Here is a 72089-nt window from a genome sequence, read left to right on the forward strand (position 1 = left end):
TACTTTGTACTTTTGGAAGGGAGATGTTTTGGCTCATGCTTCAACTTCTTTAAGTAGCGGATTTATTGAGATTTTTAAGCTAATTCAGCCCCTTATCTTTCACACTGACAGGTATATCATGTGCTCCCTGCCATATGACTGGAGATTTCTCATACCACTGTGCATTTCCCATCCATGCATTTCTCACCTCTGTGGTGATGGAGCTACTCTCCATTTTGTGATACCATTTATTCTCTAGCAAAGCAAAGTGTTGCTTTTGAACCTTGTAGCTATTCATTACTTATTGTAATTTCTTTCAAGAATTGTTCTATATTGTTTAGACAGTTGTCAAGTTCTGATGTTAGATATTGCTGTCTGAGTGACATTTTCTAATTATGATGTCTCAACAAGAGAAATACAGTGGCAGAAACGTGAGTGAATGAAACCCAAGATAAGACCAAATCTGAGTTTACAGGAATTAAGTAGCCTGATGATGGCTATTTAGGTATGTTCACAGTGCATCTGTAAAATGTTATCTACAAAGAAACTTGCCACCACAGAGATCTGTAAATTACTATTTGCCCTCACACCTTTCCTTTCTCTTCTCCTTAGAACTTCAGAGGAGATAGGGGAGAGAAAGAGTCATGTAACATGAAATGGAAGTATGTATTATGTGTGTGAGATCAAAATAATGGCATATTCTAGAATGTGTTTCAGAATTCTTAACAGCCACTGAAGTAAAAATACTTCCCTCTCCGTCCTCTCCACCAAAAAAGACACCTGTAAGAGCTGTGACAGATATTAGAATTGCTACCTCTGTGTATTGAATTGGTGCTAAACAGTTTAGTTTCCCCATCTGTTTCTCTGTACTTTTTTCCATTTCAACATAACTATCTCAGTCAGTGACAGCTGTGATATATTCTTTTTATTCATTTACTGTTCTACTTTTACATTGTGATGGCAGCCTATTGTGCATATAAACATGCATCTCACAGAAAGCGGAGGGTATAAAGAATTGTATAGGAATCATAAAATATATTGCACTTTCCTTGGAAAAAAAATCTAACTTTCTATGGGAATCAAAAGGGAACTATAATTATTCGTTAAACTTTTAAGACCTACTTTTCCTGCCTGTTTCACGAGAAACTACTGAGGAACTGTAAAATATTCAGCCTTCAGAGATTCTTCTCTTGTGTTTTAATTAATAGTTCAGTCGTCTGCTCCCATAGGTGTAGTAGAAAGGAAGGCAGTTTTGAGCCTTTAAAAAGAGATACTTCCTTTACAGATCTGATCCAACATCTCCCTGATTGCTTCCCTCATCCAGTATTCTCCCTGCCCTCTTTGGGGCTGGCCAAGGGATACTTCACCCCTTGTTTGAGCTTGCCACATGCAAGGGTTTTCTGGGGGGAAAAACGTCAAGTAGAACGACATTGCAGTTTTGGACGGGGTGGAACAGTGAATTCTCCCCTGCCTTCTCTTCCGCTCTCTCGCAGATGAGTTTATTGCTCGCCTTGGAACACTTGGCTACCTATCACTCCTTACTGTGCGGCTGATCCAGCACTGAGTGGATTTATGAAATGAAGCGTAGGACATAGTGTTATTCAAGGTAGAATCAGTGCAGTACCTATCAAGGTTACATGGCAGAGACTATCTGGAAATATGTCTCCCACAAAACTGCATGAAAGGTGATTGTAACAGTTTGAAGGACATTCTGGTTCATCTCTTCTTCTTCTTCTTGAGGACTCTTTCTATACTGTAATTTGGTGATTAGATTAGCTTCTGTGATTTACAGGATGATGCAGCAGCCTATTTAACAGTCAATTTAGTCACATCTGATTGTGGGAAGAATTAAAATGACAGAGAACTTGAGTAACCTTCTGTTATGTTTGAATGAGATGCCGATATATCAGAAAGATTTAGGTCCTGATGGGCTACCTCTTAAAGTCATTTGAGGGTTGTTTTTCAAATTGTCTTCTCTGGGCCTAGGAATCTATGAATTTGTGTTCCACATAACCGTAAGTAAGTGAAAACACCACCATTCAAACATCTAACAGAAAAAAAGAATCTGACTTTTCTTTTGAAGATGGGAAAGTTATTTCAGTGTTGGAATCTGAAGCCATTTTAGTTCATTTAAACTAACTATTGTTAAAACTATTTTGTTATTTAATCTTTGGCTTGACCTTTCGATATTTGCTTTTACCTATTACCATTTTGGCCAGACCCTTTCATGTAGCAAACTATAAAATAGCACCGTTGTACTATAAAACAGAGATTTTTACATACTGTTTGATATATGTGTATTATTGATATGCTAAATTTTACATACTGCATTATATGGAGGAAGAAAGAAGTTACCTATACTGTTGCAAAATAATTACCTGGAAGGATCATTAAAGGTTTGAGAGCCTATGTATGCTTTAACTGCTTTTAAAAATCTTTTGTCTCACAAATTGCAATAAATTGCATCTTTGCAAGAGAAGGAAAAATAAAACTGTCTTAAAACAAATGTATCTATAACCCATATTCTGTCAAAATGCCACAGATGGAATTAATTAATGGATGTTTAAAACTGTATATGTTACCTTACTGCTGCTGTTACTGGGAATGTCAAACTGTGCAAATATGAAGGGGTAGACAAACAATGTTATCAGACACTGTAAAACAAACAGCCTGTTGCTTGTATAGAAGTGCAAATAAAAAAAACACCACTTAGACAAGGCTGATGAATGACTTCAGCAGCCTGTGTTCATAGGTTAATTTAGTGCAATTGGATCCATCAAAGGCCCATAAATTTGTAGGCTTTTGAGGGGCACAGGACTTTAAGAGATTTTGTGCAGGACATTTAAAACAGATTAACAAACAGTAATATATCAACCACAGAATTTTTTAGCTCTGGGCTGGTTAAAATGTTCTGTTCTCTAAAGACTTAGTATTGGAATGTTTAGTTGCATTGTTCACTGGGAGAATGCCCATTGGTTGAGATTGCATCAAGCTTATTAAACCATAGGTTTTTTTAAGTCTTCCAATGTTTAACAAATAATTTATTTACAACAAAGTATCCTGCAGATGGCACATTCATTCTTCGTTCTTGTGGATGGCATGTTCTTACATTCTGTAGTTTCTGTTTCCTGTGTTCCCTCTACTTGTATTCTTCAAATGCACTTCCTGAAGGTTTAGAGGAAAAAAAGTTATTCCAGATAGGTTTTAATACACGCTATGAAACTTTTATTAGTGGGAAAAATAGTAACAATGAACTAAGAAAACTGGAATTCTTTGACTCATCTGCCCTGTTTTTTCCTCATGGCAACAACAGTTATTCTGAATGCTGGAATTGTTACAGTCTTTTTGCCACTTCACAGAGAATGTAACTATACAAAACTTCTGTACACTAAATTCCTTGTTCTCCTAGACATAAACATTTTGATTGCTGTCATTGTTGATCTTGGCAGAAGAAACATCTACATACTGGAACGTGGATGGGCTTAAGCACACAGTGGGTACCAAAGATTTTCTTTCGTTCAGAACAAGGACATTTGCAAGCAGGATGTATAGAGGCCAGGGAACTTCAGAGTTGTAATTGCAGGATTTATGGAGCCTCCTGGGCTTTGGTACCCCGTGGTCAGGGGCTTGCAAAATTGCTGAGTAGGACTCTGTTACCTGCATTTTGCGTAAATCACATGTTAGATGTGTCAGGTTTTTGTTGGCTAAGGCCTTTAGGAGCATAAAAGGTGTGGGTTCACTGCAGGAATTGCAGCCAAATAATTTGTATTTTCAAAAAGAAACAGGGTGATGTGCCAGGCAAATCAAAAGGGCTTTGAAATGAATAATGCACTGTTCACTGTTGTTCCATGCACAGGCAAGTTTCCAGCAACAGTTCTGGGTGTGGCATATATTTTTCAGTTTGATTCCATATTTGCCATGCTGGTAAATATTACCTGTTCCCAAATCTTTGCACATTATGTACCAGACTAGAGGCAGAATTGCTAAGTGACAATCTTCATCAGAAGTTAAATTCTTAATTAACTGAAATAATTTCTGTTGTCCTCAGAAAAGCCAGAAATAAAAACATGACCCTGAGAAAGAGGAGATGTGTATACAGCTTTACCACTGCATTATCTGCTACTTAAGCCCAAGAAAAAAGAAAAGGAAATATAATCTCTAAAATTTATAAACTAATGAAATTTTTGCCTGATTTCTAATGGACCGAAAGAAAGTAGAAGCTGATTTGGTACATTACAGTAGTTTTATGGGGTTTTTTTAAATGATTATAAAATACTGTTATGTATCTAACTTTTCAATTTTCCTCCAGTATCTATCAAACACAAATCAGAAACTGGCAAAGGATCACAAAACTTGAACTCACATGGTGCTCATTAATTTTCACTGGTTTGGATTGGGTTCTGATGGATATGGGTTGAATTATTAGTTTCAGAAAATAAAAAAACTCAACAAGAAGTACTAGTAATTGTTAATTATACCACCAACAAGTAGGAACATTGAGCCAAACTAAGATTTATCATCATTGACAAGCCAAATTTGTTAATAGCAAAGTATTCATAATGAAAAAATGTCTTTGTTAGGAACCCGCCATTCTAGATGTTCTTAGTCTGAAATGCAATACTAAATGAAGAAGAGATTAGCCATCTAGTCACTACGTCTGTGATTAGTTCAGTAAGATACTGGCTTGTCTTCATCAAATTTTGCTAATACTGCTATAGAATAGCTTCTTCAGCATGGATTCAATACAGAAATAAAAATGTCAACAGAATTCTGCTTATCCATACATTGAAATAGTTTTTGCTGTTTCATTGCCTGTTTCTCTTCCAATTTTTTGAAAACTACCTTTTCTGTCTTTAGTTTTACATAAGTTGTACAGTAAGTTTTCACCCTGAATTACTTATTCTGGATGAACCCTCCAGTTTTCACTGATTTTCGCTATAATCATCATTGCTGCACTTCACAGGAGTCTACCACTGTTAAGGATCCTGCCTTGAGCTGCAAATGCTTATATTAGTAACAATGAACTAAAAAACCAGGAATTCCTTGGCTCATCTGCCCTGCTTTTTCCTCATGGCAAGAAAACAAAATATCCTCCTCAATGCTGTCTCTAGGTTCTCCTCTTTGACAAGAGTTTACCAGCATATAGGAAAAGTGATATGTAATATTTTATTTGCAAAAAGTCATGCATATTTAAAGGCTGCACACTCATGATCTATAAAATGGACAGTGAGAGCCTTTTTATGAAACAACAGCCATTTTGCATTACAGTCGCTTAAATCGAAAATTAGTTACATGTTTCCCAAATGAAAATATAAATTCTCGCCACTACTGTTGTGGTCTGACTTTAAAATAGATTTATTATCCAAACAAAGCAAATAGTAAGATGTAGCAGTGTTTCAGTTATAGCTTTTAATACTGACATGTAGCTTTGAAATTGAGGGAGGATGGAAGGTTATTTTCAAACACTTCCTTCTCTGGAATCAGTATTTTGATGAATAACTACAGAGAAGTGGCACTGGTGGTGACAGTAGTAACATGCACACCAGAAAATGCTTTGACCCTCTTTGACACATTTTTTCAAGTATGCAGTGTTGAGACCATTGGAAAAAAAACAAGAAATGTGAATGCCTGAATCAGGTTCTCAGACCTGCATTTGCAGTGGTCTAGAAAAGCTTGCCTCGTTTCTCAAGTCTTTGAAAACATGGTAATAAGAAATAAAATTGTTATCTGTGATGCTCATTTTATTATCGGATCCTCTGAGCTGATACTCAGACCCATACAAAGACATAATCATTGTAAGATGACATGCAAAATGTCAATTTTGCATTTGTCAGTTAATGGACAGAGAAGCAGAGACTTTAACCTATCACCCTAAGGATGGATCTATGGAGACAAGGCAGCACTAACATAAGGGTGACAACTACCTCAGGGATAGTAAAAGTCATTAATTGAGATGGAAGGGTGTTGAGAAGCATGCAGCAGTATTCTTATTCTATTAGGATGGACATTCAAACCTCATATTGGCATTAAAATATCTCTTGCTTTATTGGCAATAAGTGGAAAGTCTAATGTTTGTAGTAACAGGCATGACATCTTAGCTATGAATTCTCTGGGGTCTCTTTGAAAACTTTTTAGTTCTGCAGGCAGTGTGATCAGTAACATAATAACAAGGCTGGAAAGTAAGCAATGGGAAGAAATAATTTTCTGAAGTGAAGAGGCCAAGTTCTTCTATCTGTTACACCTTAAGGTTCCCTCATTGGCTTGGTAATATGACATGGCTGTAATAGAAATTAGGATTAGTGCCACTGTGCATATTTTGGCCTGTAATTGTATCTGTGAGTTGATACTGAGCCAATTACAAAATAACCTGGGAATCTTAGAAAGATTAATGAGAAATAATGCAATACTTCTTCTGATTTTGTAGTGGCATTTTCTTAAACTAAAAGTATTAACATGTTTTGCCTCTCTCTCTTAGTCCCAAGTAGTATTTATTTAGAGTTTGAAAAGTAGATAAAATACGAAAATGTTTTTTGAGAAAATCCTCTTAATTTACTCTGTTAATACTCTGTTGATACATATTTATGTGTATTTTCCACATATTAGGCTTAAAGAAGGATAAGGACTAAAAACTAGGGGAAGAGAAAAAAATACATCAAGATGTACACCTTTCAGATTCTTTTGCTCGGCGTGTAAGTGAATGGCATGCACTATGGGTTTTTTGCTTTCCCTCTTGTTTATTTACTGGATTTTAAAATCAGTCTTACCAGTGTTCGCATTCATGTAATAATTTTCAAGGTACCTTGTAGCCTTAAATTCATAAGAACTTTGTGCCACTGGTTCTGTGGAACTGCTTCATTCAGAAAGGTCACAGTCTTCCCTCACAAACACAATTGTTGTGGAAATAGATCAATTATTTCATTTGCTTGAACAGAAAGTAGTTGTTTTTCCAAGTTCTATTCACTAGTTTTTCAAAGTTGTAAACGCTAGTTTTCCAAATTGCTGTTAAAACTTCATTCACTTAAAGGTAAACAGACCAAACATTTATTTGCATTTCTCAGAAGAGAAAAAAGCTAATGAAAGAAAAGCAAGATGGAACTCTGTACACTGACGACAGAAGTTTAATTCCTCTTCTTTCTCCTGTTTAGCAGTTTAAAATGTTACTAACTGCTATTAAGGTAGAATTTTATAATGGATTTGTATTATGCAGTTGATTACTTTCTGTTTTTTATCAGTTCTGGCAAGATGAATACCTAAGTATCTCTCATGTTTCAGTAAGAATTTTACTGAAAGCTTTCAACAGAGTCTTCAAGTAACAAGTAAACAAAACAGGCTTTGGATAGGCATAATAGATGAATAATCAGTAAATGAGTGAACAACAGATCCTGCAGGTTGGTTGGATTTTTTTCTTGATTTCTTTTTTTTGTGAACCTGTGAATACCCCTAAGTATATAATAACAATGTGTTTATTTTTTATTTTTTAATATACTTTTATATTTATTTGTGACTACAGGTCTTAGACCAGGACAAATAATGGTCCTATAGAGAAAGAAATATTCTGGGTTTTAGCTACAAATAAAACTCTACATATACAGTCTCTGTAATTGGCCTTATAGCAGCAAATAGGCATTTTGCGGGTTCCCAGCCCACATCAATCATTCAGTGTCTGGCCCCCATCATTCAGATTTGTGCGTGTAGTGTAGCAACATTTGTTTTTAATTCAGTGATTAAAGATCAACATTAATGTAACCTATAAACAAAAGAACAGCCCTGCTCTATTGAGCTAAGGTTTTCTACCAAATAGTGCATGGAACAAATCATCTGCTCTAGGAAGTGGTAAAGTAGACCACTTACAAAAACACTTCAATCAAAACCCAAATCCTGGATTTGTTGATTAAAATGCTTATGAGGAGATGCTGAATAAAAACAACATTAGAAGTATGAAAGGTGTAAGCAACTGATTGTGTGCGAAATCTGCGAGTAACTATACATATTATATATTCCACTTAATCCTGCCTTAAATCTTTTACCTAAGTAAGAAAATATTAGAGGTCATATATATTCACTTTAGATGTATAAGATATGTATCTCATATATAAAATAGTGTTAAGAGACAATATTCTAAAGCAGAAAAAAAATTGCTCAACTGAAAAATAAATTTACTTCAGTATAATTATTTTTTAATCAAAATCAGTGACACTGTATCAACACTGAGAGTTAGCTAAATGCATTCATATTGCGGGAGCCTATCCAAAGAAAAAAGTATGAACATAGCATTGTCTGTTTTAATGGAGGCATGTACAGCTGACTGCAGAAACAAAAAAAAGGAGGAAAAAATAATTACATGAAAATATGTACCAGAGCTTTTTCAGATGGAGCCATTCTTAACGAATTCTGTTTCCCTTCTCGTCCCTCCCTGTATTTTCCTTTTGTCTATTATAAAACTAAATAATAGTTTCTCCTACCCCTTCTATATTTTTGTTTCCTCAATCTAATTCTCTCCATGCACAGACATAGATGAAAATTTCAGTTTGTTTTTCTTATCAGATTTTTGATATTTTATTGGCAAGTTCCCATCAAGAAGCATTTGTGATTTTTCTGCTTCTATTCACTTCTCTCTTCCTTTTCACATACATCTTCTTTAAAGGTGTTGGGATTTTTAAATTCTATTTTTTCTTTAATTTTATTTTTTCTCTCTTTTTCTCAAAATCCTGTCTTTTCTGTGTGATACACCGTGGTTCATTCATTTCTTCAATATTTCTTATCTCTCAGGCTCTTTCATCCAATTCTCTCCCCTTTCTTTTCCTCTGTTCTTCATTGTCCTTTTACTGCCCTTTTCACCTCTTGATTTTTTCTCCTTTTAATTTCCTGGATGATTTCTTTTGCAGCTAGATTCTCTCACTTACTACATGCTCTAAATTTTTTCTTCTTCCAGTGCTTCTGCTTGAGCATTACCTCCCCTGCTGCTGCAGAAAGATGCAAGGCCTGTCTTCTGCTCCTTCCTGTTCGTAAGAAAAGTGTTTTCTTGACTGTCTTCTGGGAAAAGGACAGCTGCCTGAAGAACAGTGACATCATTCTTTAGATCTCCAAGGAAATTGGTGCAGAGATCCATCAGAAAGCTGGCAGGTATCTTGTCTCCTTTTGTTTGAAGTTGCAGAATGTTTTACCCATCACCTTAGCAACAAGTATGAAAAGGAGTACACAGATTACTGGCCAAGCCTTTTTTTCTTTTCCCGCAAACCTCAAATGTATGTGTGCCCAGACAGAAATAAACCACAGGGTTTTCTCTTCTATAGTTGAGCTCTACCTGAAGAAGACTTCACTTGTTGTCATGTGGGCCTTTTGAGATGTTCATGGCTAAGGTGATAGTTCCAAGGAAGAATCATACAGCCACTGCTTTAAAAGGCTGAAAACTCTTGAAGAAGAGGTGAGAGGATTCCATTCTATGGATTGACTTATGGAAAAGAAATGGATGCTGGAATGATTCCAATTGTTCTTTTCAATTAGATGATAGTAAGGAAATAAATATATAGTGCCGATTCCTTGACTTTCTATGAAATCGTATAATTTCATGCAATTCTGTTTTGGATAATTTCAGGAGTGGGGCCAATGTATATGTAGGACAGACAGGGACAACAGCAACAAAATATATCACTTGAGGCTTACAGCAGATGAATGATTACATGTAAAACAGATGTTCAGAACTCAAACAGGAGAGAGAGTTGGACGTGAGCTTAATGGTAGCCTAGACTAAAAGGGTATTTCTGAGCTATAGGCTCTGATGAGGAGAGATGAGATTTAACTACGTATATGTACAGTATATCTGCTATGACAAGAACAAAAATCTGGCTAACCTGAACTCCACAACCAATGAATATTTGAAGTGCTTGGATAATATGCATATAAAACATTAAATAGTTAAAATGACGTATGTAATGATTGCAGTGACTATCCAGTTAATTTAGTTTTGATAAATAAATAAATAAATAAGTAAAGCCAAAATGACTAGGAAAGAAAAAAAATTTAGAATGTTTTCATTTACATGTAAAATTAATAGCAGAAGAGCTGTTTTTTCCCTCTTGATCACTCACACTACCTCTTCCCAGCAATGCAGATGAGTGAGGAGGTTTTGGATAGATCAGTTGTTAAACATTCAGTGTTTGGTTTCTCTTTTGAAAGAAATCTTAGGTGCTATTTATGACTGGATGATGTGAGTACTTGTCATTTACTACCCAGGATAAAGCCTTATAACTACTAGCTTAGCAGTTCCATGTTTTTTCAGTGTTCTAAGAGATGAGATGAAACACACCATTTCCTACTTATTTCCTACCACAGACACTATTTTCCAAAACTCTACTAAATCTCAGTGTCCCTAGGAGGCAGAATACATCAGATTGCAATGTTAGCAGCCTAGAGAGAATTTTACTTCCCTAAAATAGGTAGATTTGTTGTTTTGTTTGGGTTTTTTGTGGTTTTGTTGGGTTTTGGTTTGTGGGGGTTTTTTTTCCCCTTTTTTTTTCTCTTTTTTTTCCACAGCCTGGCCTACCTTTTGTGCTTTTGGCATATCAGTGTGGCGCTGAGCACGTACAGAGCGTGCAGATTTAGGTGGCTTTATTGGAGCACAATACATCTCCAGCCTCCTCAGGTCACAACTCTGGAAGCAGCATTCATCCACTATTCCCTTGTGGTGTAAGCGTCTACTGCTGGATCCATACCCTGTAGGCTTACCTATTCAAAACACAAATGGAAAATATTTATGTTAGAAAGAAAACACAAAGATCTCAGAAGCAGTTATATTAAATTGCATTATTTTAACAGAATCACCAATGACAGTTGTAGAGGCTGCCTGCATGTATCTATTCTAAGACCCCATTCTCAGATACAGCTTTGAAAGATATTCCTGGAAATGGCCACCTTTGATCTCTGTCTACGGGTGGTTACTATTTAAGCATTTGAGCAAAATTATGTCTTCTTAGAACAATATTATTAAAATATTTTCTTGAACTGTCTTGGCATTGAAAATGGAGAGGGGGGAAGTTGAAATCTGGCATTTAGAAGCCTTGAAAGGAAATTTGCCCTTTAGCTTTCAGGTGCAAACTGATTGTTGAGCTGACTGAGGTAGCTGATGTTTAAAGATCATAGATCATGCCTGTGTTGTAGGCAAGTATTTTCTAACTAAACGTCTACACTGAGCCACTCTGTGAAGTCAGGGTATTCCAAAAGGGAAATAAATACCATATACCACTGCACAGGCTGTGAGATCTGCAAGCTCAAAAGCTAGCAGGAATAGGAACTAAAGTAACAAAGTAACCAATGAAACACAGTAAAAGTAGGAAGATGCTTGATGGAAAAGGTTAAAGCAGAAGGTACTATATTCTATAGCTTTGCACAAGATAGGAAATGGGAATGACATAACACGCCCTTTCCTGCATTTTGAGTTTGCACTGGGCATCTGTAGAAACTACTCAATTGGCAGGTGTTTGGTATTTTTCACTCAGCTCCAGTAAAGGGTGACATTTTCATTCCTAGAACTTTTACACTTCTCTCTTTTCTTTCTTTTCTTTTTCTTTTTCTTTTTCTTTTTCTTTTTCTTTTTCTTTTTCTTTTTCTTTTCTTTTTTCTTTTTCTCTTTCTTTTTCTTTTTCTCTTTCTTTTTCTTTTTCTTTTTCTTTCAGTGATTTATGATTTCTTTAGTAACCATTGAATCTTCTGCTGTATTATGCAAAGATTACAGATCCATTGTTTCCTGGGCTTGTTTGTGTGCAACCCACGTGAATGTGCAGTTGCCCTGTTATGACTAACTAGAAATGAAGGAACAGTAAACTCACGAAAATAAGTAGTTGCTTACTTACTACATCTATTTTAAAATTCTGGTAGAATTTGGTTTCAGGCAGTAAAATTCTGAAAAGATTAAATGTTTTGTTTTGACATTTTCAGCATTAAGTGTTTCCATTTACAGAATGATCCGCATTGGTTAAGAACTCAAAAATATGGAAAAAAGGAAGAAAACTGCACCAAGAGCCAAAAAATGAAGTAACTCAATTCAGTAATCTCTACCATTTTCTTTTTCCTCGCTTTTTTTTTTTTCTGCTTCAGTTTTATCACTGAGACCAAAAATCTGTTATTCACAGAGTTTGGCAGGAGTTTACATTTTAAAAAATTACTCAAGCTAGATAAAAGATAAGGGTATCAAAAAAGATAAAAACTCAGTTTCTCTTTGGGAAATTATTGCCTCTAAAGCTTATACAGCAAATTCTAGGTTAATATCCATATACTTGTCCTGGACTTGTCAATTTGAAGACAACACTGTTTTTTGCAATTCTCTGTGATTAAAACATATGCCCAGTCGTGAAGAACCTTAGAGGCTTTAGTACATCCGTAAATGAAAAGACCTCTGGTGGTAAAGTATGTCTAACATTTTAGCCAGCAACAGAGTCAGCTAGGAACTAACTATCCCTATGAGCTTTGTAAACCCAGACAATAGGTTTTTAAGTAGCCCTTTTTTTCAGGGACTATAAATTAAACAAAAACAAAACCATGCTTACTTAGTATAGTGCAATCCACCAAGGGCCTCTATACTGTACATTGTCTGCTAAATTGTTTCATAAGACTAAACAGAAGAGCAAGCCAGGAGTAGATTACAGTAATATTTTGATTTGTCTGTGTGTGTTGTTTCCTGTGTTTCACTGAAAAGTGTTATAAATATTAAGAGAGAGTTTGGGGTTTTATTTCCAGACTATTTTCACTCACTGAATTATCATATAAAGTACAAGCTTTTCCCTGGAGAGTTTACTGGTCTGTTAATCAGGTTGTCTTAGCCTAATACTTTTAAAATTTTAGCAGTTATGAGAAAATGTGGAGTGTCCTTACTGTGTAGGATTTCACATTTTGTCTTACTCCTATGTAAGACATGAAAGGGCAAATTCTGTTCCTGGACATGCAGGTGTAACTCTTCTTAATAGAGCCAGCTGAATGTTGAAATCGACAAATAGTTGGTGAGTTAAGTTTACCTTTCTTTTCACAGTCTGCCAATTTTTCATAAGAAAACACACTCTAAAAGCTCCTGTTCAAGAATTTTCCTTTCAATGGTATTTCATAGCAGCCTAAAACAGGCATAGACATATGGTTTATTCCTATTTTACTATTGGCTACTGCTAACAGTAAAAATAAGGATGGACTGTTCATTGGTTAGTTTAATCTGTCTTATCACGACCTTTCTACCTAGAGAAGAAGTTACTTACTGAAAAAACAAAATATTTATCACTCCAATAGAAGATTTCAGGATTAGTAATATTTTACACTTCTAAGAATCTTAAAAATGTTAGCTTCTCACGACATTCATACTGGGTAGATAATACTACCTCTAAGTGACAAAATTTAGAATCAGCAAGATGAAATGTGTTGGCCAGGAACTTCTATGAGTTAACTACAGAACTTGATAGAAGAAATCTTCCTTCCATAAGTAGCAAGACTATAAATGGCTAATGACCGAAAGCTGCATGTTTTATAGGATCCATTGATATATGAAGACGTTATAAAGGAAATATAGTCAAATGAAGTGTAAAGTTTACAAGGTCTCAAAATTTTGTTACTTAATATGGTTAACATTTAGCTTTGTTGTGATTAAAGCCAAAGATGAACTGGTTGGTAGAGGTGATGTTTTGTTTTTTTCTTAAATCTTTAATTTCCTTTAAAAATCAATAGTTCTTTCCAATTTGTCTGTGTTGAGCCTGTAGTTATACAGCATTGTTCGTATTTTACAACTTTAAATTTAGCTCAATCATATAATCTGATGGTTTTTTATTCAAGACATAAGGTAAAAAAGTGACATGCAATGGATTATATAGCATTTACCAGATTATCACAATCATTTCTTGTATGAAATTTATGACTTTTTGGTAAATACAATAATTTCAACAGGAATATATATGATTTTTTTTACATGCATAGAGTAGAGGAACTAGAGCCATCTACTCTGACTTTTAATAACATCACTCATTTATTTGTATATGATGTCTTCCCAATAAGCCAAGCAGGAACTTATACAGTTTTTTTGTTAGTTGGAAGTTGACAATTCTGATTTTTATTCTCATCAAGCCACTATCTTGTTGTGTGATTACATGGAAGTTATTTTACCTTTGAGTGTTTAAATTTAACTGCTTATAAATTTGACAAAATACCTTGAATAACCCATGAAGCATTGCCTGCCTCAGTAGTAACATTTCTCCTGCATATACATAAATAGTTAATACAAATCCTGAATCCTGGAATCTTTCAGATGAAAATCTCAGTTTACTTCAAAATTATCTTTACAGTAGCCAGATCAAAGACGTCTAAGGAGTTGTTTTACTTTCTGACAGAATAATGACTTTATGAAGGAGGATATAATATCTCATAGCTCTTTAAAAAACCTGTATGATAAATGTAACAAGTTTGGAATGGAATCACTAACAGTTCGGTGATGTCATCAACAATGAAACTTGTCATTTATTTGCAAACTTAAATATGTACATGGCACACTAAATGCCCGTCCTTCATAAAAAGATAACATTAGTTTGGTGAAGTCAAATGTTTGCATTGTTTTGATTTGGTTTTTTTTTAAGAAAAAAAGTTTTCCCAAGGTTTTTGAAAGACCTAAGTAATCCAGTATAGTTAAAATGTGTATGAAATACAAAGTGACAATACGTAAAAGTGCTGTACAACAGATAGAGCAAATACATAGAAAAAAATAGGAAAAATTATTCTTTTTCAGTAATCATGATTCTGGACTCATTCTGAGAAGTATCTGATGTCTAAATTAATTTTAAACTAGTAGACTTTAAATTGCTGCTGTGCTCTTAAGTCCTGCAGTATACAAAGATGCTATCGCAAAGATGAGATAAACAATTACAAGGAGATACTACCACTTCTACAAATATTAACAGTATTTGGCCCATCTTCTTCTGGAAGGACTGCAGGGTCAGATGGTCCCAGTTCATCAAGTTAACAAAGTATGCACTTAGTTCTAGGCAAATGTTCAAGCTTCTACATGGTCTGTTGGAGTAAGTCACATACTCAACAGTAAGCGCATGCCTGAATGCTCTCCTGCGTAGGGACTGACGTAACTAAACACTTCAGTTAATTTCTAGACCAAAATCCAGATTAGTAAATAAATGGCTGGTTGTTCTGCACATTTGATACCAGTTTTCTGTTCCTTATTTTTTTCTTCACATATTGCCTTAAAATACTGACTGCTTCTGCTGTGTCAGTGTACTGGGCATCCATATAGATCTTTCTCATCTTTCTGACACAATTTGAGCACTGCCTTCCGGCTGTTATCAAAAAGTCCCTTGTATTTACTCAACCTTCAAAGTGCTGCCTGTGGACATATAACAGTCCTAGGCATTCCTTTTTGCTGATGTACACTGATCTCCTTGGTGGTTTCTTTCCTTTTTTGTCAGTTGCTAGCTCAAAAGAGGTTTCATATCATGTAGGTCAAAGTTTACTTAATAGAATTTTTGGCTCTCATTTAATCTACTGTACCAAACATGTGAATGTGTCTTTCCATGTGCTACAAGCAGATAGAAAGTCTAGTCACACTGTTCTGAAGTCCTCTGAAAGCAGGCCAAGGTACTGACTTCCAATAGTTAAACAGCTGGCTTCTGTACTAACAGCACTTCCCTTTAAATAATGCAAAGTCAGTAAAGTAATTCAGCAGGGCTTGTTTACGCTTGATTTCTTTGTTCCCCTTGCTTCCCTCCAAAATATCTCACTGGTGCTACCATCGGTCCTCTACTGATGGTTTCAATATGAGAAGCACTGGTGTAGGTGGATTATAGAAGTTTCAATTGTTAAACTATCTAGGCATTCTGTGGAGAAGTATCATCTACTGTTGTAGCATTAATGTTAGAAATTACATGAGAAATAGCCCAGGATAAACACAAAGGTAATCTACTATTTAGAGGACTATAGGAAGAACTCCAGTAACATGTCCTGAAGCTTTTATGTGACTATATTTATTGCAGATATTGTGTTTTTTAGCCCAGCAGTAGAACCTGAGAATGCCATTTAACTGAGAAAAACATTATAAATCTGAAAACCAGTGAACTTATCACTAACCTAGTGTTACAGTCAATCTTCATCTATAACTGCAACTTTTAAAGTTGGAAAGGCTATTGACCTTTTACTGTACTGTAATATTGTACAGAGAAACTCAAAATGTTTCCATCAAAATATCAGGGTAATATAATCTGTACAATTTTGAAGCATTGATAGCAGGTTTTGGTTACCTCTGTGAGAGATCCATCAGACAAGTGTGATGACAAACTTTTTTTCTTATTTACCACTGTGTCCAGTTCATAGCTTATAGTATTTGGATGTATGTAAGCATAGTATGAGGCAGTAGGTTGCTCAGACAGAACTTTTCTGTGGCCTGAGCAGCAAGGTTAGGAGTCTGTGGTGTTATAGTACAATGTGGTAACTGAACAAGCACATCTTGTACGCTAGATCCAGACTGGGAGCTGGTGGTTGGAGTGGTTTTGAGTTGCATGTACTATCTGCCTTATGGTGGCAAGGAAGACTAGGGATGCTGAGTTTGAGATTCGTTACTCAGCTTCACTATGTGAAAATCAAACATCTAGTTTAAGATAGTCAAGTCAACAAGCAGGGGTGTCTGGAGAGGGATTTATTCCTGTTTTGAATGCTTTACTTAAAATGAAATGAATCCTTGTCCTCTGCAGGAGCCTCTGCTCTTTCATCAACTACAGATAAAGCTATTTGATCTACTCTTAGACTATATGAACAGCTTCTAGGAAACTGAACTCAAAGAAAATGAAGTCCATTTAGTGCAATTTGTCCTAAATCACTAAATGTATCACTGATGTAGCATAATATAATTTTCTTTTATTTCCATTTTAACAATCAAATATAATGACACATATTGTTCTAAAAAGCATACCAGCCAGGCTGCTGCTTATTTATGTATGTCCATACCTCTTTGGCTATATTCTGTATATCAGGCTAGTATTCTTGTCTATTTTTGCATTTTAGATGCATGTATATGCAAAATAAGAGATTGTTGATGTCTCTTTTCATCTCCTTGTGATCTTAGACAAATGGTTTAATGTTATATTGGTAATATTTGTAGAGGGTTCTTTGGAGTTTCTAATCCATGTTTGGAAAATTATGAGTCGATATTCATTCAGCAGGAAATGCCTGTATTTTGGTACTTCTGTGAACTGTTACAACAAACAAACAAACAAACAAGCAAGCAAACAACAAATCTTGTGAACTGTTGTACAGAACTGTAACAGAACTGTAACAGAAATACCTCAAGGTTTAAACATTGAGAAGTAGGCAATCTGATTTTAATGTAAAGAAGTTGCATGCATTTTGAAGCCACAATATTTAATATTTAACTTCCATTTTCCTTCGATGTTTTGCTAGTGCCAAAAAATAATTATGCTTAGACTGATTTTTGTTTGTATTCATCAAAATGAGCATATATTAGCATTTATAAATGCTCAATGAATGGATGCTCTAGCTCTGAAGTCTAATTTAATATGCATGAGGATAAAGGATAAGCTTTATCAGTATGCACAAGTAAAATCTTTATGAAAGCATAGGCATTTGTTAATACTGAGATATTTCGCTAGAGCTACTGCTTTGTGGAATACTGAAGCGCTTTAATTACCATGTCTAAGGCAAAAGGATGTTTGCTTATTGCTCTGAAGTTCTAGGTAAGACTGGGAAAACAGGCACTCCATAGTGATCTATAAGAGAAAACTATCAAGACTTCACGGAGTGTTTTGACCGAATAATTAAGATTTATAAGCTGCACCTTGTAAAAAAATGAAAACACTGTGTTTCATATGAAGGATAAAAAAACTATTTTACTTCTTTAAAGTCAGTTAGCTGACAAATGTAGATTTATTCCAAAAGGTGTTCTAATTTTCAATTTGTATGTCTGTTTATTTAGTCTGCCACAGAGTTGTATAAGGTAATGTTTTCCTCTAGAAATATGCTTTCAGAAGCATTTTTTTTTCTTCATTGTGTATTTAATTGGGAAAAAATCTCCTCTTCCCCCAAATTTATTTCCAAAGTACAGCACTTGTAAAAATTTTCTCTCAAACATAGTTGCACTGTACTCTGTGCTTTTTATGGAATGGCTGCTTTGGAGGCCATTAAGTATACTAAACATATGATAGAACCATTATGCTTCATACACTAGTTCCTCAGCCAGTTGCAACATGTGAAGAGAAAGACCTGTAGTGTTGTGAGTGTTGCACTGGGAATGAAACAGAAATTTCAGAGTTTAGAATTCTTTTGAGGAAAAAAAAATAGCAGAAAGAGTGGGAAACAATATAATGTATTATTTTACACCAATTCAGTGCTCTAGAGGGTGAAACTCAATCCAACCTAGCACAATTTACAAGCCTACGTCAGGTTCCAGGGCTGGAAAGTGCCAGATGCTGCCAAAAAATATATATACTTTGGCAAGGTAAATGCTTTGCTGGAAAGAAACTCACTATTGCAAGAAGAGCCAGGTTTATCAGGGTTTAGGACAAAATAATTAGAAACCAGTAGAACCAGTAGATCATTGTTACATTTGAATATTGCCCCCTATAGTGCATCAAGGATGATAACAGTAATAGAGTCATCCATCCATAATGAGACTACATTCTCTCTTCTTCTTGCATATGTAGTTAGTGCTTACCATTGTGTGTGGTGGAAGGGTGATCAATCATGATAAGACCTTCCATACCCTTCTTACCTCATAGTCAGTATAAACCTGCTTTTTATTTGGATTACCAAATTAATAACAATGCAAAACCATAAGTAGGTGAAATCCTACGATCACTGACATCACCCAGAAATTTTTTAGTGCAATCAGGATTATGTCCTGATGAATCAGGTGCCAAGTTACTTCTATATAACCTGATCCAAGGTCTATTAAAATCAATGAAAAGACTTCCATTGCCCTTAGTAGGCTTCTGAGCATCAGGCTGATAAGAAACAATCACATGGTTTTAATTCCAACCTCACAGTTCAGTAAGCAAATACAATCTTAGTGGCATCTAGAGAGATTTGCAGGGAAATGGATGTGGTATGATTCCTTGAAGGAGGTGAGAACAAAAGAATACTGATGTACAATGTGAAGCAGAATGACTGCTATGTGGTTAATTCCACTGACCACATAACTATCAGTACATTGCTTTTAACTGTGTAATCAAGATTTTTATCTCTATAAGTACTCTTTCTCAGCTGTATTTTGAGAAATGAAAGCAAGTAACAAATGGCAAACATTTACAAACAGGTACTCTTGTTCCTGCATTTTGGATCATCATCTGGCTAGAAGCAGAAGGTGTGAATGGGTAAATGGCTGTTGCATGAAGTAATTCCTGTCTAATGTCTTTCATACTATCCAGGAGGGTACCTATTGACACATGTTACAATTTTTACTTCTCTTTATACAGTGGTAGCACTTACAGGAGGGTAAACAGTTGAGTGAAGGCCACTGTCATCTTCTCGACTACAGGGGTAGAGAGTTTTCGTTCCCTTATGAGAAACAAGTGTGACAATAGGAAAGAAAGCAGGAGGGAGAAATAAGATAACAGTAAGGGCCCAGCTCACTTCTCACTTAAATTAGTTTTGCAGTTTTGCACTTGTCTAATGCAGTTAACTTCAGTGGATTTACTTGAATGTGCCTAAGCTCTAGAGCTATAAGCTCCTTTTGGTAAGACCTGATATCATTGTTGAAGGCTTTGTCAGCAAGAAGCTGACCTTGTACAGTGATGCAGCAACAGAGCAAAAGGAATAAACAAAATTCAGCTCTATATCTGTGCAATTGTCTGAATCTTGTTTAGACTTTCAGTTATTGAAACTTGGTGTACAAGTCAGGATGACATTAAAGTAATTTTTGAAGTAATTAAAGTAAGCATGGTAAAATGACTTAATGCTTTTGATAGAAGTCCAACGTGTAGTTTTCTTATGGCCAACATTTTAAATGTGAATTATTTTCCAGAAAACTTGTTTTGGATTGTCTGCTACTTTTGGCATATTGGGATACTTTTGCTTGTGAAGATTGACTTAGGAGATTCCTGATTAGCAAAGACAAGTTAACCACTACATTCAGAAAGGGAATTAAGACAGAAAGATTAAGAGACAGATTCTTTTGTCTTCACTGATGTTAAACAGTGCTTTATCCTAAATTAAGAGAGCTCTTTGCAGAGAAAGATAGTTCTTAATGTGAGTAGTATTTATGGAATCTACATATCAATTATTTGCACAGGAGAAGGCTGTGACAGTGCCAGGAACTGAACCTACATCAACATAAGTACCAGGCCAATGCTTCAACTATATACCTATCTTGCTTTAAACTTATTTTTGAATCAGTAGGCATGTAAAAATTTAATCGTAAAATGAAACACTCCTTCAAGGTCATGATGCTCCTGTTAAACTTGTCTAATGAGATAAAAGAAGTGAAGCTTTCCAGTGGAGTACATGGTCATTAGGGAGTGAGGATGAAGTCACTGGGATGAGAAAGGGACAGTAAGTTGTGTCTGGAAACAAAACCAGAACTAAACCTATCTAAAATATAGGGTCGTGCTTGATTTACTTTTCACTCACACTGGTTTTCTACCAGTTGTAGCTCCAGTCTTCAGTGATTTAATACTGCAATAGAAGCTAGAGAATCAGTTCTAGTGACAGGAACGTAAAGAAAAAGAAGTCACTGCTGAATAATAAATTAAACTATTCTTGTTACCCTGGACCATCCAGCTCACCTTTTTATTACTGAAGACATGCAGAGGGACTGTAAAGGAACACTGTTACAGTGCAGGGAGAAATTGGTTCCAGCATAACATCTTAAATACCAAACCTATAGTTTCTGCAGGATCATTGAAAATGGAAGTGCTTATAGCAGTGAAGTTGGTTTATGAAGCAAATACGAAGTAATCCTTTTTTTACAGGGCTGACAATGCCCTCTCCAGTCACAGTTTTTAAAAGGGAATGTGGTTTCTGAGCAGATTTTTTTAAGTTCTCACTTGCTAAGTTTCAATGGCCTTTTCAGGGAAGTTCAAAGGTTTTTTAAAAGTTCATTTCCATTTAAAAAGAAGTTTTTCTAAGTGCACAGAATTATTCCTTTCTTTTACGATTTCCTTTCCAACTTGTTTAGCCTTGATTAATAATTGAAATCTCTACATCATTTGAAGGTGTTTTTCAATGGCTTCTATTTTTTTTGCAATCTTGCTGTCCTTTTGTTTCAATGAGTTTGTTCTGTGGATAATACAGGAATACTATAAACTGTAAAAGGGCTGTAGCAAAGTTGAAGTTGATCTGGCTTTTAAGCTCCACATGCTCACTGACTTCTTTTGAGCCACAACTTTGTACATGCACAATCATTTAAGCAAAGGAGTCCAGTTCAGAAGTAGGATGAATAAGTATACTTACAATGATGTAGACTTTTTCATTTATCTTATTGGTGTACTAATGTTAAAACTTAATGGTGACCCTGTAAGTGCTGTTAAATGTGCTTCAGTCTAGAAAATCATTCTCCCCAACACTGGTTCAGTGTTGTTGCACATCATGAGATCCACTTCATCAGGCTGAGCCTATCCCTGCTCAGGAGCTATGGTCACTATGAAAGAAAAAAAGAGTATTGTGGAAGAGTGGGAAAAATACTTGTCTTAAGCATATTTGGCCAGTGGAGGGCTTACATGGTGTCACAGAAAATGAAAAAGTAGCACCAAGTGATTCTTACAAGTGCATTTCTACAGAATCTCTTTTATTCCTATCTTGGTTATAAGAAATCAGAGACATTTTTAATTCTCTAGCCTTAACACCTATCATTCAATTTTTATTCCTTTAAATGCTAATAAATCTCAAAGCCTGGAGTACTTTGAAGGAAGGTTTTGATCATCTGAAAGAATAGATTCTGAATTGTGTCTGCAGATATTTCTTTGACACTGGCATCAGTATTAAGCCCTTCTCAAATATTTATGTTGTGAGTCTTTAGATATTTATTCTTTAGTTACAAGTTACTTAGCTGTATTAGAAATTCATAATCCATTATTCAAATCTGACATTAAAAGTCAATCTGTACAAAGGAAAACTATGTTCAGGCATATTCTGTTACTACTCAAAGTTTGACTTAATAAGACAATAAATATTTTCAAAAAACTATCCTTTACTAGTTAGTTATAACTAATCCTACAATTAAGTCTGATATTGATATAAACCAAATCGAGTAGGATAGAATACAATACTTCCACACAACCCGTTCCCAAAACCACCAAAATCCTTGTAATTTTTTGTTCTTTGTTGCTTCTATCTGATTTAATACAACTAAAGGAACAGGCAAATGTCCAGGGGAGGTTAAGTCATTTTCAGGAATTATAGATGTGCAATTAAAAAAAAAAAATATTGTTTTGGGGTTTTTTTTGCTTTTGTTTTGGTTTGCTTTGGTTTTTTAACATATTCAAATTACCTTTGTCATTAGCCATTCAAATGTTATTAAAATGTCAATAAGCTATACAATTTCCTCTGATTCCTAAAAGCGCCATTACATATTTGTGGTAGTACTGGCAACCTCCTGCAGTTTTAGTATTTATACACTTTGAGTGTGGATGTAGATGCCAGAAGTACAATATTTCTTTCTCTTAGCCCTTTTGCACCAAAACTTTTTAGAGTTCTTTCCGTTGAGAGTGATATTTGGAGAAAATATGACCATTGCTCTCACTGAACCTTTGGTCAAAATGTATACCAAATGAAAGTTTTCTGTGGTTTGGGAGAGTTGGATTAATTTTTTTCCCCTTGTTTTTCCTTTTATATTCCTCTGAACTCCTCTTTGCAAGCCAGAAAAGGAGGTGCCAAAATAACCCAAGGAGGCTGTGCAGCCTGTCCAGAAGTGAGAATTTCAGCAACTTCAGTGAGAGTTACTGTTCACAAAAGTGTAAGGACCTTAACCAGGACAACACTTTAATTTTGCTGAACTCGTTTTCCCCATTAGTGAAATTTGGAAAAGTTTCAGGTCCTAATCCAGGATAAAATCCTAAATGGAAGTGAAATGAAGTCACTTTCACAATTCTCTTTGTATAAAACGAGTCTGAATTTTCTCTTCTTTGCTTCTAAATGATTACCTAAACTGCATCTCTTGTGATTTTGCTTGATTATTTGCAACCTCACCTCACTTGTCAGTTTCTTATTCTTTTCATGCATTACTTCTTGTCATCTTCTAATATCACTTCATAACTTTTCAAATGAATTTCCTAAACTCATTTCAGCATTCTAGGTATTCTTTGTTTATCCCTCTAGCAGTTAGCAGGGTATTCAATAAGTTGTTATGAATTTAAACTTTATAATCGTTTTGACTTTCCTTCCAGCTTTATAAAACTGCTATGCAATCAACTGTGATCACTCTAAAGAATAAAAACACAAACATAAACGATTGCATATGGTTTTCGCTATACAACTTTAGAACAATATTGCTTTTAGACTGGATAAATTTAACATATATCTCATTTAGGATTAGTGACATTAAAATACAACCAATATAACCATCATCCTTGCTATTTTTTTTAATCTTAGTGATACAAAGCATAAACTAAAAGTTTTTATGCAGGAAGCAGCTGCATATTATGGACCTGGGGGGGGCTGCATCTATCTTTGACTCTTTACATGTCTGCTTCTCTCTGCTAGCATGAATATGACCTTTTGCCAACAACTACTACGCAGTGTCTTCATAGAATACTACAGATACCCTGGAGGCATATGCTGCCTCTCCAATGGCGTTTTGTGTCTTCAACTGTACGTATTATTTGAATATTACATGAATTACATGCTGTAGTGAAATACATAGATTTTTTTTCTCTGTCACATGAGACAGCTGAGGTGGAGGTGTTGTAATGAAGCCATATTACTAGCAAATAGATCTGAGCACTAGAATTTCCTGAATATTATTTCTATTATAGAGCAGACTGGTTATGCCTCTGGGAGATTTGAGTGATCAGTACATAACACATTAAATTTATCCTAGTATGTAAGGTTTACAAAAAGGCTTTCTGTCCTTTTAAGGCTTTTTATAAATTGTTCTTCATGTCGAGATCTACTGAAAAAAAATGTAAAGAAAATATTTATCTGACAGGGATTGCAGTTCATTTCTGCATAATTCTCAAGTTTTTGGATTCCTTTTTCAATTAAGACTGGTTTTATGGCTGTTCACATATTAACCCTGAAATCACATTATCTGTAACATCCATTAAGAATTGCTGTAAATATTTATACTTCTTTTCCTTCAGCGTTGAGATACAGGTTTTATAATTGTTGCATCTTCTGGCCAGTGTGTGTTGCCAGAATGCCTGAAGACTGACAGTGGCATTGTAGTCATTGTTCTGCTGCATTATTTGTGTGTAAAATGTGGGTGGTAGGTTCAGTTTCTTTTTTACACTAGAGGGCTCCTTCACACTTGGTTAGCAGTGTGGCAGCACCTACAAGTCAGAGCAGTGGAAACTTGCTGCAGTGTAAGGGTGTGCCTGCGCTACAGGAAGTAACAGGCTTGCTATGTCTTTGCTTCACAGAAATTACTTCTGCACATTGTGATACTGTCACCTCACCTTTGATAATTTTCCTTCCTTCTTACCACATAATGTGGGAAGAACAGAAATACTATGGAACTGTTTCTGAACAAAGAGAAGTTAAGATTCACTCCCCCTTCAGTTTACGGATACACATGAGAATGACAAATGCTTTAAGCCAGGTGGCAAACTGGAAACCTTACCTTGAAGGCTTCCTAAAATTGTGGTCACTAGGTAAGATTTTTAGAGGCTGTTGAAAATCACTTCAGTTTGTCTTTCTGCTGTTGGAGTGCCTAAGTTAATTTAATTTCAGTAACAGGATCAGTATTTTCACAGGTTGAAGAAAACGCTTATGCTAGCTCTTCATGTTACAGTAGTTTTTCCTGTCAGTATTTGGATCTTGGACTACAGTGGCGCAAATAACAGACAAGAACTAGAAAGTGAGAAGAAAGCTTAACTGCTGGAGATAGGCACCCTCATGTGATAATTCCTCTTGACCTTTTTTAGACCAGAATTTCAGATAATTTTGACCTGTAAATACAGTTCTGGGTTTTGAAAAATAAAAAGGTAGAGAAGATATGCAAATCAGGAAGTAAAACGTTTCTCAGATATCTGTCCTGTACTCTGTCCTTTGGCCTCTTTTCTGCATTTTTAATAGTTTTCTTAATTGTCTACACAGAAATTTCTTAGTATTAATCAGGGTAGGCTTTCTTAATTTCTAGTTTAAATAAAGTGTTATGGTAGAAAACCAGGAAATTTAGAGACAAAATAGTTGTGTGCTGTACTTTAGTACCTTTTAAATTTCTAAAATAATTGAACTGTATTCAGTGTGGTTGTGTAGTAAATAGTGTTGTCCATTCAAGCAACAATATCAGAAATTTTTCCCAAAACACTGAGTTATGCTGATATTTTAAGTATTGCTACTGACCTCCACAGCTGAAGTGCTTAAACCCTACCCTGCTCTTTGTCAGCTTCATGCTTGGGAAATGTCACTGGAGTGACAGCTGGTGGAGTGAAGGCAAAGAGGAGAGAGAAAGCAATGAAAAATGCTTGGAACATTTTGCTGTATTGTAGGGAGAAAAGATACCTGATATATAAAAACCCAATATGTGGCTTTAAAATTCCACAGCATGTTCCATCCTATGTAAAAGACTGATTAGTATTGGTTGTAATTAAACTCATATGCATAATAAGAAGTATAGTTATTAGAACTCCTTGTGATTCTTCAATAATGCAGCAACAAGGAAGATTATCCTTTCTCTTACTCAAGGATGATGTCACTGTACTGATAAGTAGGACTTAAGAAAGGTTTATGTTCTTAGCAGTAGAATTAAGCAATGTAATACTCCTTTTAATACAGTAATTTCTAGCTCTACTAATTTTCAATGTTTATCGTGCAAGATCATCAGGAAATTCAGAAGTCATTTCTCTGGTTTGTGAGCGAAAGAGTGGGGTAATCTAAGGATAAATAAGCTCCCTACTGTAATGTTCCTGTGCCACTGTATCACATCTGGCAAGTATTTACAAGGTTTTTCAAAATGATACACTGTAAAATTGCTAAGAAATGCAGTCTTCACAAATTCAAACATATTGTTTACATTTTAGTGTTGAAGCTGGTAGTAATTATTGAGTACTTTTATTTCTTTCCTAATAGAACAGGCATTCTTTATTATTTCACATTAGATTTTCACATTTTCAGAATAAAATATCAGTGATAGGACACTTATTCTTTCTTTTTATTCAGAAGAAACCACACATTATTCCATGTCCTGTATCTTGCTCAGATTCATTTTGACTCATTTCCTTACAGAAATTGCTGAAACCTCCCCTGAGTTCTTCATGGACCATTCATTCATTATTGTCTTAGTGCTCTGGTGCAATTACAGAAAGTTGTATTTACTGGATGTAGAAGAAGAAAGATTGAGAGTTAGCTCTTCTGGATGGGCTATATGGCATCCGGTATAGCTCAAGCTGGAATTTTTGAGGGGCAGTCCAATCCTTAAAGAAAAATTCATCCTGTCTTATTGCACGAATTGTTTGAAAATTAAATACTTCTGCATAAGCAAACTAAATATCCTGTAACATTATCACCAACTGAGCAGCAGAACACAATGTTTGGTAATCAAACATATAAATTACGATTGTCTGGTGCCATAATATTGCCATTGACACTAATAGTTGGAGCAAATAACAACACCTAAACTATAGTTTGCCTGACACTTTCTGATACTAATCTCTGCCTCAATGTTATAGCTTAACCAAATCTTAACTGTCTGGGTTTTAAGTTTTGCACATTGTGAGTCTTTGGTATGTTTTGGAGGTTTTTTGTTTTCTTCTTGTAAAGAAATGGGGCAGAGAAAAGTGCAGCTAAAACCACTGAGTCATTTCCAACAGTAAGATTAGAAGCCACATGGTTTGCCCCTGTTAAAACATAACCCCCTCTTCTGGGAAGCGTATGGCTGTTTTATTGAATAACCCTTGTGCTTCCATAATGTGAAGGTGGAATTTGGGGAGAAGGCAAAAAGGAAATTACTTTGGTTCAGATATATGCACTTGTGTCCTGCATATGAAAATCCACCTAAAATTGCAAATTTCCAAGGTTCTGAGGTACTTCTCAGTAAAGGTAGGTATAGCTATTAGTCCAGTATAAGTATTTGTCAGTTTGGTTCTCTGAAGAGTTGGGCTGTCACAAGTGTTTTTCTTTTTATACACCCCTCATGATAATTTCAAGGAGTTGTCATCTGGCAACTCCCCTTCTCTTTAGAATGGCTGCTATCATTTGTTACTGCTACCATAACTGAACCTGCTGTCTGATACTGACATTTCCCCATATGAACATTGAGATGAATGTCCACTTTACATTTTATCTTGGACTCTACTGAGATTGAAGGTAAATGAGACACAGATACTTTGTGGTTGGGTGATCTGGTGTGGGTATTTCTATAGAGATGCTTCACAGTTTGCTTCGGAGTCTGCACTAACCAGGACAGCAAGATCGATACTTACATAGCTATCCACTGATATGCAATTGCTAGTACATAGTGCAGTCACTGCCCAACCCAGATCTGGTAGAAAAAATTGGACAAAGTTGCATGTGCAGTGCGTTTGTGAGAGGAGAACTGTCCTTGAAACCTGGTTCAAACATGATTCACCCTCAAAGGAATCAAAGTCCTAGTTCAGGTAAGGTAGCTGCCAAATACAGAACTTTATTAGCAACTTTTAAAGGCTCCTCTGCCTTAAATCATGTTTTCTTCTGATTCATCATTTTTACCCTTTTCCAGATGAAATTTTTCTACCTTGTTCGCAACACCATTCTCTTACTGCTAATTCTCGTGTTCTTTTCTTCTGCATGTAATTCTGATGTATAATATTGTCTTTAAAAGAAATATACTAGAATATTGACTCCTTTAAATTAATTATGGTTATCTGAAAGCTCAGACTAAGGGATTTTTTATTTTTTCTATTGTTCCTGCCTTAAGAATAGTGGAAACTTTTGAACAGATTTTCTATTAAATTTGAAAGAGCAAAACTTTTCGCAGTGTTTTTTTTTCCAAATCAAAGTTACTTAGCAATTTTGAAAAATAATATGTTCACAGTTCATTAACACAGTATTGACCCAGAACTGACAGATATCCTACCTACAGGGAAGTCACTGACTTCAGGAAATTAACCTCATGGGAATATTGATAGGAACAGGGTTAGGAAAACAGCATGCAAGGCAAGTGCACTCTTCTCTGAGGTGACTCGTTTGATTTATTGCCTCATCTCTGTGTTAGCATTGGCAGAATGTTACAGAGAATGAAAAGAAATTGCTTACTAGGCGTTACCACTTTATTGAGAGGATGCAAGGAAAGTGGTGTGAAAAGTGGAATGTGTGGGGAATTAGAGTGAGAGCACAGTATTTTGTTGCTGGCAGATGTCTGCTGGGCTTCACCATTTTACTGGGATGGTACAATTCAGTTGTTATGACACATCCAGGAAGAAAAACAGAAAACACGAGCTGGAGGCTTGGAGAAAATTAAATGATGATGACTCAGAACTTACACCCCAAAGTAAGATGAAGATTGAAACACTGCAGTGTTTAGCAGAGGAATCTGAAGAAATGAGCTTCCAATTTGCTGAAGCTTTGCACCAATCTTCAAATGAAGAAGGTAATATTAGAAAGCTAGTGTCAAGGTGAAAGGCAAGGATGATTACAAATAAACTGAAAGCTGAGCTTATGTTTTTGCTGCCATTCCCTTTCAAAATATTCTTTTTGTTCAGTGTGTAGTCAGCCCCACATCTGCTTCTGCTGAAATCCAAGGAAAAGTGTTTCAGTGCCTAGAAGTGTTGTTGTTTGACTCGTTTGGCTGGGAGAATGAGTCTCAAGTAACCTATGAACTCTGTGCCATATACTTGCAGTAAGCAGAGGGCCTGCTGGGGTGATCTACTTAACTTGCCATTAAGTTTTATGTAACTGTTATAGTATTGTTTAAAAATGGTTTGAGGGATTCTCTGCAGTAATATGGCATGCATTAACTTCTAGTTTGAAAGTAGTAGCCAGTTTTTATCCCTTATATAAACAGATCTATTTTTATTGTATTTACTGAACCATCTTCCTAAGTCAGATAGACTGTTACCTATAATTTATTGTCCTTACTGTGATGTGGCATTTTCCTTAAAACTTTAACCCTTTTAGTGGTTGTTATATATGAATTAAATATGAGCTTCTGAAAAGTAATGTTTCTGTGGACCTGAAAGGTTACCTGAATCAGGGGATTTCAAAAGCATTTAAGCAGCGAATAAACATCATTGCCTCATTTTCACACATGGTGAAAGTAAGACAAATACAGATAAAATTGGTTTGTTCAAGGTTATGTAAGCTGGTTAGTCCCAAAGCTAGAAATAGTCATAGCCCTCCCAGCTGCTTCATTCTTTATCCATTGCCTATCTATAGAAGTACTTGTCTGTCCTCTAAAATAAAAAAGGTGAGAGAGAGTTTACACCAATTAGGCTTCTTGTATTAGGAAGTCTTATTTCTGGATTTGTCGATTGCATAGATAGGGAGTATGTTAGCCATAATTGTGCACTGATGGACTAATGCTTTTCACTAATACATTCACCATTTCTTTTTATGAGTGCAAAATTTATAAATATATTTTCTGCACACATGAGAAATTGTTTAGCACTGTGATCATCTTATGCAGCATATCGAGAAATCAAGTTACTGGTGGTTTGATAGTGGAAGTAATCTGTGTCTGGAATTCTTGTGCAATTTAAGTAGCAGTTACAATTGTGACGTGTTGAAAGATGGGCTGATGGTCTTGTTATTTATTACCAGAGAAATTCAGGTCCTTTTATCTTTGCCAAAGAAACTGTAATTCAGTGCATCCAGAATATGGTGTTGTATGGGATATATCACCTCTTATCTTGTGAAAGTGTAGCCTCAAACCTCATCCTATGGGTTATAGTAAGCCTTAATTTCGTATTTTTATGTGTCATTTTTATGTGTTAGTGGTCTCCTCAGTAGGTTATTGAGAGGGCAAATGCTGCATTACACCACTGCTCATGACTGTGATCACATAAAAGGAAAATCAGTCCAACATAGTGCTTCTGGTCTACAGCTCCAATATACTGATATTCTAAAAAGACAGCTAACAGATAACAACAGATACTCCCTACTGCATGTCACTTGAGGTGAAGAGTGCGTTTCATTCCCTTTAGCAGTACCTGGCAATACTGAATTTTGTTTATCACCAGACACTTAGCAACAAAAAGTGTTCCTGGTCAGTGCTTTGCTGCTGCCCTGCACAGCAGCTGCTCTGGAATTTCTGCAGCTCTCAGGAGTGAGGCAATTTCTGTCTCTCCAGTGAGAGCAGAAAGAGGCTAATGATTATTTGGAAGGGTGCTTATATTTAAAGAAAAGGAGAGCAGGATTACATTCCCAGTTTCTGTTACATGCTGTTCTCCATTGCTTATAGTTGCCAGGCCTAACGGATACTAAGTTAACTTGGGCCGATAGATAGACCATTTACTCACCAATTTGGAAGTACAATGCTTTTATTTATTGACTGCATAAGTTTAGGTGCATCATGGCCCATTTGTAATGTAGAAGCTCTAGTTTATTGTCATTGTTAAGATGATCAAGACTATCTGTCTTAACAGACTATATCACTATGAGTTACGTTGATGATGAAACTTGTTTTTATTGTGTCTCTTGTCTGAATCCAAGCTTCTAGTGTTAACACTACCTTAACAAGTTACAGATTTTCTTCTCCCCTTATATAAAAAAAAAACCCAAAACCCCACAACATAAAGGGATCATATTTCAAAATAAATGTCCTGAATTCTACCTTATTTAACATCTGACACAGTTGAGATTTTAAGCTGCTGAATGCACATATAATGCATTTTTAAAAGTGACATTGCTATGGTTATGAGTTACACAACAACATGATGTCAGCCCTCTGATTGGTGCCATGGTATTTAGCAATGCCACTTGGACAGGAAAGTTCACACACAGAAGCATGTCCAGCAGTTCTAAGAATTTTATATCTTTTGAAGTATTCAATATACCTTTACTTTTATGTCGTGGAAGCACTGGCCCTTTCCCATAACCCTTGTTTTATTCCTCAGCAATCCTCAGTTGAACTTAGGGTCATGGATTCGCTTTGCTTTCTCACTAGCTGCACTGAAATCAAGCAGTCTATCAGCAAAATCACTATAGTTCAAATGTGTCTAAAAAGGAATTCATATAGTAGTACTTTATAAGAATCCAGCATTATGACTCTGCTTTCTCAACATGCATAAGGATATAACTGGGAAACTGAAGAGTAAGGTGATTCAAGAAAAAAGTGGATTTCCTGTACTGACTCAAGAAACAATGGGAATTTTCAGATTTCAACTGCCTGCTTCAGCCATAAGCTTTCTCTGATTGTAGTTGTTTCAGCAAGAAAACAATCTGCTGCTGATACAAGTTAGGTAATTAGGTCTTAGTTTTCCAGGACATCTCTCTGTCTCCTGAGACTATAGGGAAACAGCAAAATGAAAACTTTACCAAAATATTATCAATGTATACTGGCAATACGGCAATGATAGCCTATCAGTTCCTTTGTCTGAAAAAAGTCAAATGAAGGACAGTTAGGATGGACTCGATCAACAAAATCAGTATTTACCTGTTTAGGTCATTCAGAACAATTTTCCAAGTGTTGCATACGGTATAGTGATGCAAAGTGGGGAAAGCAGGAAAAAAACCAAAATGAAATATGAAGTGGTTTTTTATTTAGTAGATTATTGTCCATTGCCAACAAAGCTTAGTATGTGAAAAGCATTATGTTTTTATAGTGACTGTTAGGAAATGCACGGGTGGTCTCTGCTAACACTCACATCATAAATTACTTGAACGAATTCTTGTCTAGTTGGTAGTTTCAACTGACTACCCATGAATTGATAAGCCTAATTTATGTTGTTGTTACAGAAGATAGGAATTTACGTATTCCATCTGCAGGTTTAGCATGGATCTCTGAGAGGTATCTACACAACCACAATACTTCATGAAGTTGTGAACAGATATAGGTTTTTTCTGTACCACCTTTCATGAGCTCTTTCATTAGCTGAAAAGGAAATGTTTTATGTTCTTTCTTAATTGTTTTCAACTTTTTAATCTAAAATTAGGTCTCTTGATCAAGACATTTCAATCACTTCAAATTCTAAATGATTTTGCACTGAATTTTATTTATCACCAGCCACTTGGCAACAAAACCAATTCCTGGTCAGTGCTTTGCTGCTGGCCTGCACAGCACCTGCTCTGGAATTTCTGCAGCTCACAAGGATGAGGTAATTTCTGTCACTACAATGGAAACAGAAACAGGCTAATGATTATTTGTAAAGGTGTTTAGATTTAAACAAAAAGAGGAAGATTACACTGCTTTTGTTTCCAGTGCTCTTGGCAAAAGTGCTTTTTAGCTCAGGTAGGATAGGGTTTATGCTGAAGCTGCTTTTGAGGAAGCGGCACGCTTGCAGCTCCATGTTTTAAAATCTGCATTTGCCTTTTTGCTTCAGTTTCCCTTGTGTAAAAAGAAGGTACTACTTCACTGTATCTCTAGGTTAAATTAATTGCCATTTGTATTCTGTGTTGAACATAAAAAGTACTAGCAGAAATGCTAAAATTACTGTGCAAAAAAATCCTTGCCATCTCCAGTTGGATATGCAATTACTAAGGCAATAAAACCTTACAATGCTCAGAGAAACAGGCGAATTCTTGCAAAACTGTAGGGTATAATGTACTTGTTTTAGTGTTGTTATCAAATACTTGTATGACGAGCACTCTGGAGGAGTTTACGAATAAAATATTAATTCTAATTGTCTGCAGTGTTTGGATCTTAGAAATCAATAGGGTGTGAGACCATCTATTACATAGTGAAGACAAAATAAATATTTGAATGCTTTTTTCCTTCTCAGAAGTAGTACGCATCCTGCATAACCATGGATACAATTTTCTTGTTAAAGACTATAGTCGTTTACTGATGGACAGTATCATGACATAAAACTGATTAGCCTGTGACCAAAATTAAGGTTAATATTCCTGATTTTAAGGGATTCTTAAGACCACAGCTTAAGTCACTAGTTCGTTCATTAAGCTCTTTCATTTGACTTGCAGTACATGTTTTTAAAATGCCTATAATTCATAGATTCCTACAGTATTTGTTGTTATACAAACCAATACTTTTTAATAAAACCTGCAGATATTCTTACGTTTTATATTACAATGTATTTGGAATTTTTGCAGTAAATTCAGATGCTGCCAAATGGCCTCATTGTAGTGGGGAGTAGGTCTAAGTCACAAGTACAGGAAACTCCAAAATAAGACACCCTAAAGAAGTTTGTGGAATTTTTAATTATATTTTTCTGGTTAGAAGACAAAGAAAACAATAATATATTCATTGTCTCCAACTTCCTGCAATGGTTTAAATTTTTCTCATGTTCAATCTTTATTTTGTATTCTTTGGGGTCCACGTTTAGACACTGGCATCTTGCAATTCACGTTAGTAACAGGGGAACACTCACAGTACTTACTAACCACTGCTTGTTTCAGGATGCCTCCTAGAATATTTATTCAAATTCAGCCTTCATTATTTTTAGCTCACTTGGGAAATTATTAGCTTTCATCTGATGCCTCACATATTTATGCTAGAAATAAGAAGATTTCATACTAAGCGTATTAGTGTGTTTAACGTCAGAGAGGAAGCCAAGTCATTATGCCAATTCTTATTTTAAAGAGCTTTTAATAGTGATAGCTTTTTCACAAGCAGTCAATAAGGTCCATAAGCAAAATTTAGACAAGTAGCTAAGGACCCTGACTCATATTTCCAAAGATACTGAAGCAACTAAAAACACAGACTTGGACAGGCCTCTGCCTAGGACCACCTCTCATTGATTTCAGTGGTAATTAGATACATGACAGCTTTTGAAAAATCTCTCGAGTGTCCATCTGCCTCTTCAGTGCCTAAAAATTGTTGAAAATCTGCCTCATATGCCTTTACAAGCCTCCAAGGTCTCGCTGACTTTTCATGACACTCGTTCTAAATTTTGATAATAGATTAACACTTCCAAACTTTTAGTGTTCAGTCTTTTAGATGTAGCCATCTACCTGCCACACAATCAAGAACAATTTAGACACTTCAGCAAACACTTAAGTATGAAGAATTGATAATTTTTAATAGTTTATACCATGAATGGTAGATAGATAAACTTTAAAATTACACTACAAACCTTTCAGGCTGGTTTGAATGAATGTTCAAAATGAAAAGTTTTTTGATGTGCATGTACCCTTTTCAAATCAGACATAAGCAGTATCTATTGATTGCTCAAAAGAGCTTCTATTTTCTGTATTTATAATACAGAAGGAAAAATATCAGAAGTTCAGCTGGTAGTTCTTAGGAAAAACAGATGACTAGTTAGAAACCAGTGGGAATCCAGTCAAGGGAAAATATTTGTGGTGCAATGATACTTACGGCCAAAAGACCTAGGAAAATCGATGATCAATGTTTTCTTTAGTAAGCATAGAGAATTCCTCAAATTAACTCACACTATCCTCAGTGCACTGAGCCTAAGCCAGTTGAAGTTAACAGATAACTGTGAGTGAGTAACCCTCGACTCTTGATTGTAGATTATGAAGTGAAGAAACTTCTGGACAGGGCTAGCCTGGATTATTAATGTCACTAATTTCGCCTTCATTGGTATCATCTTTTCTCCTTCTTTTTATACTACATATACTCCATATCAGCTTTTCCTTGAGAATGTCTCTTTTCTCTGCCATATCAAAGTGTAGATAAACACTTTTTTATTATATGACACCCTAAAAAAACCCAAAACAAACCAGCAAGGGCACTCCCCCATATTTCATAATTCAAAGAAAGATAATTGGTTTTTATTCAAAATCTGTTGTAGGTTATTTGATTCTTGATGGTGGATTCAAGCCTGATTTATTAAAAAAAATTTGCTCTTTTTTCACAGATCTGAGCTTCATCTGTGTCATATCAGAGTATAAACTTCTGTTTGAAAAGAGCAGCGGACAATAAGAATATCACCACTTATGAATTCTGTTCATTTTGTTAGTCTTCATCTTTGTGATAACAGGAAATAATTGTCTTTTATTGCACCAAATCCTACTGTTTTCAAAAACTAATGTAAGATGACTATGTAGCAAAAATTATGGTAGTTGATTTAACACTATTAGAGATACAGTTGTAGAATTTCATGCCATTGTTTGCAGAAAGAAATCTAAGTGTCAAATTCTACAACAAATAACTTCCTATTATTTTTGAATGGCCATATTATCTTGACTATTCCACTTCTTTAAATTATTGCATCTGTCTTGGGATAGTATATTTAATTCACTGTATCTAACTCCTGAAATAGAGGTGGAACTCTATAAGTGCATGAAAATCAATCATGTACCTCACACAGGATCACCCTTCATGACTTTTAAATGCAGAAGTCAGCACATAACCATGAATTGAGAGAATGTTGTGGCAACATTGCCTTCATTTCTACCCTATTTCCCTCAAGCCAGAGCAACTGAGAATGGTACAATGCACAATTTTAAGAGTAGCCTGAAATAAACTAAATTGAATACATGTTTTTTCATATAAAATAAAAATAATCCTTCCTGGTTTTTAGTGCTGCACTCTGCTTCAAAACAATAGTTACTGAAAAAGGTTTGTCAAGTTCTGAACAATCAAAGGTACAGTTCCTACCCTCCATAGCTGGTTTGGAAATTTTAACTACTACAACTGCTGTTCCCTGCAAAGGGGTCACTTTAGAGAAGACTGTGGAATGTGGTTATCTTCGAAGTGGTTCTGTACTGCTTTTATATTGCCTTGGATGAAGGATGGACTTTGTTCTCTTGATTCAACTTGTTGAATGGATAACAGCTTCCGGTGGGTTTTGTCTTACTTCTGTCATATTACTGCTTTTATAGATGAGCTCATTAGATCATTAGCTATTTTCTAAATCTTCAAATTGCCTGAGTATCATCTCAAAACTGTATGCCAGTTATATCGATGAGTCTCTAAACTGTACTTCAGCATCATCCTGTGTTCTTTCTCCATGATGATGCTTCATGTGCTGTACTCTAACAGAGAAAATGTTTCTTTAATGATCTATGATATTTAGAGATCACTCTAGGTTTTAAACATTATTATTGTCTCAATTTCTTAAAAAACCCTGCTGGACCACATATATTCATAGGACTAAAAATGAATCCATGTAAACAGCAGTATGAAAAAATGCTTCATTATTTGTGCGTGGATAAGTGTACCTTATCTAATTAGGCAGGAATAAAACACGAAGGAGTGTTACTTATTACGGCATGTAAGAGTATATTCTATCTATTATATCAAAAAAGAAAAGATAGATAAGCATTTCTTCCTGCTTTTACTGAGTGCTTTCTCCAACAGGATTCACACTTGGTCAGACTAAGGTCTGGGAGTTCGTAAAGGCCAAAGGAGAAACTCTTATTGGTTTTATTACGTAAGGCATGCTCTGTGTCTTTGGTTAACTGTGTTATACAATGGGAGCTAAAAGAAGCTTGGATTTGCTTTGATCTGAAATGTAGTCTGTAGGAGTGCATGCTTATCTCCACATTGAAGTTCACTGTATGGTTTTGAATAGACTCCTCCCACCAAAATTTAGGTTCTTAATGAAGTGTCCTTTACTCAACTGACTTAACTAACTTACGGGTGCAATTACCCTAGCTCCCTTGCTTAGTTTAGTGGAGAAGAATATCCTACTAGATATTTAGTACTTAACGAGAGCTCTGAAAGTTTCTTACTCCTCTCACTGACTGTAGTAAGCTTGAGCAGGCTCCTAACTCAGATACCTCATTGAAGTGCACCAAAGTAAATGGAATTACTCTGAACCAGAATCTCCTTGTGTATATTAGATCAAGCTCTGTTTAGTCTTTATCATTCAGGTTTGGTCTGTATGTGTATAAATGAAAATTATGTTTGTCACAGACTGTCTGTCTAGAAAGCACTGAATTTAAAGGTCTTTTGTCTGAAAAGAGGTGAAAGGAGCCTTACAGTTAACAATATAAAACATAAATGAGAGCTTTTTAATACATCATCCTTCTCTATACGACTTACGAAGGGATAATAGCATCACATATTCTTTCCACACCTCTATACCTCTATCCTCCCTTGAAAAAAAACCAAAAAACATCAGTAAGGAATACTTTGATATTACTGAATTCCAAAATATAAGTAGGGTTATAATGCAAATTATTACAGTAATGCCTCTGTTTTCATTCAGTGCCCACTGCTTTAGAGTAAAATGCCAGAAACAATTAGAAAAACAAAAGTGTTCTAAAAGCAAATATATATGGTGGTTTTGCATTTAATCTTAGCTATATATTTCAGGAATAAACATGGATTTTATTCAGGACATGTATTTGCCAATAATACATCTGATTAAACTAGGAAAATTAGACATACTATCAGTAGCTTGCTCCCAAATTACACAAGAAGAAATTAGATACATTTTCAGTAGCTTGCTCTCAAATCTCTTCAGTCTATGAGTCACCAGATTCTTCCTGCCAAACTAAATATGTCTGTGAAAGGCTGGAAACTTTAATGGAAAGAAACATAAAACTTGAAATACGTAGGAAAAACTAAGTTTTTTCATGGAAGACCTGTTGACTAGTAATTCAGGAATTCGGGGGATGTAGAAACAAATTATTACATCTTACTTGTCTACAGAAGTTTCAAGGTATGAAACGTATTCAGTTTAAACCTGTTGTGTTAACCTAAAATAGATGTCCTTACTAGCTTTCATGTAACCTAAAGTAACCAATTAAGACTTGCAAAAAGAAGTTGTAAAAATTTCAGTATAATAGCAGAAGCTCTTATCCAGTCATTTTGGTGGGGCTGAGCTAAAAGAAACCTTCAGTATGGTTAATGTAAGTCTGAAAAAAAAAAAAAAGAAAAGAAATTACAGAATCACGAAATCAACTAGTTTGGAAAAGACCTTTAAGATCATCAAGCCCGACTCTTACCCCAGCACTGCCAAGTTCACCACTAAACCATGTTACTAAGGGCCTCATCTGCATGGTTTTGAATACTTCCAGGGACAGTGATTCCACCACTTCCCTGGGCAGCCTGTTCCAATGTCTGATCAGCCCCTCAGTGAAGAAATTTTTCCTAATATCCAGTCTAAACCTCCCCGGCACAGCTGGAGGCTGTTACCTCTTGTCTTATCACTTGTTAATTGGGAGAAGAGACCAGCCACCTCCTCACTCTATAAATTCAACAAATCCTTCTATTGTAAATTGGATTTGTTATACATAGTTTTGATGGCTGTGTTGTACTAATTAGGAATGTACTCATCTTTTCAAATCCTCAATCATAACATCTTCTCTACGATTTTCTTCACCACACTTACACTTTTTCTGGCTTTGCATAAGCAATACATTTACAAATATTCTTTAGAACTTGTGAAATGCAGAGTGTGTGTGCATAATTTAAGCTTTTATCCGTTGCCTTAGCAGGATACGGCTGTTAATTAATATTCTTTTGAAGTCAGAACAATTTTCAGTAGTGTTTACTTTCCTTAGAAGTTGCTGTTTATAGGAGCTGGGGGTGTTACCTAAGTGCTTTCTTGTTTGGAGATAAAAGTACTTAATAAGTATTGCTAGAATATTTATTTTCAAAAAGAAACCAGTTTTGATCACTGAGCTGGTCTGAGCCAACCCCTTCTTTTTTCTGCATACTCAGCCTTGTGTAATTTTCTGCCCAACACACAAAGACAAAAACACTATAAACAAATAGTTCTGTATCAAAAATAATCATATAATTTCAGGTTTGGGCATAAGCCATAATTTCCTAATGGAAGTGTTTTAACAGGACACTCTTTTCCTTCTTCCACTCTGTTATGAGCACATAGTGAAGCAGAAGGGTTTGATCTCTGAAGGCATTCTCTTATTCTAGAACAGTTATATTATGTAGATGGGAAAACTGCAATCACAGTTGAATTTCAAAAGCGAGATGGGAATTATATGAATATGCTGTAGACTTAGGGGAAAAAAAAAATAAAAATGAGCCCTAAATTATTTCTTTGATAAAAGGAAACTATTCTAGTTTTCACTAACAAACAGTTTAACATTAGATAAACAAACAGCTTCCACTCTTTCTTGTAAGAATAAGAACACTGAAAACATTAAACTTGATTGCACATGGGATTCAAACAGAAAATACAGCAAGTATTTCAGACTTGTATTCCAAACCAATTTACCAGGAATTGGCATTGGAGAGGCAATCAGGAATTTAACCTAGAAGTTTCTCCGACAAAACTGACAAGAGAAGCTCACCTGTGTAATTTGTCTAATACTTAAAGAAGTCTGAAAAGAACTTTGATTTTTCTTGCTTTGATAAAATAAGAAAAGCAATTTATCCTATTATACTAAAAGTTATGTGTTAACCAGTGCCAAAGGTACAGCCTTTTGGTTGAAATGGGCATTTAGTATTTAACAGGATTCAATTTTTTAAACTTTTATTTACAGTGACATTACAAAATTTTCTATAATTTGAAGTGACTATCTCATCAGTATACAGTATGCCCCTCCAAAGCCTATGGGTTTGTTAAAATTCTTGTTCTCACAACCTCATTCACTGATGCAAACATGAAATATGCCTGTCATTACTGAACCATTAGACCCAGTACTTGGGCATATCTTGTGTAGTGATTTTGCATTAAATGTACCACAAAGAAAGTATGAAGAAATGGCTTTTTCTTCTTTCTGACATGGAAGTTCCTGTGGCTATTACCAGAGATAAATTTAGCATAAATTCTTCAATAAGTATACATTTGTGTTATTTCTTTTGTCTTGATTTCTAGACTGAGGAATTACTTAACTGTTCATTACCTTTTTCATCCATTGTCATATTTTTTAACAAATAAGATTGTATCATAGGGAAATATTGACATTTGGGTGTGGTTTAATAAACAAGTTCAGATCTCTCCTATGTTTTTTTAGCAGAGTTCTGAAATGGAAATGGCTTTAAGTCTCTGATTTTCAGTGATGTGAGAGGGTTTGAAACATGCATAACAGCTAAAGTGCTGAATAAGCTCTAGAGAAATGGCTGTATGAACTTCCTTCTTTGAATGAGCACTCTGTATAGATTGCCCTAGATGCTTAAGTAGTTAAGGTAAAAGTTTTTAATTAAGAGGCTGTGGGTTCTCCTAAGCTGAGTAATTTGCTTTACAACTCTTGCTGCTGTTGATCAAATGCATTATTAATACCAGAACAAATGAAGAGGTCCACATGCAAAGGTTTTGGCCAGTTGCATAAAGCCTATGCCAGAATTGAAGTCAGGGTTTTTCTTGGTATTTAAAATTCAGTGGAAAAGTAAGAGGGGCAGCTATGCCAAGAATTAATCCTGATCTTGCCAAGTGCTTCTTTGAGTGACTTTATCCAACATGAGACTAAACAATGTATTAAATACACATATAGCAGTTAGGGAATCAAATGTCAAATAACAGCTTTCTGCTATTTGAGACCAAATTTGAAACTTGGTCTAGTGCATAGATAAAGGCAAACATCATTAAGAGCATTTGCATCTCTAAACATCTAACAGCTAATAGGGAACACATTTAAATTAAACTTCTGGAGAAACTGTACTTATTTGTTTTTCATAGTAGACATTTTTTGCAGAGATGTTTCTTGCTGGAAATTTTGATCAATGGTTTGTTTCCCAATCACCTCATTAAAATTATCATTACTACTACAGTCCCCTCTAATGAAAAGGTTGAAAAATTATTAAATCCTTGGTGACCTGAGAACTAGCTGTAGAGGAGACCTGTTTGCAGAGTCTAATATTAGTGTGTTTTAGAGGCTAAATCCTCCCAGACTCTGTGTGATCCATAGTAAAAGAAGGCAGAATATCTCTCTCTGTTATTAAAAGAGGTAACTTAAGAAGATTAAACCTCACTAAACAAGGTTAGCCTTTATGAAAAATTCTCTAGCCTTTCTTAATGAGGTAAAAACCAACAAAATTCTTGAAAGACTGGTTTATTTAAGAACTTCTCAATGATTACCACCAGGGGCAAAAGACCCACACACCAAACTTGGCTATCATTTATTTGTCTATACAGTGATACCATTCCAGAAGCCAGAGCTGTCCTTTTCTTAGAGAGGTATATCAATAACTGTGCCTGGTTAATAATAGTTCTGGTTCCCTGAGCACTAACCCAGCAGACTTGGCTAAAGCACATTTTAACTCATTTCTAGGCTAGCTTTCCTGTAGAGGTAAAAAACTGGGGGTAAAGGAATACACTCAAACCTTCAATGGATACAGGATTTGGGACATGAATGGGGCATGTAGCCAGACCAAGGAACTTAAAACACTGTCAGATCTTACTGTGTGAACATAGCCAAGATGACCATCATCTCTTCCAGAGATTTGTAAGATTGTCACTGACACCACAGGCAGTGTGGTGTCCATGGCAGTTTTTCAGCTTGCTCTCCTGGGCTTGTAATGTTAACAATCCTTTCAGTCAGGGACACAGAGAGCTAATGACTCATAGCTCCTACAGGTATGGAGTAGTTAAAAGAACTGAGTGCCATGCCATCTCTTGTAAATTATGATGATAGGTTTGACAGGCCTAGAAACTTTAATAACATCTTAAAAGCAGACTTCCTGAAGTAAACAAGAAGCTATTAAACTAAAGGGGAAATGGAAGAAGCAAGTAGTAATTGCCTAGCACTATGCTGCTTATTTCCTGCTTTGCAAGGCATGAAATTCCTCCATATATTACCTTAGTTCTACAAAGCAATGAGATTTGATGACAGCTCTGAATACCGAAAATTAATGTTCACTGTCTTCTTCCTAATTTTCTGATGATTATAAACCAATAGCCTTATGTTGCACACAGCTGGGGATATTCCCCAAGGACAACACACAGTTCTGACTGTCTTAGTGGAAAAAAAATGTACTAAAAATCTGTAATTTGTTTTCCTTTTTTCATGTAGTAATAGTCCTTAGGAAACAACATGAGCATAGAATGAATGATTGTCCATCAAATTCAACTTGCAGTGAAGAAAAAAAAAAAATCTGGTGGTTTTTTTTTTTGTGTGTGTGTGTGTTGTCTTTGTTGGTTTTTTTTTATTTGTTTGTTTTTGGTTTTTTGGTTTTTGGTTTGTTTTTTTTAATATATTTTTGTTGTTTTTTTGAGTAATCTACAAACGAAAATTCCTGTGATAAGGCAAGACTATTTCAAGGAAAATTTCCTCCCTCCTGGGCTATTGCTTCTGTAAGTTTTCTTGTAACTTGTACTTTCAGTTTTCTAACATTCTCTGCCCTCAGCATTGTTTTGTAATAGCCGTGGCATGGCAGAGCTTTCTAGCATTGAAATGACATAGCAGACATCTCACTTTGCTCATGACTATTGAATCCAGAGGTTTTGAGACCAGAGAAGCATTAATTGAGAAGAGTTGTGTAGCCACTTGTGCGTCCTGGCCAGACTCTCTGTGCTTCTCCTAACAGAAGCTAACACAGAGGAACTTGAGTGGCACAAATTCTGCTAGAGAGGTGTTTACTGGATAAAAGGATGGCAACACCCTGCACTTCACTGGTGATCATGTGGGAGAAAAAGCTGTCCAACAAGTAGTCAGTGTTGGCTGGGGTTACATGTGACTAAAGGAAAAAGCAGATGCTCGATTTTGATGTACAATGGTATCCTCTAAAATACTTGGAGAAATGCTGACCTGCCATCTACCTCATGAAGAAAGCGAGTGGTAGAAACCACATTTGACTTCCCTTGAAGTCTATGCTTTTATTTCTGTGTGGTAAGCAGCTGGGACATCTCTTCAGAAGCTGTAAAGAATATCCTTTTATACCTAGGAACTTAGGCAGAGTAGACTATATAAAGGAAATTTTTTGTCTTCCAGTCCTAGCCATAGATATAGCATTGTGGTTGTGGAGTACAGAGTTTCAACAGAAAGTAACAAACTCAGTTATTTGTATATTCATTTCCACCCACAACTCCCAAGGAATAGTCAGAAGCTTTGACCTTGAATCTGAACCAGGAGTTCCACCTCAGCCAAAAGGTATTCTTTATATTTGTAGTCTCTAGTGAAATACAGAATGATGGAAGAAAAACCTTCCCTCACAGCTATTTCCTGTGCGAGTTAAAGGCAAGCATTTCTATTCATTACACTTTGTATAAAGGAACCAGACTATGAGGATACAAAGCTTAAGATACAATTTAAACTGACGTCCTCTTCACAATGAAAGAAAAAATTTCAGTGTTTTTTTCCATCTGCAAATTATGATGTGGGATTCTTAAAGTCCTGAGAAATGGAGGAACATTTTTAACTTCCAATACTATGCTACATTCTGTAGTATGAGGATCTCAAGTTGTTTTACCAATGTTACTGGACTTTTCTACAGTTCTGTATTTTAGATTTAACACTATCAAATAAGAGGGAGAAGGCTAAGAAGATTAAATTGCTGCCTCATGAATCAGAACTAGTCATGTAGAGGACGCATTTCTTAGCATCCAAAGGCCACATATCAACTTTGTAAAATTGCTGTTGAATGTTTCAGTTGTAATCTGCTGATTACAGTCAATCGATCAACAGCACAAGACTTTCCCAAAACAGGGTGGTCATTCATTAGTAAAACCTTCCACAGTCTTCCATACAAAACAAGGCAGACCTTTATCGTGTCAATAGTTGCATTATTTCCACGGAAACTTTGAATGTAAGAAAATAACAAGGGAAACTAGAGAGAAATTCTTTGCTGACAGCAGGTAAAACTCAAAATTTCAAGGGTAAAGATCTTTAAAACTTCAGAAACCCATCCTGGTATTTTAAAGTAAGGGTGATTTGGTTTAGGGAATACAGAAATTTGAAACAGATCATGCAACCTTAGAATAACTGAGGTAGATTGAAAAGAGAGTTATTGCTGATTATTAGCATTTCAAATGTCCTCTTACCTTGAGGAACACAAAGAGTACACATAACAGTAAGTCTGATTGCTTGGCAGTAAAAACCACTCTTGTAGCAAGTGTGATAGTTCTCTGAACAAGCAGCAAACATTTTGCCAGGAGAGGCATGACTGGGAAAATGCCTTTGGATACATTGCACATAAAAATCAATTGTTATGCTGTTCTAAGGATGGAGAATACTGTCTCATAATTTTCTTGTACAGAAAACAGGTGGGGCAGATGAAGTCTTCCTTTACATTTCTTCCAGCCATGCAGAGAAAGTGTTTGTATGACTCTCAAACAGTCCCTTAAGTGTAACTCAACTACTGATAAATGTAAGGGATTTGGGTGTTTAAACGAACACATAAAGAGTTGGTAGAAAAAAATAAATTCCTTCATAAGAGATTTCACTATTTTTAATCTTATGTTTAGCACCAGAATGTTAAGTTAAACACAACCTAAACTAGATGCTCATGAATGATAGCTAAATTGTTAAATACAGAAAAGAAGGGTTCTTTAGTGAATTATTTTTGCATATATGAAAAGTAGGCTGCAGTTTCAAAGGTAAACTTTATAAGGAAAGTGCAAGAAGACAGTGAATGTCTTGCAGCTTGTATGTTGACGGAAATCAGTATTTTCTGTAAATTACAAGGTGCAGACTTGGATTTATATCTTTATTTCAAGCAAGGAGAAAAAATATCAAAAGCAATTTCTATGAATAGAAATTATAAGAATGGGGTGGGTAAGATCAGAAAAACAAAACACGATAGCTTATAGAAGGCAGGAAGCATTAGGATAAAATCAGGATTATTAAAAAAAAAAATAAAAATAGCTAGGCCTCAGAAAGAATATAGAAACAAACAAACAAGCCCCCAACAAACCAAACAAACAAACCACCCCCCAAAAAAAAAACCCTCAAACAAAAAACCTTCAGTCAATTTCTTGTCTTTGTAGCCTAATCACCCCATATTTCCTTTTCTTCATTATATTCTTGTTTAGAACAGTAACTGAGGCCCAGAAGGAGAGGTAACTTCAGACAAGAACTTCATACAAGCACATAATATAATTAGAAGTAAACACTAGTTTCAGAGGCTCTAAAAGCACAATTTTTTTCATGGTTTGAATAAACATATTAAGGAATGAATTCAGAATTAATATATTCCTAGCTAAAAGTTTCATTAACTTTATGTTATTTGAGTAGCGAATAGCTGAAAATTAGAAATAGATTTCTGTTATTTAAAAGCTGTGTATTTCTCAATCTTGACAGCACTTGCAAGATACTAACATAAAAGAGTTACTTATCTAACTACTCCAGCTTTGCACAATCTAGAATATAGCAAAGGAAAATATTGTGCTGTTCGGTTTCAAAGTGTAGGTCTTGATCTGAAAAGTAATTTGAGTACTAATATATCCACACCGTTGTAGACTTCGTTTTATCTGTTGACTGTGCTGGTGTTAATTTTTATTATCTCAGCATGCATGAATTTCCCTTCACCTGGACTTAACTGGTCACTGAAGATTTTGGCATCTCCAAGACAGAGGATACTAGTCATACTTGGAGCTTGGTTTGATCATGTCTAAGCTTGTAGAGCAGTTGCAAACTCCAGTGTGTTACATGGTAAAGTTAGCAGTTGAATGAAAGAAAGGGTTGACTTACTGAAGTAGAACCCCCTGTCTCCACACACAAACTGAAGAGCATCAACTAGCTCAGCACCACAGAGTGTTTCTGGGCCAGCAGCAGCAGAACTGGTTAAGGTAAGCAAACACAGGCCAAGGTAGAAGAAATGGATGTAGGACACAGTGTGCATCTTCACCTGCCAAGGAATCAAAAACAGTGTCAGAATTTCCCAACAGAGGCCTAAAGAGAATGCCTGCTGCACCCTTGTGAGTTGAGAATGCATATGTACTGTAATTTGTTAGACAATAAACACAGTATCGGGAAATGCCTCACTATAATTTTGCAACCAGCCACATACTCTAGTCCATGTAGTTTGTAAACAGATTATTTCCTACGGTGAATATTCTTGGTTCACATTCACACATAGTTAGAGAATCTTGTAGTAACTGTGATTTATGGTTGCTCCTGCAAAAGGAGGGGATGGAAGAGTACAATAGACAGGCGAAGGGAAGCCCAGAATAATAAGAGTAAGGAAGACTAGACAACATTGAATTATTTTGTCTGAGACCAGATAGGCTAAGAGAGAATATGACGGTTGCTTGCCAATGTACTGGGAGATGGAGGTGGCATGTGACAGAGAAAAGCTATTTAAACTAAAGAGCAAGCACTGGCACAAGAATAAATGGCTGTAAACAGGATGAAAGGAAATTTGGACCAGTAGGAAAAGGGTTCGTAACTAGTTCTCCATGGTTCTTCAGCCACCTTAAAAAGGGAAATATCAAGAAAAAGCAAAAGTTTCAAGGTAGACTCTGCCAAAGCTACAGAAGAGTTGATGTGGGACCTTCCATAGTAGGGGACCACATTCCACAATTCTTACAGTCCTCTGTTACTAGCAAGTTAACATTTGGAAGCATTCAGGAAATTAAGAGAATCACCAGTGGGAGTGTTTGTATTTTCACTTGGTGGAAGCAGCTATACTTTCTCTGACCTTCATCATATCCTCCTAGGTTTGGGTATGAGGTATACACAGAGGTGATAATTCTTTCCTCATTTACATTTGTTTACAAACTGTCTTTCTTTTAGACTTTTGACTGAAGAAAGGCCAGTTCTCAATGGGTGTAAATTTGCACCATTCCATTTACGCACTCCCTTTTATATTAATTTATATCCACCAAAGGTCATATCCAACATGTCAAAGACCTTTTGACATGGTCTTTTTTTTAAAGACTAGGAAAAGCTATTTATATTTAGTAGCAGGACAGTGAAGAATGTGCTTAATGCATGTTCTGAACTGATTTAGATCACTCGCCAAAAATGCTAGTTTTGAAAGATGTAAATTTTATTCTCTGTCAAGGTTAACATTAGTAGTACAGTCGGGTAAGAAGTTACATATCTTTCTTGCACATGCAGTTAACCTTGGCTTAAAAGTGCTTTGTATTAGCAAACCAGTGTGAAGTAATTGGAGTAAAATGATTAATCATCCCTAAAGTTTCTTTCAGGGTTTAAGGGACCATTTAATAATTTTTTTTTTTCACTGAACTTTTGAAAAACCAATGAAATTATCTATTGTCTGCTCATATGGGATCTGATCCAGTGGGGTATTGAGCCTTCTCTAGTTAATAATTTTTAAGAATTCTTATTTTCTTGGCAAAGGATCTTAGCACTTTTCTGGATGAGTCCCCTATTCCAACTTAAATCAAAGATGAATAAGAGACAAATCTATAAATAAGTCAGAATTTATCTCCCTTTTTTTCCTGATATTTCCACTGTGACAATAATGAATAAATCTAAATCCCATGATATAGCATAAAAAGAAAGAATAATTATTTTCCCATTCACAAGAATCTTTAGCCAACTTTACCATGCACAGACCAACAAGATTTAATGCATGGACATGACTTCAAGGACAGATGGAGAAAGATCAGATTATAAATGAATGACAATAACTCAAGGCATTATTTCCTGTAATGATTCCATATCTTAACGGCATCAATGTCTTTTTACCCTTGCCATATTTTTAAATTTTTAAGATAAATGTGATGCACCTGCACTTTAAGATGTTTCCCAGTGCTGAGGAGGTAAAACAGAAAGCTGTTCAGCACACGCCTCAGAAGGCTGGAAGACATTACAAATACAAGAACACTGTGTATTTAACACTTTGTTCTTGTATAACATTTGGGCCAGAAATAAACATAAATCTTAGACATTTAACAATTTTGTATTTTTCGAGACTTTTCAGCTGGCTTGCATTTTCAGATAAATATCAGCACCGAACTACAACAAAACAGATTATCTACCATTTTTCCTTTAGTGGAAGCCAAGAAGGCTGCACAGTATAAACCACAGAGAATTTCTAACTTTATCTCCAAATTTAACAACAGTCAAGAACTTTCAAGCAAGTAAAAACTCTGGAGAAAAGAGACTCACATGTTTCTAGGGTTCAATCAATTATTTCTTAAATTGAGTGCTGTTTCATCAAAACTAAATCCAGAACGCAGTTTAAAACTGTAACTTTACTTCATCATTTTAATTAAGCATAACATTGGTCAATTCAATATGTTTGTGATAAAATCAAATTTCCCATTTATGTCTGAGGGGAATATTCTTAAGAAAATACAAAGTTGTAATCCAATATTGCTTCAGGTTCTTTACAAACAGGCAGGGTGCTTGCAATGTCCCAGATTTGACTAGAAAGTTGAGAGTTTAAAAGAAAATGCTTTGGCATGTGGGTGGGGTTTATAGAAGCATCTAATTACATTTGGAAATTGAATACAGGTTCAGGATGAGCCTGGTTAAGCACTTCTTTCAGTTGCATAGAATGACTGACCATATTTTCACAGCTGGAATTTCCTCTTTTTTTCAGTAAAATACCCAGCTTTTGCTGCATTCCTCTTTTAATAGTTCAGAAGAGTGGCACCACAGAGGAATGTCATATATGAATACTCTACATCTCTTTTAATTCTTAATTGTCCTATATAAGTCCTGTTTGGCTAACAATCAGCTGGCACAAGTTGTGCATAAGAATTCTTCACATCCTTGGTAATTTTAAGAAGAATGTCCACAATAACTATAAATATCTTGAAGGGGTAACATTTTTGTGGATAGTATATGTTATAGATAAAAAATCAAGAGTTATATTCAAAATTACATTTTGTTATATAGAGGTTGGACCTGTTAACCAAACCATAGTAGATGTAATTAGTATGTAATAACAGTATTCACTAGTAATTATTATACAAATAGAACATAGATATTCTTTAGAATGGATCAAGATTTAAATACTGCTAACTTTCATTAAAGTATCTGGGCTACTTCCTAATCTAAATCAATATGTTCCATTGATTCCAAGGAAACTTGGCAGGATGTACCGGCTGAGGAGCTAGCACATTACTTTTATGTCTCTTAGTGTCTTGCTCAATACTTTAAAAAAATCATCTTTCAAGTATATTGGATGGGATTCCCACTTATACATTAAGAGAATGGTTTCATCCATAGCAATTACAGACCTGGTGTTTTGAATCACGTTAAGCAATGAGCTGTGTTTTAAGTATAAGACACTCTAAAAAAAAAAAAAAAAAATTAGGCCCTAAACAATTAAACCAGGAGAATACTGTCAGCTGCATAAGTGTCCTTGCAAAATATTAAAGAAAAAAGTTCTTGAAGGGTATAAATTTGCTGATAATGGAAAGTTGAAATACGGCCAATTGACAGAAACAGAGGTCAGTACACCTACTGAAGCCCAATTCACTTAAAGACAGCTTATATTAATGTATAGAAATTACAGGCTCATAACGTGAAACTTCACATGCAAACTTTCCTGAAACAGCCCTCCCTAGAAGGGAAAACTTGGAGATGAACATGTAGGGGAATTTCCATTTTCTTTATGTACAATTGCTTAAGCTATACAAATATGCAAGGTCAGCAAGAGTCGCAGCTGGTTTCTAATGTAGAAAACAAACTGAACTTCACATTTACTTTTTATTTATGAAAGCAAAAAGCAAGTAAATGCTACAGTCCTGCCAGAAAATTGCTGCAGTGACAACATCCCTTGAAAGTTTCCCTGTAAAAGCATGAACATTTTATCTATCATTGTGTATAATAAAACTGCAGAAACTTAACATGTGAATAATACCTTTTTTCCTATAAAACCCTGCACCTGCAGAAAATAGCAAAAAGTTCTTGTTTTCAGCAGCATTAATTAACAATATAGACAATGATGTAATTGGACCTCTTAATAATGACATAACTGAAATATTGCAAAGTTCTCTGAATACAAGTGAAAATCGACATGTATCTGCAATAGTTTACCCTTACAGTTCTCTATGTAATTGCAACTATTACATACAGCCATTTTCCAGATCACATAAAATTGCATGTTCAGCAATTTATAAATAATTCTCAGTTCTAAAATAATGTTATTGAAAAGTGCACAATACTCTTCAAACCAGAAGCAGACAACACACAGTAAAATAAAACTAAAAAATTATTTGAAATAGTAATAAAGATTTACCTTCAAGAAATCACACAAGCAGCACTTAACTAATTGTGTTGAAAGACTGTTGATTTTTTCCATTGCTTCTTAAAAGTGCAAAGTCTGGAAATGAATTTGTTAGCAGTAATGATGAGAAAAAAGAAATCCAGAGAGATGTGAGATGTTGAGAGCAATGTCACATTTCAATATTGAGGACTTTATTCCATTGCGCAGGCTCTATCTGCTCTGATTTTAGCAGTGACAGTGAGATTTAGCAAACAGAAGAGGGATTTAGAGAAAATCCTCACATTTATCTACATTACACAGACACTGTAGACAGGAAACAGCTGGGGGAGCATTTGCCTTCTCTCTCTCTCCCTCTTCTGGCAAAGTTACCGAGTAAGGACTTTTTTGGGCATGGTGACAAATAACATCATACCTTTGCATTTTAAAACTAGAGCACAGAAGCATATTTTTTTCCCTTTAAAAGAATGTGAATTAGTGACTGAGGGGTTAGCAGACAAAAAAAATCTTGTGCTGCCATGAAAAATAAGTAAATGTATTCTGGTTAAGTATCAGATAGCTATATTTGCATTTGTACTTACACGTGTGTGTGTGTGTGTCTGCATTTTAAATATGTAAAAGCTTATATACGTAAGGGCATTGTTTGATATATGCATACCTTTGTATACATGTACTCATTTTCTTTATGCATAGAGGCACAGGTATTTTATTTATATAGTGTAGAAAGACAGGCAGTTGGTTATATACTTTTTTCTTAATACATCTTTACATTATTAAACTTGGCAAGCCTATATGCTGAGTAACAATTAAAACCTCCAACTCTCAGTGCTATTAACCCTGAAATAGCAGTTTGTAATTTGCTAAAAATAACAGAATTGTTGAGCACTACTTGTAAATAGGGAAAAATAGCTCTGTGATCTTTTAACAACCACACAGGAGAAGATATATTATTTCCTAGAATTTGCAGTGCTATGAATACAGTAACAGAAGTAGCCCAGTTTGGGGGGCTTCCACGACATTTATGGCAAATGTGCTGTTGTAATTATAAAGTGATTTTCCCCCTTTTTAGTAGTAATCTGCATAATTACTCTTGATAACAATTTAAATTACACTGGGAAAGAGAGAATTCAACTTTGTTACTTCTGCAATACCTAACTTTTGCCTTTTTATTTTTTCCTCAATTATGAGTCTATTATAAATAACACCAGCTGGCCAGCAACATGCTCTCACGGGTTATGATGTCATTCAAATCCCTCAACTGTGTTAGTGGCTTGCAATTTGCTCCAAGCCAGCTGTTTTTCTATTTATAATGTATGCTTGCATTTCAATAGTTAGCTATTAAGAATAAAGTTGTGATGCTGTTTTATAGATACAATTTGTACTTGTTATCCTTTGGTTTTGGAAGATGGCATTTAAAAGTAGAGGAATAAACAAGACTGCAGCTCCAGAGACAAAATACATGTCACAAACAGTGCACGCTTTCCATAAAAGCTGTTTCAGAACATTGCATTTTGTCCCTGTCCCCTACCACTCGAGTGTTGCATGCTGAGGTGCTAGCTGTACTTTATTATTGAAAATAACAATTGAGATCATGTTGGCCCAGGTCCCTTCTCAGTTTTCAGATCCACCTTGAACTATATGGTGCTTGCCAGGCAGAAAGGGCACATTTAGTTTTTTGTATCCTCTATAAATGGCTAATACTCTGCTCTGTGTAGTTTTAAATGGTGTGTATTTAGCTAAGCTGATTAGTCTTTGGAAAGGATTTCTTCTAATGTAACATAATAGCAGAATCATGGAGGCTTTGGGGTAAGTTTGTTTAGTTCAGATAATACCAGTGTTTCAAGTATTCTTATACACATTTCTACTATAAGTACTGCATTTTAATATTCTGCTGTTTTATTCTTCCCTCTGTTTTTCAGAAGTCATTGAAGAGTGGAACCATTCTATACATAGCTTGACATAGCCTGCTGCAACTTGTAGCACATGTATCCCTTATTCCACCAGCCTAATAGAAGAATGTGGGAAGACAAATTATCAAAACTCTGATATTCTTTATTTTTTACTTTCATAGTACTACAGATGGGTGCACATATTAGTGTCTTTTTCTTCCTAAATAACAGAAGGAATCCACTCATTCATCGCTTCCCCACTGCCTGAGCTTCAAACTTTCATTTCGCTTCTCACTGCTTGCTTTCTCCTAGGTTTCCCCAGGCCTATCTTGGTCATGAGAGCAGCATGCAGTAGAAGATGCAAACTTTAGCATTCAGGCTAGCCAGCCAGAGAATCATGGTGTCTCTACACAACTGCTAATCCTGTTTCTTTCCATGGAGCCATTCCGAACACCTATCCTCACTCCACCTGACCAGCCTAAGTCTCTGATGCATTTCACTTCCTTCTGTTAGTTCTTGTTTTAAAGGGGTATTGTGAAAAGGCAAGAAAACAAAACTGATTCAAGAAAGGTTTTTTGTAGTAATTTATAGACTTACTGTTAGTGAAGTGCTTTTCCTCACTAACAAGTAATTCCACTTTTTTCTAGATAATGTTCCTCAGGACATATTGACCTGGGAATCACTACTTTCCTGAAATATAGCTTCTATTCTGGCGATAATATTCCAGTCAGTATAGCAGTCTGTTAAATAATGGAGATTTGTTAATTTCTCTTCTGCTAAATGTAATAGCTTTTACTTTATAAAACATTTAGAATAAAGTACTCTATGGTAACTACTTTATGATTGAGTGCTTATGCCATTGCATACATTCTCTTGAATAAAATGCACCTGTAAACTACAGAGTGTATGGTAGCCATCAAAATACTCACAAAACATGTCCAGGTCAGGAAAAAATATTTAATTGGAATGTATATAACAATTCCACGTTAAAAGGTAATAGCCTATATATCTTTGGCTTCCTAAGTATAACCTGCAGTGACATAATAGCCACAAAGACACATGAAATGTGTGAGATACATAATAAGACATTTAGGAATTTATGTGTTCTGATCCTCATTTTTTGCACTGTAATACTCCTATGAGATCACTAACACCATAATGATGTAGAACTCATGCATCAGTTTTTCTGGTGAGACCTCCACTTTATAGAAGACAGTTTATAGAAATCAGTTCATTGGGCCAAGGGGAACTGCATTTTTTGTGTCCTTTTTTTCTTTTGAGATCCCAATCACGATATTAGACATTTAAGACATTATTAATTTGCCTAAATCTAGGCAACTAGTGTCATTTTTTGTGCTGCGGGATACCCTGCATGCCCCCAGGTTCCACTACAGAGTGATACTTATTTCCCGTAAGTCTCTGTGTCCGAGCTGCTGACCTCATATAGATATCTTGCATACTTTAGGGCATCTCAAATGGCCTTCAGCACCTGCAGGTAACTGAACCCCACCATAAGGCCTTCTTTTGGCAGGCTGATCTGGGATTCTTTTAACCTTTGGCCTTAGAATTACCTTTGGCTTCTTCATAAATAGAGATGCTCTGTCTTCTGCCATTTATTATTTTTGTGATCCATTTGTGAAGAGGTTTTAAAGTGGAGAACATGACAATTTCCATTGAATTTCAGCATGGTCTGGGTGTATATTTTCCTTATTCTCCTTTGCTTAGCCTCCAGCTTAAGCTCTTTTGGTTTGGAGCTGTCTCTTTTTATTTGCTTCATAAATCATCTTGCTTACTTTTGGATAAGACGAAATGTTATTTACAATGTTAGTATTATTTCCTGAAACACGCAAATGATTGTTTAGCTCTTATAGTCTCTAGTGAATTATTTGTAAAATATTATGTGTTTACTATTGGAGAAGTTTGGCTTCCTTTTCTCGGAAAAAACTTTGGAGAAAAGGGTGAAAGGCCGTATTTTATTAATAAGGAATGTTGTGCTGAAGTTAGTGATAAGTCAAGCATATGGTGGAAAATTTCTTTCATCAAGTTAAAACTTGGGTAATCAAGAAATAAATAATTTTACTAATTCATTTGAGTTAATGAACTGTTTAGAAACAAAACCAAAAACCAAACATTTTTCTTATGATGGCCTAAGTAGCATGAAAAGCAAGTAACAAATTTGATGGGTTGGGTAGGGGCATGCAATTTGAGCTGTCATTACACTACCAATATTGAAGAGACACCAAGAAGAAAACAGTGCCCTGAAAAGCAGCTTCTCACTTGAGCAAAATGGGGAAAGTGCGAGTTTCATGATTAAATGAGGATCAAGTAAATCAAAACCTCCCATATTTGCTGATCAAGAAAAATGTTTAAACAGCAGGATGGATGCATGAGAACCTCAGTGCTGAACTATTGCTTATAAGTAGTAGCGCTAGAAAAAATCGGTGTTAATAACAGGTCAGAATTAATCCATGGACTTGTAAACTGAAAGTACTCAGTACTTTCATTTTGTGGAGAGGAATAATAGCTTTGCTCAGATCACAAGAAGGCAAGGACTTTATTGCTTGGAACTCAGATACAGAGAAAGTGTGCGGTTATAATGCTGTGATGAATGTAATGAAGTACTATATAATTTTGATTTGTGGTATAAGTTTAAGTAGCTACCAGTTTGAATATCGCTGTATTAGTATTCTCTTTTCCACTTTTAGAAGGTTTTAGAAACAATTGCTGTTAAAAATAATATAAAGCCAAATAATGACCTTGTTTTCCTACTCAAACAAAATATACATCAACTATTGGATATATTTTTTCATTATTTAAAAACTTACAATTTTAATTATATTATGCAGATGACTTAGTTATTGTTAAGTAGCATGAGATGATGCGTTATTATGACTGGTACAACAAAAATATAAAATATGAAATGTAGTATTAAAAAAGACCTAATACAATGTGTTTCAACATTTTTTAAAGCATTATTTTAGTTTTTTCATTTCAGTTTTGTGGAAAATTTTGAAATAGTTTGTTCTGATTCAGAACAATCAGAATACCAGAATTTTCCATTAAACTGGAAACTCCCAGTTTCAGCTGTCTGTAGACTTGCTCTTCCTTTCCCAATGTTAAGAACTGAATAGATCATCTTTGTTCCCAAAAGTTGCTTTCTTCCTTAGTCCTATAAGAAGCAAAAAGCCAGAATTAACAAAGGAAGAAAATTAGGAAATATGACAGCCTAAGCTCTATACATGCATGCACAGAAAGAAGGCAAAACAAGTGGGAATTGTAGGCTGGGGTTTACATATATGTGCATAGCTTCCTGGTAGATGAAGGGTGATGATTTCCACGAGTCACTTAAATGTCTGTATCACAGGAAGAAAAATGCATGGCCTTAGACATTCCCTTCTATTTCCTAAACTATTACCTTCTCATTTAGATGAAATGTAGAGACATATTAATTTTTTCCTGAGTTGTCTCTGGGGTTTACTAGATATGTTTAATGCTATTGTGCTTTTTCTGTAAATTAGACACATGATTGCTAATGCATATGTTTGACTGTTTGTTTGTTTGTTTGCTTACTCAGAAAGAACTGTAAAAGAGAACAAACTGAATACTGTCAATTTTATCACAAACAGGTTGCATATTTCTATACAAAGCAAACAATGTGAGCTCATGGCAAAAATGCCTATTTATTTTATCTTGGCCTAAAGAGTCTTTGCATGAGTTGCAATAAGGAATACTTTCTGAAGTCTGTACTTATAAACAAACACTATTTGGAGATGACATAAGATGTCTCCAAACAAAAAGAACATCGGCTTAGTCCATTTTTTCTTTAATTTATGATTTCTTTAATTTACGATTAATCTGGCTCCTACTGCATTGCTAGAACTCTTTCTTCTGGGTTAATTTTTCTTCACTCCCATGATTTACTACACTGAAGGGGCTTATCTCGTAAAATTTATGCAGTGTTTTGTGGACTGAAGCCAGTACGTTCTCCGCCTTCAAAGGCTAAGCCCCCTCGTTAATATCTTTATTTCTATTTTCTTCAAAAAGAAGCTAGAAACACATTGCTTACCTTAAATTTAAGTATTTTTAAGTAAATTTAAGGCCTTAAGTAAATTTAAGGCCTATTAGTAAGAATGATTGGTTAATTTTGATCAAAACTTTAAAAGCTAATGAAAAAAATAACTCAAACCCATAAACAACCTCAACTAATTATAATTTTTAGATTTTGGTCAACTGTGCTGTCATTAAGAAACTACTGAATAATTAATTTAACTACTGAACTGCTAAAAAGTACCCACAGAATGACAAAGTTGCCCCAAATAAAAGCTATATTCTGATTCATGAGTGCTTCTCTGTAATCATGACTTAACCACTGTCATTTAAAGCTCAGTCCTCAATCTATACTGTAGCCCTTGAGTATAGCAAGTGTCTCTTCAACTGTCATGTTAAACAGTATTGTCTGATCAACTGATGAAATAGGATTTCCTTTCCCTCTTTTCATCTTACAATACATGTTGGACTATAGCAGAATGAGGCTCTGCATTTAGCGAAATAGGAGTGAATCTATCTTATCTCATGTATGGATTCTGTGGTTCTGAACAATATCTGCTTAGTAAGGGGTTTTTTGGTTTGGAGTTTTTTTTTCATACTTTATTTTCATCCACTTTGCCTTTGATAATGTTATTTGTCATTGGACATGTTTTTGGGTTTTCTGAAAGGCGTTGGCAGCTTGGGCCATTGAGACTGAATTTTCAAATCTGTGGTTTTGGATTTCAGGGCATCCAGCCTGTGAATGCATTAAAACAAACAAAAATGCATCTTTGATCTCTTAGAGATCTTAAATACAATTGCATTGAACTTGGCTCTTATTATCACTTCTACCTCTGAATTACTGTATTACCTTGAGCCAGTTGAGCCATTTCTCCAATCAGATCCATATTTGCCTGTCTGTGAAACAGGAATAATATTTCTGAAATATTTTGTGATGTACTGTGAGACTCATAGAGGGAAAGCAGAGCAGCCACGTTATGTATTTTTTGGAAGATATCATTGTGGCCAAAAAACACCTCTGTATGTTTATAGGAAGTGACAAGCTACCGTGTTAGCCCTGCGTGTATTATGTCTCTGTCATTTTCCAAAAGTGTTAAGCATAGCTGGAGGAATTCCGAACAGATGCTTCCTTTTACATATTTTCTTATTTTTTCTTTTACTCCATTCACAAGTGTTCTTGTCAAAGACCTTCTTTGCAAGACTGTTTCTGGAATGATTGCTCTTTTTAAACGATCCTAATATTAAAGTATTATAAAAGTTTGTTCTTCATTACCCTACTGTTTGAGAAAGCAATGCTGTTGCTTAAATTTATGTAAGTGAGGATAATATATCTGAAAACAGTGAAATTGGAACAGTGAGAAAAAGAATTGGATCCTATGAGGTGGCAGACACCAATGGTAAGCTATGTATTACTTGAGATGTATAGGGAAGAATATGGTAAATAATCCTTAGTCTAAATATGTACGCATGGCTATGTGTTCTTTATAGAATAGGATCCTGATTCTACAAGGAGACTCATTAACATGAAACTTTTTTTTCAGTCTTTGAAGCTGCCAATGGATAAAGCCGTGCCCCTATGCAGAAAAAGAACTGCTGGCAAAGAGGTTACTTTCTGGGCTGCTTTTCAGTGATATGAGCACCTGCAGCACTGACTTGACTTCTTTTGGTGCTAATAGGTGGTTACCAGTTAAAATTTGTAAGATTGATTTGAATCCATAATAGTTCAACCTCTTTTCCTTCAGTGTTATGTAGAATAATAGATCTTTTTCAAAAATAACATATCATGAATATGAGAAGTCTCATCATGTGAAAAACACACAAAGTAAGAAAACGTGCTTTATCGTTGTTAAAGGGAGACAAGTTCTGTGAGAATTATCGCAGGTTAGAAGTTTAGGTGATGAAGAGAAGTAAAAATCTTAATCCAAATAATTTAACTGTTCAGAATTTTAGCTTTTCTCACAACAGAACAAGAGAAGAATACATTTATTTCAGAGTCTGTGTTATCTGTTTAAACAGGAGTTTCCTGTTTCTGTGTCTACTTTTAAAACTATCACATCCTTAGTTTGCTAAATCTTTATTTTACTTGCATGTTTTTTGGGGCTTTGCTACATAGGATATTTTCTAGATCAGAAATTATTATTGTTTCTTTAGAAAAATGCTGCCATTTAAAATCTTTCTTTTTATGGGCAACAGCGTCATCATTATGGTAAAGAACTGAATGTTGGTGCAGTTCTGAGATGCTTCCAAACATCCTCAGTGTTTCAAAACACTCCTTCAAGATTTGAAAAGTGTAGCAGGCTGTGTAGCAGATTTTATCAGTAGAACAAAAATCTTTGCTTACTGTTTGATTTAAAATTATTTTCTTTCTTTATAAATTTCTATTTCCATTCTTTTGTCTTTTGAAAGAAAAGAAAGAATATGGATAGGCGTGATATCTAACTATACTTTGCAATGTTTGTAGGTTGTTTCGGTTTGTTTTTTTTTTTTAATACCTCTCTGTCTTTTGGTGAATGATTCATATTTTTAATAGATTTTTAAAATGTTTCTATAATAATCAATAATGGATCTACATGCTACTGGGTCATTCAGAAGCGCAAGTCTGAGCCACATCAGCTGTGAACACAAGATGACATTTCAGCTGAATAAGGTACAGCAGCATTCAGCACTGATGCGGCTTTATCCTGGTTGCAGAAGGAGACAAGGTATTTTATTCTTCATAATATTAGAGGGGTGCAGGCAATCTTTATGTGAGCTGGCATAAAGACTGCAGGTACAGAATTAACCCGTCAAAACTTGAGCAAATTTTAACAGGCACAGTGAGTTTTGTTTGAAGCTTTGTGTCACGTATGCTTGGAATATTTTTATATAGTATTAGAAGCCCTAAAACTGAGTGTACTTGTCATTGAACCATGGACTCTAGCAAGGTTGGAACATACTAGCTGAGAATAAGCTGTATTTTTTTATTTTAAAAATTGTATGTGAATCTTTTTGCAGAAGATTAGTGTTTTGAGAGGCATGTTAGGTTTTTTTTATTCTAATTTTTACTGACAACTTTTTATCATTATCTTCCATCAGAAGAATCTATAACTTTGCTACTATATAAAAGTAACACTCCCTCCCCTCTCAATTAAGAAAAGTGGTTTTATGGTTGAAAGGTAGAACACATGATATAAAAAAAAAAAAAAGATTTACAATTTCACATGAACCCTTTCATCAGCACCCACTGCGCATTCAGTTTCTTCCCTGAACGAAAAAGGAGTTCTTTGGGAGAAATACTCTGTGGTCACATAATTACAGGTTGATAAAAGGATGGACTTAAGGCTACATGAGTGGCCACATGTTTGGCATTTCTGAGATCACTTCCCAGTCTTGCTAAACATACATGAGAATAGCAAACGTCATTTCTTGGGCTTTGAGCTTGAGACTCACTCCTTTTGCTTGTGCTTTACTCCTCTTGCCGAAATAGTGGTATCTCATTATCATTTAGCAAAATTATTATTGCTTCTCCACGGCTGAACATGACATGGAGTGCCCAAAGATAAGAAAACCAGCCTGTATTATTGTGTTCAGTGACATATTTAGCAGCAACATTGGTTTTGGAGGCAGTGTCTGCACTTCACAGGGTGGGCAACCTAGGCATCACCTTTCTTTGGAAAGTATAGCAAAGAAGGGTGCATGCTCAGGTCTTGCCTCAGGGCTCAGAATGTGGACAGGATGTGCACTTCGACCGGGGAACTTAGAAGTACTTCTCAGTTTCACTGTCCATATGTTGACACGTGAGCATCATTGACTATATATTGCCTGGTAAACAGCCTCCTAGAATTTTAATGTAGCTCAGTCTTCCTGGAGGCAGATGTTACATGATCTTATATGTAAAAAGATCTGACAGGATCCAGATGCATTGTGTACTAATTACTCCTACTTGCTAACTACTACTGCATTTTCATGGCTGTCAGGTGAGTTGAAAAGTCTAGAGCAATATTCATTCCAAACACATGAAATCCTCTTTTATCTCAGCAGGCACCTGGCCTTTGGCTACCACACTACTATATGTGACAAACAAACAAAGATGTTCTGATGATTTAGTTGGGAAGCTCTGTCGAGAAGGTCTGTCTGCTAGAAGAAATGGCTTAGCTGACACTGTTATTCTCCATAAAGGTGTGAAGGCATACACTGATGCCGAAAGAGAAGGTTTTAGCAGATGTTAATGATAGGTTTTATCCTTGTAGTTACAGATGGTTACGTTTTATCTTCCTTCCTGTCTTGCACTACATGCTGTGCACAGTAGAGGAAAAAAAAAAAAAGCTGTCATGTTACACTGGGGCTCTATACAGGGAAACATTTTTAACATTCTTATAGACTCTTCAAGACGCATACAGGTTACAAATATTTATTAGTTTATTTCAAAACTGATGAAGTCTGTATTTTATTTTGATCATGTGTGACTGGTTCAAAGGCAGTGTTTGAATAACAGGTGAGACAGAATGGTTTAATTAAAAAAAAATAAAATGCTTTTGTCTCTTCCATCCAAACTGATAGGTGACTTACTTACTATCTACAGAACTGTAAGCATGTTTACATTTATGCTGAAATACTCTTCAGTGTGATATGGGTAGTGAAATCTATTCTCAAAATAACTGCTGGAACTGGTAAGTAATCCCACTATTAATGTTCTCAAAATCATGTTTTACAATTCAGTATTTTAAATATGCATTATGTGAACACTTCTGGTTTGAGTTGATTCATGAGTTATAAGAACCAGCTGAAGTTCATGATGTAACCATGTTAACACTTTTAATAGCTTTTTGAGAATGCAACACAATTGTGTTAATGATAATCAGTTAAAGACTTTATTTGTTCCAGATGCTACTTTCCTAGGGAAATAAAAAAAGGAAAAAAAGACTACAAAAAAGCATTTCTTCTATGTCCCTGCTTAATATCAGTTACTCAGAAAAGTCCTAATGTAAACCTAATCTCTTTCTTTAGATAACGTACTAAAAAGCCATAGCTTGAATTGATGTGTGAATACAACTGTGAAAGAAACAGAGATGCCTAGAAAAGCATTTTCTTTTTCTGGCATGGGCATTTAGTTCCCAGTGGCCTAAAGTCCCACACCACAAAATCACTATAATTGGCATGGCTGGCAACTTCTTTTCTCATTGTCAAACAGATCTTTTACAGTAAATTTGTAGGAACTCTGAAATTGAGCTAATACCAAAACTATCAAAAGGAAAAAAGAAAGCAAACCACACACAGATACAAGCATACCATTAAATGACTGACTTTTGATAAACTGTAAGATTAAGTAACCTATATTAACAATAAGGAAAAAAACCCCTTTTATTTATTAGTTGCTTATATTCCTCCAAGAGAAACTTGACATTTAATGCCTCATTGGCAACATGGGGTATATTTCATTAGACTTATGTTAGATAGACATGTCCAGGCTTTTTCATAATGTTAAATAAACATTGATCTTAATGGTTATAACTTCAGAAAACAAAGGAATCTGGATCTTGGGAGATGCTGAAATATTATGCGTGTATCTCTGTGTTACAGCAGCCTGTAGCTGGAACGTATCTTTAGTCAATAAAATATGCTTTAAAAAATACCTTTTTCTGCAACTTTTCTTCCCTGTATAAAGGAGGAAGAGATATGATGACCCAGAAACTCTCCTGCACTAGGACAAGCTCAAGAAAGGAAGGAAGCTATTTATGGGTCCTAGATTCCTACAGTTATGTAGCTCCTCTACATCGCTCCAGAGGATCTCCTCAATAAGGATATCTCAGGCGAGGACATGTACAAGACCACAATGAATATCCCATGATTTTCAACCACACCATCCATGTTCACAGGATATCCTTTGGATAGAGCCTTTTGAAGCACATCTTATAAAGATACTTGCTCTCTTCTTTGCTATATACCACAAACACTGTGTGGCCCATCATGCTGTTTTTCATAAGAATCCTTCTCACTGTTCTCCTTCAGTGTTGTCATTGATCTTTCTGTGACTGCACATTCTGATTAGTTATAACTAACAAGGTTGGAAAGGAGTGAGGAAAGAGGCAGGAGGCTCCAAAAAAGGAGGTGAACCTGTGGCCCAGAAGTAAAGCAACATTCTTCTGCCCTCTGCACTTATGGTCAATATATCTTGAGGACTGTCTCCTTTGCTTGTTCTAGTCAAGTCCCAGTTTCTCTTTGCTGCACCAAGAACATAAGAGTTCTGGCCAATTGTGTCTTGGTTGTTCCGGACACGCACTGTGAGCATCCTTGGTACTGTCATACCATAAGACTACGAGGAACAGCTGCCACCTATCTGCTGAGTTTTCCTCTTGTTCACTCAAAGCACAAAGGCATTGCCTATGAAGCAGGTGGACTGGCAGTGTGGAGAGTGCCATAAGGATCACTCAGGACTAAAGAGTTCTTAAAAATGCCCGTAGGGAAAGCACGGACTGTCACTGTTTATTCCAATGCAGTGAAGTCCTTGACCTTGGCAGATACTGCTCTTGCAAGGTAAGGGAAATATACCATCTGTATCAGCATATATTGGGCATTAGGCCAAAACAATAGTTTTTTTGTAAACAGCAAAAGCAGTTTTTTTGGTTAAGTGTAAATGTCATTTCTGTTTTCCAACTTCAGCAGATTTTCTTAGCCTTACGTGGAGAAAAAGGTCTTACAACATAGTGAAACCTGGAAGAGACCTTTTTTCCTCTGTTGTTACACACAAATACCCCCACAAAAGACAGAAAATGTTTTTTGCCAGTACAGTGAGAATCTACATAAAAAGGTTACCCATACAAATCGCAGTCAGATTGAGCACTGACTTTTTACAGAAGCACTGTGACATGTTCATGCCCTTGATGGGCTGCCTTATTTGGATGTTTTCATAGTGTTAATGAATTTTTGCAGTTTGTTCAGGGAAAACCAGAAAATTTAAATACAAGTCATGTAGTGACAAGTTTTTTCAAAGTATTTAAGAAAAAAAGCATCCACTAACAGCAACATGTGTTCATGAAAGAGCAATGGGCAAAGGTGAGTGCTACTAGCCTTCTCTGTCATACAGACTGTTGAATTCTCCACTAAGTATTCATTAAAAAATGCCTAATATCACAGTTACTGTACATGACCGAAAACAGGATAACCTGCCTCATGAAAAACAAAATCAAGAATCAAGAAGAGCCCCTTCCCCACATCTGTCAATAATTCTTTGGGAAACCTGTACCTAGCAGTCACTTTACTGTCCAGTGTTGAGGATATTGTGGATTCCTCCTTTGTACCCTTTTCTTGGTCATGTGAGTAAAATCACTTTCCTGTATTCCCTGGTGCTCTGTGTTTAATCCTATTAACATTGTCCAGTTCAGCCTGCACTGACTGTTTATTTCTGCTGAATGACGATCCTGCCTACCAAGGCTGTCTTTGTCACTTAGAGGGAGAGTGACTGCAGCCGTATGGATAGATGTTCCACTGCCTTTATCTGCATCCTCACCAGTGTAGGCCTGGGTATCTGTCTCATTACATTTCCCCTCCCAGAGAATCACAGAATAGTTAGGGTTGGAAGGGACCTTAAAAATCATCTAGTTCCAAGCCCCTGCCATGGGCAGGGACACCTTCCACTAGACCAGGTTCCTCAAAGCCCCTTCCAGCCTGGCATGATGTCCACTTCCTGTTCCTTGTCTCTGAGGTCCTGATCGCAACCTTCTCTCATTTTGTCTTCAAAGGAAAAAATCCCTGTCTTATGAGTTTGGTCTGTTCAGCAGGGTTTTGGAAGGGACATATCTTGTGCAGAGGTACAGTGGGTAAGCAGTCTTATATGAGGTGGGGGCAGCACAAGCTATGCTGTGTTATGTGTGATGTTTTGGAGTATTGGTGTGGGCTGGCGGGAGTGTAGATCATCTAAACTGTGTAAAGAATTCAGAGCATGCTGGAGGAGAGCTCTCTCAAGTTTTATTTCTTGACATTAAAACTGCAATGCTCTCAGTTTCACAAAAAGGAGATTTGAAGTGCTAGACAATGTGGGCAGTCAGAGAATCTGGTCTTGAGTGTGCTGCTGAAAGTGTAACTAGACAAAGTGTAACTGCAACACAGCAGTTGACTTGACTTTTTCTGGCCATAGCCCTGGCATGACTGTTTTAACATGTGCCAAGCTGATTATAGTCTGCAGGAGACTATGTGCCAACTGAGAATTGCTGGAAGGCAGGCCAACATCAAAACAGTTAGAGAGTAAACTGCTTGTTGACTTTGTCAGTGACTTCTGGGAAGAGCCTCTGGCAGCCTCTGAAATTGCTGAGAATGGAAGTAGTGTCCTCTCAGAAATGCATTTTGGGGTGGTTATGAGAAAAAATAACCCTTGTGTCTCTTTGAGACACGAGTTGTGGGAAAGATAGAGTGAGTTCACAGACTTAGTGTGGGGGAAGGGAATGAAGAAACTTGCTGGGTTTGTTAGGAAATTGGTTAGTTTTTCCTTGCTCACTCCAGTTCAATCCGGAGGATTGGGGCCTTATATAAGCCAATAAGTCAGGATGGTTTGGAATACAGTGTCCTCATTGGCCACAAAAGTCAAAAAGGGAAGGTATTTATGTCCACCCTTTTAGCAAAAATGGGCACATATCCCACAGATACCCCTGGACTCTATTCTGTCTGCTGGTAGCAGGTTGACTAGCACCCCTAGGTTGATCATTGCCAGCCTTCTTAATAGGGACTGAAATACATCAGCCATAGCTGTGTTGCTTGGCTTTGGTCGCTGCTCAGAAGCCTTACAGGTGGAGCAGGAGTTGATAAGTAAACTTGTGGCACTTAAATCCAGGCACTCATTCATGATAAAATAAATTTAGTTTGTTAAATCAATCTCTCTCTGAGCATTTTTTCTTCTGCCCTCAATTCCCTATATCACTACAACCAAAACAAATTGTAGTGTCTGCATTTTTTTTTTTTTTTTTTTTAAATAAACAGAAAAATCCTTGATGGTGCTGGACTAGATATTCCTGATAACATGTTGCCAACACAAAATTTCTCATCCTTGAAGAAAGTTTTTCATGTGGTCATGACACTCTCAAACACGTAAGCCTCTCTTCAGAACAGACATTCGGTGCCCTCAAATGACTCTTCAGACTTGGCTCAGAAACAGGCTGACACAAAAGGGGCTAATTAACACACACATTTTCATGTGGAGGAATCTGGTTTCCAAACAGATTTTTACCAGTAATATAGCTGACAAGCTGAATCTGCTAGGGATGTTTCTTCCGTCCAATTTGAATGAAAATAAAAACAAGGGATAGCAGAAAGATACATTTCATTCCAGTGATGATACAGACATGATGAATTCCTTTGAGCCCAACTTCTGTCATGTTATATTTCTTCTTAAATGAAGCAAGGCAAAAGATACCAGAGGAAGCAAACTGAAATATACATAAAGGTTACATGTGCCACGTACATTTCCATGGGAAATATGGGTATGTACATTTCTGAAGTATGTATGTATTTACAGAGAAGAGGCAGAAAGAGGGTAGAAAGGTGGTCCTGCATTATAGCACTGTCCTAAAATCATGAAGACAACACTCCATTTTTTGCTTCTGCTATAGACTTCGTATCCTGTAATTCCTTTTTAATGATTGCAGTAGTATAACCCTACTCTGTACAAATGTTTTAAGGCTGCACGTGCATCTGTCCAGACAATTGTGAGAGAACAGTGAGACAAATTTGGTATTTTTGGTAAAACCCAGAAATCTACTACCACTACCACTACTCCCTCACACTCCCCCAACACCAGTTAGGAGAAGATGTCCTTAACGTACAGGGCCTCAGGTTCTCCTACTTTCATATGCTCCCTGTTCTACAGGGATTGATTCTGAACCAATTATTATTTTACTGTCATCATTATGGGAAATTATATATGCCTCTCTCCCCACCGTAGCAACAGCTATCGAGTGTTGATAGCAAACTGCTCCAGACTAATGTACTGCATGTACCCTTGTATCTGACAGGGTACAGTAGAGGCTGCTAGCAAAGGGCTCTGAAGATAAGAACAGATTTTCACATGTTTTAGTGTATTACAAGGAGTCCATTGTAACATTGTGCCCTTTGGATTAGCATTAAAGAAATTATTTTTTTTGTCAGTTTATCAAAGGAAATTAAAGTTCCTTAGACATTAGTTACATTGAATCTGAGCCTTTAATCATACTGACAAGAAAAGATAGAGAATTTGAGCTAAAGAATGTGTTCATAGCTTTAATCTTGGGTGGCTAGTATTTAACTATGTGTAAGCTACTGATATTTACAGGGAAGAGTTTTATCTCACGAAAAATATATATACTGTATCATTTCAGTTTAAAATATTCTACCCCACATACCTCTATACACTTACCCACATTTACTTCTTGTGGTAGATGGGAATTTTTTTCATTCCTAGGCATATTAGATAAATTTCTAGAAATGGATCATTCAGAAATCAGTTTGTTTTGTGTCCAGCAAAACCAGGAACTCAAACAGAAGTTTAGGAGAAAAATGTCCCAATTCTCAAATGACACAGCCTGGGCAGTCATTATTTACAGTATTACCAAATATTAATGCACTTAAAACTGTCATAAATGAGTACTGGACCAAGTCTCAGAAAAACTTTTTGGAAATTTTTAATGAAAAAAAGTGCTGAACTTGAATCTTCTCTTTAAGGAAGTAAGAGATGCTAAGTGAAAATCATATGCAAACAGAAGGTGACCTGGTTAGTACGTGATCTATTGTACAGTTATTTGGGATTATAAGGTTTTCCACATCTGACCAATAGAAAAATGCACAAGCAAGTTAAAGTTCTAGAAAGCAAGCCTCCTAGACAAACAGCTGGGGGGAATTATGAGACCATGACCAAGCCACCAACAGTGTAGGTGTTACTTTCAATTTGGAGCCAAAGGGAAAATGAGGCACTTACTTAAAAACATTCTCTAGGGACAAGGAGTAGGAAAGAGCTGTAAATATAATAACATAAAGGGACACCTTAAAAAAAAAAAAGTAGTAGGAGTAAGTAGATCACATACAAGGAATAGAAAATATACACATTCAAAAGAAAAGCACAATTTTAGAAGCAGAAAAGTGTAGAAATATCTGGAGAATTGTCCAAAACCAAGCTGAATCAGATGTTACAAAAAAACCCCTCCACAAAACCTAAAAAAAAGAAAAAAAGCTTATTGAGTTTTCTCTTCTAGTCTTCCTATAGTGGGCTTAAAGCAGCACCTTTTTTCTCTCTTGCTATATAATTTTCTGTTTTCTCCTTCTATATATTTTGCAGTGCAGCAAGTATTTTGTAGTTCTCCTGTATTATATGCTCTTCTTATCTTTTATTATTATGTACGTCCATGGATTGTCTGCCTTCTTTAGCATAAATTCTCCTATTCACTGCTGTCTCTTTACTAACTGCAAACATGTTGAGCATATGGGATAGCAAACTTCAGCTGGTAGGTGGTATACAGGAGATTTTTCTTGGGCAAGCTTTGCTTTAATTAAACAATAGTTTTTGCTACAAAGGATGTTCAGTCATTGAATGTGTAATAACTTGTGCCAGCAAATGTATTTGGTTAATATTAATATTCTGAAGCCCAAATCCTAATGAGAGACAGATTTGTGTGGTATGACCACTGAAGAACGGATAGCTGAAATTTTGTGAGGTAAAGGGAAAATAGTGAGATGTGGGATCTATGGTGGAATTAGCCTAGGAGGAGCATAGTTTTATGTTGCTTAAAAATAGTATAGTGTGTCTTAGGTGTCTTTCTGAAGTATCAGTCAAAAATAACAGGAAAGAAAAATACCCAGAGAACAAGTTAACATTATTACAGAGAAGGCTGTGTGGTGACCTCATAGCAGCCTTCCAATATCTGAAGGGGGCCTACAAAGATACTGGAGAGGGACTCTTCATCAGGGACTGTAGTGATAGGACAAGGGGTAATGGGTTCATCTTAGGCAGGGGAAGCTCAGGTTGGATATAAGGAAGAAGTTCTTCACTGTGAGGGTGGTGAGGCACTGCAACAGGTTGCCCAGAGAAGTTGTGGCTGCCTCATCCCTGGCAGTGTTCAAGGCCATGTTGGACAGAGCCTTGGGTGACATGGTCTAGAGTGAGGCATCTCTGCCCATGGTAGGGGGTTGGAACTGGATGATCTTAAGGTCCTTTCCAACCCTAACTATTCTATGATTCTACATAACAGCATAGGTATTCACTGGAAGTCTACCATCTGCATTTTAGATGAGGGCAGTTACCTATCCATTTTACATTTCTCATTGTCTTTACACAACAGAATAGTGTTATAGTCAGTATCATTAAATAGCTGAAAGCTGATCCCCTTTAAGTTTCCATTCATATATGTTCTGCTGTGATACAAGATGCAGAAAGATATTTATCAGTTTTGCTGATTCAGAAATAGTAATTTTTTTCTGTATGAACCCTTCAAAATGTGAGCAAAACTGACCAGTTCCAGGCTCTGGAGGAACTATGAGATGAAATTCAGTTCCAAAGAAAATAATGATGAGGGAAGGTTGATAAGCAGCTGTACAAGAAAACGGGTAATGAGAATGAAAGAGGCTAAGACCTCTTTTTGACTAAGAAGCCTCATCAGAAACACGTACAAGCAGACCTGTTCTCCCTAGTTTTGTTACAGCTTGACTAAAGTACAGCTGAATTTTTGTTGATTTTGAATTTTCAGACTTTCTGATATGTTCTCTACTGTCAAACTAGGGTTTGTTTTTTGTAAATTGATTGCCTGTTCATGTTGTGCAACACACTTTTTACCTTTGGAACTACTGGTTAATGTTCTGGAATTCTGATTTATGATTTGAAAGAGACTGGGAAGCATTAGGTATAGGTTTGAGTATTTCACTTGTGTAAGTTCTTGTGGAAAGCACTATACAAACACCACAGAAGCTTTTGACAATAGATGTTGAAGGCTGTTGAAGGAAAATGTTGAGCCACAGGAAACAACAAAAAAAAAATTAAAAAGAATGTGTGACTTTAACTTGTTGTGTTGGTGTAGACTAGGCCTGTATTCCTCTGTTTGGGAGGTGTCAAGTTGAGCATGCTATCTAACCACAGCCTTTTATAGTGGCTGAGGTCTAAACTTGACCCAAGTGCATGTTTAGCCAGATGTCATTTGTGATTACAGGAATTTGGACTGACTTTCAGCTAAACCACAAACCTGGATGACTGAATGTTGTTCCAGATGCATTATCTCATAATCCTAAAGAAAATAAGATCTCAGATGAAAGGACTATAGAACTTTCCTTTGTATGAGCTTTGAAAGCTAAGGCTAATCCTGAGATCATTGAAAAGCTTTAACCTACCACTGTGTAAAATTTTAGCCAAACATCATTTAAGAGCTTTAATACTTTTAGAATCCCCTCAAATTAGTAAAAGAATATTCAAAATTAATTGAACTGGTTCAATGATCTTGAAATGTATAACCATTTCTCACTTTAAAACACTTCAATATATTTTTAAAGGTTTTTTATCTTACATTGTGCTAGTGACATCTTGGTCATGTATGGAATATTCTTCATTGTGAGGAAGTCCTTACACATAGTGTTATCCAGACAGATCACAGAGATATTATAGTTTAATAATACCTCAACGTAAAAACTTGTATTGAATATCTGGAGACAAAGGAAGTGGGAAAAAGAACATGAATATTTTCAGGATCTGTGTGTTATCTCCAATAAATAAATAGCCACTGTACATTGCTAAGAGTGTATATATACATACTGCATGAGTATTGGCACTCTCAATCTTACTCTTCTGCGCTAAAGACAGCAATCCAGGCTACTAGTTTAGCTAATTAAAGATCTTGGGTGACACCTGCTCCACCACAAAATATTTCAGAAGACACAAAAATAAGGAGGGCTTTCAAACAGCAGTGAAAGCCCTCTATCTTCTGTACAGCTGAAGGTCCAGTATTGTTACTGCTACTCTATCACCCTTGACTTCAGACCAAGTTATGGCATGTTAACGTGCTATCATCTGTCAGCTGAACTGTGGCAAATGTAATTGGGTCTTCTTATCCTGCAGCATGAGCAAAAATGAGTCTTAGTTTAAGTTGTTTGTGGACTGAACGAAGTCATAGTACTTTCCCTTTGTTTCTGGTTAAGAGTGAACCAAGAAACAAAGATCGTGTGTTGTATGATAATTTGTCAAGCAACTTGATGGTGTGTCTGAGTTCCTCGTTGAGAGATATCCTAAATATTCTAAACAACTTTATGCCTGGTACAACTTACAGCTGATTTATATACAGATACAAGAATTAACAAAACTAGGCCCATGTTCTTAATGGTGGGAGATTGTATCGGATTACTGGAATCACAGTATTTAAACAGGAAAAAGAATATATATCTCTCTAAAAGACTATGAATATCATTGCTGATTTACTTGGTGTCACCAGAGTCATTAATGATTTTTGAATTCTAATTGTGGTAGCAGCCAGAAAATGAACAGACCTGGGATGAATATACGGGAACTGGAAATCAGTTATGCTGAAGATACTACTGTTAATACTGTAGAAAAATATTTGGCTTTGCTCACAGTACATATGTCTTTGAGATGATGTCTGCTCTATTAGCCTAGTAATGAAGGATTAGCGAGCTTCTTCTAGGGAGCTAATTCATACAGGTTTGTGTCAAGAAAAAGAATTATATTATTTGGTTTGGGAATTTGACACCTTGTTATAGGTAATTTAGAGTGTATGAGAGAGCTATCTTTTTGACGCCAAATGGCAATCTCCAATAATGGCCAGCACTGCTATAATGAGAATCACAGATCTGAGTAGTTACTCCTTCCAACCATATCCTTTCTGGATTAGAAGTGAAAGTCTGCTAACATGATATTCTATTATTTGCTTACCTTCTTAATATTTAAGCAGCAGCAGCCAAGTTGGCCTTATCTCTTGTCGACCGTTTACATAAATAATCCTTTCCTACCATGGGCACTTTAAAAAAAGAACACCTGTTCAGTGAAATGAACTTTATTCTACTTTTGTTTCATGATTTATTTCAACACAGGTGATACATCATCTTGAGAAGAATAGGAAGAATGAGTAACTAGTGGTTTTGCTGAGAATGGCTAGTGGTAGAATCACCTGAAGTAGATTTAATTTCTTTACCCGTGCAACACAAATCAGAAAGCTTGTCACACAATTCAAGATTTATTTTCCATGTATACATTTCAATTAGCTACAGGAATGCTTTGATAGTGTTTTGTAAATATGTTGTAGCACTGCTGTGGAAATTACTATTTAAGAGTGCTGAGGTAGCTGGCCAGTGTCATTGCAAGTCTGCTCTAAAAAATCTTTGAAAAATCATGGTAGTTGGGTGAGATTCCTAAGGACCAGCAGACAGCAAGACACTCCTGTTTTCGAGAAGGACAAAAAGAAAGAGCAGCTGATATTGGTTATTTTGACTTTAGCAGGGCTTTCAACACTGTCTCCCATAATATCTGCATAGACAAACTGATGAAGTTTGGACAACGTAGATGGTGAGGTGGACTGAAGACTGGCTGAACTGCTGGGATTGAAGGGCAGCAGGATGAAGTCCTGCTGGAGGGTAGTCACTATTTGTGTGTTCCAGGACTGGATACTGGAGCTGATACTGTTCAACAGTTCAACATCTTCACTCAAGATCTGAATAAAGGGTCAGAATACACACACAGCAAGTTTGTGGGTGATGAAAAACTAGAATGATTGATAAGCTAAATGGTTGTGCTGCCTTTCAGAGAGACCTTGGCAGGCTGGAGAAATAGGTCAACAGCAATCTCATGATTTCTAACAAAAGGAAATGTAAAGCCCTGCACCTGGGAAGGAATAATCTCGTTCACCATCACAAGCTGGGGATGAACCAGCTGAAAATCAGTTTTGCAGAAAAGCCCTGGTGACCTGCAGATCCTGGTGGACAAGTGAACCATGAACTAAGAATGTGTGCTTGTGGCAAAGAAAGGACTACAGAGTCTTGGGCTGTATTAGGCAAAGCATTGCAGCAGATGGAAGGAGGGGACCCTTTCCCTTTTTCCACTCCAGTCCTGGACTCCTCCATAT

The 72089-nt window shown here is 35.9% G+C and overlaps 1 protein-coding gene across 1 annotated transcript; it reads right to left on the reverse strand.

Moving 5' to 3' along the window:
- Window positions 1–696: 696 nt before the first annotated feature.
- IGF1 (insulin like growth factor 1) lies at window positions 697–50428 on the reverse strand. The gene is made up of 4 exons (XM_030480499.1): window positions 50120–50428; window positions 45649–45805; window positions 10523–10704; window positions 697–3144 (listed from the first exon to the last, which is right to left on the reverse strand). The coding sequence occupies exons 1-4, from the start codon at window positions 50180–50182 to the stop codon at window positions 3085–3087; spliced, it is 462 nt and encodes a 153-aa protein (XP_030336359.1). The 5' UTR covers window positions 50183–50428; the 3' UTR covers window positions 697–3084.
- Window positions 50429–72089: the final 21661 nt, after the last annotated feature.

Source organism: Strigops habroptila, chromosome 3, assembly GCF_004027225.2.
Source record: "Strigops habroptila isolate Jane chromosome 3, bStrHab1.2.pri, whole genome shotgun sequence".
Classification (NCBI taxonomy): Eukaryota; Metazoa; Chordata; class Aves; order Psittaciformes; family Psittacidae; genus Strigops; species Strigops habroptila.

Excerpts from the sequence above, each read along its gene's own strand:
- IGF1 (XM_030480499.1), bottom strand. The coding sequence starts at position 50,182 with ATGGAAAAAATCAACAGTCTTTCAACACAATTAGTTAAGTGCTGCTTG. Across the intron at positions 45,806-50,119 it reads GCTTGTGTGATTTCTTGAAG|GTGAAGATGCACACTGTGTC; the intron begins GTAAATCTTTAT and ends ATTCCTTGGCAG. Across the intron at positions 10,705-45,648 it reads AGACAGGGGGTTCTACTTCA|GTAAGCCTACAGGGTATGGA; the intron begins GTAAGTCAACCC and ends TGTTTTGAATAG.